The sequence below is a fragment of the Marmota marmota genome, unplaced genomic scaffold, assembly GCF_001458135.2.
Source record: "Marmota marmota marmota unplaced genomic scaffold, marMar, whole genome shotgun sequence".
Taxonomy (NCBI): Eukaryota; Metazoa; Chordata; class Mammalia; order Rodentia; family Sciuridae; genus Marmota; species Marmota marmota.
The window spans coordinates 201,321-273,409 of NW_026004731.1; the positions used below are offsets into that span (position 1 = coordinate 201,321).

The window sequence follows — 72,089 nt, forward strand, 5'->3', positions numbered from 1 at the left end:
TGTGTATCCGAGGCACAGAGAAAACACAAACTCGCAGAGAGGGAAGGTGCAGCGGTCACTAGCAGGGCCTCGGGAAGGGAAGGAATAGCAGGTTTTTGTTCTTTGTTGATGTTGTTTTTAGGAGAAGTGAGTTTCCGTTTTGTAAAAGGAAAGATCCTGGAGTTGGATGCTGGTAAGGGCGCGAATGGACTTAAAAAAATGGTAAAGATGGTACATTCGACGTTATGTGGATTTTAACACATTAAAATAATAATAATAATAATAATAATAATAGCTCCACACAGAAGATGAGGGTTAAGAGGGGAGTGCTGGTGGAAAGATAGAGACAAGTGTGCTCTAGACAGATGGAATGGTGGGAGGAGTGAGAGGGTGCAGGGCAAAGAACACTTAATAAAAACTTACCGATGCCGCCAAAACCACAAGGCAAGGCCCAGTGAAATGACCAGACAGAGCACCATCACCATCAAAATGATCACAGCAATGGAGACGGAGCCTCCTGCCGATTGGGAGAGGACATGAGATGGTACTTCACATCTCATCCCCGCACCCCTGGTTTTCCTTCAGCCAGCTACCGAGGGCCTCATTCTGTTTCTCCTCCTCCCTTTCTTTTCCTCTTTCCCTTTTTCCCCTTCCTCCTCTCCCTCTCCCTCCCCATCACACTACCCTTCTCCAGTCCCTCTGTGCTTGAGCACCCCCTCCCCCCATCTCCAGCCTGGGTCCCACTCTTACCACCCCAGTAGAGGACGAGGTCCTGCCCTCCTAGACTGCTGTGCTTCACCCTGCAGGCCAGGCCAGCCGCCTCCCCAGCTGCCACATCCAGGGTTGCTTGGAGATACCATGTCCCATCACCATTGGGCATGATATCACTTCTCTGAGTGCCCTGCTGCTCCTGCTCACCTCGCATCCACATCACCCACACGGGCTTTGGGTAGAAGCCAGACACATGGCACACCAGCAGCAGACGGCCAGGCCCAGGGCTGGGGCCACTGGACAGCCAGGCCTCAGGCTTCACTGGGACAGAAAGGGGTACGGATGGTGTCACATTATGACACTAACCCATAGCACAGGGACTGAGAATTTGGGCCTAGGAGAGGTGGTGGAAAGTGAAACAGACAGCACTAACCTTGCCTCTGCAGATCTGCCTTCCCCGCCTCGAGGACACCCAGGAGAAACCGGGGGCAGGTCTCATACAGCAGCTTCTTCACAATGTGGAAGATGTCTCCGTAAGGTCTGAGCAGGGCGCATACGAGCTGTGCCCTGCTGCCCCCTTCTGGAGCAGGCACACAAGAAGAATTCCTGAAGCTCACAAAATCCAGGCCTCCTAAAGCTCCCCTTAAGAAGCTCAGGATGGCTCCCCCGGAGTGCAGCTCACAGCCTGCTATGCCCTGGATCTCAAAGGGGTCTGTGCAGAAGGAAAACAGATGAAAGTTACAAACAAGCAATAAAGAGATAATAGGGAGGACCAAGGATTTTGGATTTGGGTGAGGATAGAAGCTTGGAATCCAAAATAATTACACCATCTAGACACTTTCAGAAGGTGGAGCCATGGAGTTGCTTGTCATAAATGGATCAAGAGCGTGGTAGAATGCGTGGTGGGTAAGAGGGCACAGGAGAGGCAGAGGACAAGGAAGAATACCATGCAGTCACCAAAACAGCATTCTAGAGAGAAGCAGAAGGTCATGTGGACCAAAGGTCGAAGGGATGGATAAAAAGAAGAGCCACACTTTAGGTCACTCAAGCAGCCAGTAGCAAAGTAAGGATCAAATTTCATGGGAAATAAACCAGGGACTGGTCACAAAGCAACTGTCTTCAACTATCACAAATGCAGAAGCAGCCAGAGTTGGGGACACTTTGTGGAGGTGTGGAGGGAGCCTGCTCTATAAAAGAGTGTGCACATAACTGGGCAAAGAAGGGAAAAGAAGAAAGGGCCAGAGGGAGCATTTCCCTCAACCAAGAGAAAACTAGTAACGGGGAAGCCGCCAGGTCTGAGGATTGGACTTACATTCCAACTGGAACTCATGGACGTGGGCCCGCATTTCTCGAATGAATGCAAAGGTATAGACCCGAAATAGCTCCACCAAATCAGATATCTCCACATCACTGAAATTCCCCTTCGACCAGGGCTTCAGGAATATGGCAGTGTCTGCGACACTATTCCAACCATGAATCTGCAGGCCATCCAACCAGCCTGAGCCGTGATATTGTATCCAGGTGCTGTTGACAAAGGATGAGATTTGGATGAGGTGGAATGAGGTCGGCCCCTGGGAGGCTGTGAAGAAAGGAAGGAAAGAGAGTGAAGAGAAAGGGAAAGGCAGGAGGGAAAGAGAAAGCATGCAGCAAACAAAATCCCAGGGTCTGCAGAAACATAATGCTTGGCACATTGGAGAGCCCACAGGGCCTCAGGCTGCAGCCCCACCTCCAGCAGGTGGAAGAAGGCCAGAGTCAAGAGGGGGCAGGACTCAGAGTACACGGGCACCTGGGCAAGGCACCCTGCTTTCAACCAGGTCCTCTGCACCAGTTTACGCCACAGTCATGCTTACCTCCCTGATTGTCCCCACCTGGGTAGAGAACTGCTAATACAAGCAGCAGCAGCATTTCACTGAGGGAGGACTTCTGGCTTTCGGCTGATGTTTGAACTCTCATTTCAGAAACCCTGTTTCTCAGCAGTCTGTAGTGACTTCCTCTCTTCCAATTGAAAAATCTCTTCCTCAGACAAACTCTGCACCAGAGAATTAAAGGTGCCTCCTACTCCTCTGGGGACTCCTACTCCACCTCTCATTTCCCCTGCCACCCTGACTTCTAAGCTTTCTCGTACCTCCCTGACTTCCTTCTTCTGACCTCAGAAGAGCCCCTGTGAGATTTTGAAACACCATTTTACCTCCCTGAACCTTATACCCACCTTATTAAATAAGAGGGTAGTACTAAATAATTGCTCAGATTCCAATCTGTGAGGATTCTTTCGGTTTCTCCCCTCAATTCACCCCCTCTCTTCCCCTCCCCTCTCTTCTCTGCCACTGTTGTGAACCCTTCTCAATATTCTCAGTGTTTCCTTTTTCTTAATTGGTCCTCTTTGGTGTCCCCGACCTCATACTCAAGTCTGGTTCTGTGTGTGTGTGAGTGTGTGTGTGTGTGTGTGTGTGTTCCTCTGTCTGTGTTGATAGTCACTTACCTAAAGGAAAAACATTTTAAAAACCTCCTAAATCCCAGATTCAAACATGATAAATGCTGCAGTTTATAGTTCAAACAAAATTATCTAATACCATACAATTTTTGAGGGTAAAAATGGCATTTGGTACTGTACTACTTTCTCCAAGTTCCCTCCTGACCTTTGGTGTAACAGATATTCATGAGACAAGCAGAACTCTAAGAGCTAAAGTCAAAAATAGCTTTTTGGGGTAACATTCTACAAGAAGTAGGGTCCTTTCCTTTTGCAATAATTCACAAGCTCTGTGACATTTAGGACTTTCCCATCACCATATAAATCATTACTATAGGTAGAAGTAACCTGCCACATTTTTCCTCAATATTTCTTAGGTGTTTGTTCTGAGGTGTTAACTCCTACCTTATCTTTGCATGCCTTTGGAAAGTCTTGTCAATATGCTTAAAATATACTGAATGAAAAATAGAGATCCTAACCAACATCTTGGTTTAAGGATGATTTTTAGATTTTCACTAATGAGGAAAAAAATACAAATTCACATATATCTTCACATCATCTTGGAGAAACATGGTGGAAACCAATTCCAAGTATCAAGGTTTGTCTGCTGCTAACTGATTTTACTATGCAAAAAAGTAATGGAGCTTTCTCTGTTCCCAGAAATGAAAGGCTCACAACAGTAGAAAAAAAAAAAACAGCTTTCATCTACAATTCCCACTGCCTAATCAGAAAGTCATAACTGCTGTCCAAATGTCAGACTATGTATTTCTTAATGATATTCCCAGACTTAAATATATAATATAATCTATTCCACTGTTTAGAAAAGAGACACAGATAACAGCATGGAGTTAACATCAGCTATCATTCACACAGCATTTTTTTTTTAACTTGGTAAGTGTTTCATTTACCCAAGATAGAACACCCGAGGTTCAGCTTACTCCGTGTGCTGTGGTTTCACTTGCATGAGCAGAGCTTAGGAACACAGGGGCGAAACCTGGGAGGTGTGCAGACACATGGAATGGACAAGTCCTCCTGCACCACCACCCTACACTGACAGCCAAGAGGAAGCAGCAACACTTGGCCCCAAGAGGATGCCTCGGGGATTAGCATGAGTGCCTGCAAGGTACACTCAAGCAGAGAAAAGAAGCCAGAGGCAACAGATACAGGGGGGTTCTGAGAGTTCTGCTCCCTGTGTCAGGATGCTGTTAGGATTCTCTTCACAGGGCTAGAGCTTGCTTGTCTAAGCCACACTCACTCCACCGTTGCTATTACTGTGAATGTCTCAGCTTGGCTTTAAGCTTGGCTCCAGCTGCCAACAGATTCACTAGGACGAGAAGATGATACCAGACAGAAGAGCCCTCAGTACTTCCTTTTACATAGGCCACTACACGCAGCACACGAGGACTCCTCTCTCCATGAATGACACTTTTGCCAAACAAAATCTGAGTAGGAACAAATTTTTCAAAATTTATATTCTTAACTTTCCTAGTCAGGAGCCTAGGACTTTAGGTAATACCTACATTAACAAAAATCATAAATAATAATTAAACGTGAAAATTTGCTGCTCTTGCCTCCAAATCCCCCAACAATAAATATCTTAAAATCCTGTTCTACAAGCAAAGAAGGAAAATGCCTTGAATCTAAAATAAAACTTATGCAGAGCTGAAGCCAATAAAGGGCCTTCCATAGAATTCCATATTGCAGTTGCATAAGCGGGATGGTATCTAACGGTGTCTGAGGCCAACACTGAGGTTCCCTGTACAGACTGAGTAGTGACCATAGCATCTAAGAAAGCTAAACTAAAGCAAATGACTCATGAGATAACATTTTTTAAAAAATTTTGTGACCTAAACCAAGTAATAACATTCAACAATATGACATGTATGCTTTCAATATCATTTAACATGTTAGTATATGACAGGTATATTTTAATCTCCTTTTTCATTAATGTGCCAATTCATTTACTCATGCATTCAACTGAGATTTATTGAGTGATGTGTGTGTGTATACATATATAATTGTATGTATATATATTAATTTTATATATATATAATTGTATGTATATATATTAATTTTATATATATATATACATACATACATACATACATACATACATGTATTCCCTTTTATTTCAAAATCTCTTTGGTTTAATCTTCTAACAGCTTTATTAAAGTAAAACTGACATATAAGGAGCTATATGTAATTTGAAGAGTTTACACATAAAAACTCTCAAAAAAACCTGTCAGAGCAAATTCCATGCAGTAAAATTATAAAATGCAAAATCATTATATAATAATCAATTGCCAGTTGGGGCTGTGGCTCTGTGGTAAAGCGCTTGCCTAGCACATGTGAGGCCCTGGGTCTGATCCTAGGCACCACATAAAAATAAATAAACAAGATAAAATCATTGTGTTCATCTACAACTAAAGAAAAATATTTTTTTAAAAAAGATCAATTGCCTTTCTATATACTAATAATAAATCAGAGGAGCCTGCTATGGCCTCGCCGGCCCCACACCCCAGGGAGAGCAGCCGACGACACGGAACGGGGAACGCCTGACACGCGGCTCAGAGCCATGGAAACGAGCAAAGTACAGCATCCCTTTATGTTCNAGGGGAGAGGTGGGGAGGGGGGAGGGTGGAGGATGGGAAAGGCAGCGGAGCACAACAGACACTAGGATGGCAATTTGTAAATCAATGGATGTGTAACTGATGTGATTCTGCAATCTGTGTATGGGGTGAAGGTGGGAGTTCATAACCCACTTGAATCAAAGTGTCAAATATGATATGCCAAGAAATTTGTAACGTTTTGAACAACCCACAATAAAAAATTAAAAAAAAAATAATAATAATAAATCAGATAAAAAGAAAATTAAGAAAGTTATCCCATTTAGCATGAAAAATAATAAAATAATTAAGTATAAACTTAACCACCGAGGTGAAAAATAGGACATATTGAGGAAGTAAATTAAAAGAGACAAAGATAAATAAAAAAAAATGCCCCATGTTCCTGCCTTGGAAAATTTGATATTGTTAAAATATACATACTTACCCAAATAAGTTTTCTGATTTTTTGTTAATTTGATGTTATCCCCACCAAAATTCCAATGACGTTTTAAAAATAACCTGGAAGTAGAGAAAAATCCTAATATTGCTCATGAAATCATAAAAGTATAAGTAAAGTGATATGAATAAAAGAATAAAATAGAGACATCATATTTTCTAATTTCAAAACATAAAGATCCAGTAATTAAAGGTAACAGATAAATCAATTAGCCTAATTGAATCATTCTAGAATCTGTACCTGTATCTTAAGTATATAATTATGTAAATGCATCTAATTATTTTCAGTTGTGAATTAAAAATTAAGATAATAAAAAAGTATGGCACTGGCATAAATACAGATATACAAATCCAAGGAGCAAAAGAGTAAGACCAGAAATAAACCTACATGTATAGCATCAACTAATCTTTGACAAAAGAGTCATTGGCTTGATGTTGACCAGCATCCGGGGATTTTATAGATTGTCAGTTAAGTGGCCTATAGTCAGTGATAATGCACCTGCCCCGCCATTTAATTGGACACAGATGGGTTTAAATACATGTGAGTTGGACTGATTAGCAAACCCAAGGTTGTCTGGACTGAAGGGCCAAGGGCCATTGTTGCTGTCATTATAATAGGACCTCATTCTTGCAATTTACTTTCCTTTTAGCTGAATTTTACGCTTTACAAGAGTATACAGTGAGATTCTTCTCTCTGAATAATATGTGTACTTGAATAACAGATTACTTGGAGTTCATATTTTGGTGCCACTTTTTATTTTATTCTTTAAAGAATTTACAGTTGCTGATGAGGAAACTTCTGTAAACTGAGTTGTTACTTTTTTATAGGTATTTTATTTTTCCTTAGTTCCCAAAACACTTTTTGAAATAAATTTTATTCACATAACTAAGGAATACAATGTGATATGAGAGAATATATATTACAGTAAAAAGGATACTATAGTGAAGCAAATTAACATACCCATTATTTCATAGAGTATACCATTCAGAAACAGCTAAAATCTACTCATTTATGATGGACTCCATGTATAGTACAATTTTATCATCTTTTGCTTTATGTGTTTAGGATTCTTTTATATATACTGCTTTATACAGGTGTTTTAATCCATGTAATTGTATATTTTTAAAATTCTTAATTAAAAATTACAATAATTATCTACTAAACTTTTTCCATTTCTTTTGTCATAGAACATCTGTGGGTCAGATTCTGCAGTTTACAATATAGTGTGTGTGTGTGTGTGTGTGTGTGTGTGTGATAATTTCTCATCTATTCTTTTTTATTGATTTTTTAAAAAACAAATGACATTGGAATGCATTACAATTCTTATTACACGTATACAGCACAATTTTTCATATCTCTGATTGAATATAAAGTATGTTGACACCAATTCGTGTATTCACACATGTACTTTGGATAATGATGTCAATCACATTCCACCATCCTTTCTAATCCCCTGCCCCCTCCCTTTCCCTCCCACCCCTCTGCCCTATCTAGTGTTTGTCTATTCCTCCCATGCTCCCCCTCCCTACCCCACTAAGAGTCAGCCTCCTCATATCAGAGAAAACATTTACCATTTCTTTTTTGGGGATTGACTAACTTCACTTAGCATTATCTTCTCCAACGCCATCCATTTACCCGCAAATGCCATGATTTCATCTAGTCTTAAAAAATAATTTTTTCCTCTACCTCTAATAGATTCCACTTTAATACTCCTCATTCTATATATCTCTTTATTGTTACCAGGATAGAGAACGTCTTATCTGCTGTATTTTCTTTTAATTTCAATGATTATGTTTCCCATTTCCATGATTTAGTCCAGGTATTTTTTTCATATCAATTGAATGTTATTTTGTTTCCATTTACTTCTGTTCCACACATTTTCTTCTTTTACATATGAAGGAAAATATATGTCAGGCTCCATCAAATTTCCTAAAACTGAATATCTGAGAACCAGAGAAGTTAAGAAACAGAAATGGAATCTTTAATTTGGCATATTTTCCTGCTGGTTTTTCTTCTTCACCCAAAACCAATTAACAATCCTTTCCTTTGGCTCTGTCTCTCCACGGCATCATTGGAACATGTAAATCAGTGTGTCCCAGGAATTCTTTTAACAAACCCAAATATCTGTCACAGAAAAAGAGGAAAATAATTTTTAAACTTATAAGAACTTAGTGGCTATTACCACCGTAAGTCTTTCTCAGGGGTTTGGAGAACTATCAGGAAATGAATTCCAGGAATCCAAGAGATTCATAGAAGATTTATTTACCCCAGTAATCTCATCAAAGTCACTGAGTATTAACTACTGCCATCATGGTGGTCATATGCCTGTAACACCAGCAGCTCAGGGGGGTGAGGAAAGAGGATATCGAGTTCAAAGCTAGCCTCAGCAATTTAGCAAGGCACTCAGCAACTCAGTGACACCCTCTCTCTAAATAAAATATAAAAATATTTTTTAAAAAAAATTTTGACCACAAATTAGAGAGCAAAAAAACCAAAACAAAAACCTAAAATCTTTCCTCAACTTAATACTATGTTCCTATTCTCAACTTATGAATTCTCAAAGTTTAATAAGAGTTGATTTCTTCAGAATCTGCATTGGAGAGATTTTCTGTTGGGTGGATTTTCCATTGAAATTAGAGAGTTCTGGGCTGGGGTTGTGGCTCAGTGGTAGAGTGCTCACCTAGCATGCATGAGGCACTGATTTCGATCCTCAGCACCACATAAATGTAAAATGAAGATATTGTGTCCACCTAAAAAAAAAAACTTAAGAATAAATATTAAAAAAAAAAGAAATTAGAGAGTTTTTTTGAAACCTGCAATGTCTAATTGAGATAAAGTAATCTTGAGTGTTCCTCACTTTTTAAACTATTGCAAAAGAATTACTAGAATGTAAAAGATACCACAACACTGGCGCCACACTCACCAACATTTTAAACAAGTCTAAAATATGAGAACAATAATCTAGTCAAAATCATACTACCAGAAGAGCGTATTTCATATTGCTAAAGACCATGTCAGAAACGGAGTGGTGAGTCCTGTCTGATGGTTAGGGACTCCCTGTCAGTCTGAATGTAGAAGAGCAATTGCCAGAGTCTGGGAAGGGCACGGGCAATACATAGGTTTGGTAAACAGGTACCACGTTGCCCAAAGTGATCAGCAGATTCAAAGCGGTCCCCATTAAAATCTCTATTAAATGACATTTCATAGAAATACACAATTCTAAAATTCCTATGGAAACACAGAAGATACAGAATAACCAAAGCAATTCTAAGAAAGAAAAAATAAAGTCAGAACCATCACATTTCCCAAATTAAAAATCATACTACAAACCTATAGAAATCAAAGCAGTGTGATAATGGTATAAATTCAAAATAGAGAGTCCAAAATCAATCCAAACATATACAGTCAACTAATTTTTGTAATGGGGTCACAATGGGGAAAGTATCGTCTCTTTAATAAATAGTTCTGGCAAAACCAAATTGCCAACTGCTAAAGAATGAAACTGCATCCAGACACAAAACCTTAACTCTTAAAGAAAAGAAGATATACTTTTGACATTGGCCTAGACGTTTTTTGGATATTATACCAAAGGTTCAGACTACAAAGACAAAATGAATGGATAACAACATATCAAACTGAGAAGTTTCTTACAGCAAAAGAAATAGTCTAGAAAATAAAAACTGCAATTTTTTTGTTCTTGGTACTGGGCATTGAACTCAGGGGCACTTGGCCACTGAACCACATCCCCAGCCCTATTTTGTATTTCATTTAGAAACAGGGTCTCATTGAGTTGCTTAGTGCCTTGCTTTTTCTGAGGCTGGCTTTGAACTCTGGATCATCCTGCCTCAGCCTCCCAAATCGCTGTGATTACAGGCATGCACCACCACACCCAGCTAAAAACAACAATCTTTTTATATTCTATACATATTTAATTTTGTTCGGAGCAAGGTTTTCAAGAAAAGATAATTTTTTGGGGGCTGGGGATGTGGCTCAAGTGGTAGCGCGCTCGCCTGGCATGCCTGTGGCCCGGGTTTGATCCTCAGCACCACATACAAAACAAAGATGTTGTATCCGCCGATAACTAAAAAATAAATATTAAAATTCTCTCTCTCTCTCTCTCTCTCTCTCTCTCTCTCTCACTCTCTCTTTAAAAAAAAAAAAAGAAAAGATAATTTTTACTACTGTGGGGATATTGTATTATACAAGTGTTTAGTTTAATTGACTGAATTATGTGTAAGATGCATATAATTTTAAACATTGCAAATAAGTAGCCTGTTCCTAAGGCATAAAATAGATAATTTTGGAAATAACTTTATTTAGTTTATATTTTGATGACTTAAGTCTGTAAGAGCATTGATCATACTGAAATTCATGATGCTTAAGATTTGTACATTTCAAATTCCAAAACTTGCTGGGTTGCTTTTACATGGTAGAAAGATTCTGTCTGGTTGGCCAATGTTGTTCTTTTTTTTTTTTTTTTCCTGAATTCTGTACCTGTTTTGAACTAGGAATTAGCTAATTTTATGTACTAACAGAATTAAGCATGGAGTCAGATGAGGTTAGGATACTGGGGTTGCCACAGGTAGGAAACAGAAAAGTCAGTGTTTGCATGTACAGAACAAAAGAGGCTCATGTAACTTTCATTAAAAAATTGTTGGAAAAATGTATAAATAATCGAATAATAATGCTATAATAGTTGATTAATAAAAATCCATTTTAGTATAGTTTCAATGAAAGTTGTGCCCAGTTCAGTAGTACAATGTTGTGAAATCAATCTCCAGAATTTTATCTTGCAAATCTAAATTTTAAATGCATTATGCAACTCCTTACCCTGGGAGACAGGAAATTGACCACATATAAATCAGCACCCAAATCACTTAGTAGTCTGTGTTTCCAAGGTTTGAAGTCATGGTAAACATCAAGTTCCTAAAATTAGGGGGAGACAGAGAATTTTTCCCCTCTATTCCATCTTCACCTTGATTTTCAATAATAATTGTGTAGGCTTGAAATATCCATTAACTGGAAGAATTTGTTATTTTATTTTGAGCCAGAGGAAGAAAAACATTTAAACATCAGAATTTAGTTTTGTATTGGTACTAAAGCAGGAAGGTAATAGATTTTTCACAAGTTATATTTGCCTTGTTGTTAAAAAACATCAGCGTCTTTAAATCTACTTGTAAAATTCAGATAGCTTGTATTGTTCTAGAAATTGAAACCTAGTTTCACTTTCGGTTTATGTTAATAATATAGTGATAATAATAAGATCTGTAATAAAAGCCCTACCTACTATAGGACAAGCACAACACTAGATTTTTATGTTCATTATCACATTCAATATTTGCAAAAATCCTTTGAAGAGAAAACCATCAGTATCTTTGTTTTGCAATGATGAAACTGAGCTTCCTAGGTGACACAGCTGAAAAGGGACAAAGTGAGATTAGGCCCTTGGGTGGTCTGCTGTATTACAAAGTCTGTACTTGTAAGTCCCAGGCTGTGATGGTTAACAGCTGTACTTCCTCAAAACATTAAATCTGAGTAAATTACTTTTAAAAATTTGTTTTGTGAAACTAAAATATATTCCCCTAGAGACATAGAGTCAAATTGCCGTGCTTTAAGTTCATTTCAAACAGCGCCTGTCTCTGTGGTATGTCACCAACTCAGGAAGCAAGCGGTCGTGCTCAATTTACATTCTACTTACAAGATTTAGGAATTGATTTTTGCTTGATTTAATTTTAATTTTACAAAATATACATTGCAGTTGGACTTCCAGAGTGGCAGAGGAAAGAACAGGTATCCTTTCCCCAAAACTCAGGGATAAAACAGGATATAATTCTCAAAATAAGACATCTCAGCATTAAGGAATGAGTGAGGGCATACAACAAATTGAGAAGAGCTTGCTCAAAAATAACTACCAGAGCCCCCATAAGAACAGTGGGCACTTAACACAGGGAAGTTCACATGGTAAATCCAGCTGAGGTCTTGCTGGCACGGTAAGGGTAGACACAATTTGGAACTCCATAGAAAGGCCTCTCACCCAGAGAGTTTGTAGAAACAACAGCCACAGTGGTAAAAACCAAAGGTTGACATCACAGCTGCCAGAGGCTGCAGAACTGGACAAAGAAAAGAAATACCAAGCGAGATTTAACAAAAACATCTGGGAGATGAGACACGCATGGTGGACTCTGATCCGCCCCAACTTGTTTCTGGAGATCTGGAAGGCTGCACACTTATGACCAAAGGGGAAGAGTCATCTGCCCAACCCGACTGAACACAAAACCTTGCACAAAGAGAAAGTACAGCCCAGGACAGATTTGTCAACTACTCAAAAAGTATGTGCTCTAACCACACAGGCTTCCTCAGCAAGGTAGAAGTCTTACTAGTTTAACAAGGCACAGCCTCTGACAAATCATTGCCTACCACCTAGCTACACTGACCCAGGAGTGGCTTCCTAGGAACCTGGGTTAATAACTGGGGAAAAAAGTAAGAATGGAGGCAGAGAGGGAGAAACAAAGGCAGGAAGAAGGAAAATTATATATCTTAAAAACAAACTGATCAGGGACATCAGTGTCTATAAACCACATGGCCAGCAGAATCTACAAAACTGCTCCAAGCAAGTAATTTAAAAATAAAAATATAAAAGCAAACAAACAACAACCAAAGAAAAAAACACAAAAAAGCATATATGAGGTATTAGTTTGGCTCCCCAGACACTGAAAAAAGAATTTCAAAAATAAAAATAAAAGGGAGAGAAGCAAAACAAAAGTGACTTCTTCGAAGAGTCTACTACTAGAAAAGAAAAAAAAAATCATCAAAGAACAGATTAATTTAAAAACTTAAAGTATATACATCCATGGAGTTCTATTAGCACTTCCAAGGAATGGGTTACTGATATACCCAGCAACCAGATTACTTATAACCATAAGCTTAATGGATATAAAGTCTGATACAAAGTGTACCTCGATTTATTCCCACCTGAATAAACTTAGAAAATACAAATCTAAGCTTCAGAGGCATAAAGCAGATCAGGAGTTGCAAATTGTTAGGTTGAGGGTGGTTTTGACTTACAAATGGGTTTGAAGAGTTGTAGAATTCTATATCTTATTTGCAGTCTTGTTTACCTGGGCAAATATATTTGTTCAGATAAATTATGCACTTAAAATACATGCATTTTACCAAAAGGTATACAATAACACAGTTGATTTAATTTTTTTCAAAGAAGGCAAAAAATGAAAAAGAAAATATTTCAAAGGACAAGAACAGATTGAAGTAGGAAACACTCCATATCAGACAGAGGGACACAGGCTCAGCTGGTTTTGCCCCCCACCCCCCCGCTAGTTCAACACCTGTGTGTAACGCTTTCCTATTCAGTGCTGAGCAAATGCTAGTTGAATTAATGATTGAAACCTAAAGGGACTACAGTCTAGACCAGGCTCTCTCAGAGAACATATTCTTAGAGGAAATTTGTCTCCCCTATACAGTGGTTGCTGCCATACCAGCCCAACCCTGAGAAGTTACTCTCTTGCTTCTTTTTCTTAACCATTTGTGATACCTGTGGCCCATTACTTTTCATACCTGACTTGCATGCATCTATTTGTGTTTGGAACAAACTAGAAGCCATTACCTCCCCGTATTTAATGTTTCAGGAGGAAAAGTTATATTTGTCCTTAAAGGTTTTAGGAGAAGACAAGGAAAGTCAAAGGAAGCTGGAATGTTTCAGCTAAATAACAAACACTTAAACAAAAGGGAGGTATCCACGATCCAACAGAAATAGCTGTGTAAGAAAAGCAGAGAAAAAAAAAACTACCAATATTACCAATTAGTCCTGACATGGATGTGGTAATTTTTTTTTGTTCCCTGTGTCTAGTTTTCCACTAAACACAACATGAGCATATATTATATGTAGGAAAGGTACCTTGGTCATGGTCATTACCCACAAGGAGCTTAAAAATAAAAAGGAGAAGAAAGATACGCGTGGCTGTGCTCAGGTAGGAAGTGAGGCCGGCACGCAGAAGAGTCCAGTCCAGGAACTTGCTCAGCTCAGAGGTGGGAGAGGCTGCTTCCCAATCCTGGGTCAAGGAAGTGGCATCAGGGCTTTGAAATTAAAGTGGGATATGGAAACAAGTGGCTGTCAGGCAGAAAGAGAAAGAACTCAAACGGAGCGTACAAACAGTGGCATCGCTAGGTTTTCCTAAGCCCCTGGGTGGTCAGGCTCTTGTTGCAATGGGGAGACGTCGTGAGGCATCTCACAGGATATTCTGACATGAGCTACAAGAGAACAAATGGGAGAAACCATAGATAAACTGGAAATAGTGACTGAGGATAAGGTGGAGTTGTCCAGAGAGAGAAGCTGAGCGGTAACAGGGTAGAACTGGGATGAAAAGAAGGAACACAGACTCACCATCACTTCTTACGCCCTTAATACAGGGATGAGCAGAAGTATCACAGGTACGATCACTGCCAAGAGGACCAAGTTCACAGAAGTGTGGTGTCCTGTGGATATTAGAGACAGGGAAGGATGTTATCTTAAACCCACTGCTGATTCTCCTCCGCCCATTGATTTCCTGACTTTCCATGTGCCTCGGGTATGAGCCACATCAGTCATCCTGTTTCAGCCACTCTGTTTCGACCCCTATCCAGGGAAGGATTCCTCACTTGCCCGGAAATCTCTTGGCTGTATGTGTCCCTTACGTCTCACTCTTCCATGTCTTGAATTACTGGTGTTCATTTCTTCCTCACACCCCTCACCTACCTTACCAAAATGTCCACATGACCACCTACTCTACCTCCCAGTCTTACCCCAGTAGAGGATCATGTCCCGGCCTCCTAGACTGCTGTGCCTCACTCGACAAGACAGGCCAGATGCTTCCTCAGCTGCCACCTCCAGGATCACCCGAAGATACCACGTTCCATCGGCATTAGGAAGAATATCATCTTGCTTGGTGCCCACTTGCTCCTGCTCACCTCGCATCCACATAACCCAGATAGGTTCGGGGTAGAAACCAGAGACGTGACAAACCAGCAAGAGTCGACCCGGCTCAACGGTGAGGCCACTGGACAGCCAGGCCTCTGGTCTCACTGCAGAAAGCACAAAGGGGATTCAGATGTGGGTGTTATGTACAGCCTAGGGACACATATCCACACCAATATGCACCGTTATCTATTTTCTTCCCCAATGAAACTATCACCAAGTAACCCTTCTCCCTCTTGTCCCCTTCCTCGTCCTAAGTTCACATAGGGTGGCACTCAGAGGAAGGTGCAGAACTGACCTCTTCTTTGGAGCTCCCTCTTTCCCGCATCTAGGAGACCCAAGAGGAATCGAGGGCAGGTGTTTCTGGTGAGATTGTACACTATTTCCTTGATGCCTTCATAGCGATTAAGGAGATCACAGATTTTCTTGGCTCTACTCCCACCCTCTGGAGCTGGCACCCATGATATGTTTTGGAAGCTCAGGAAATCTGATCCTTCAAAAGCGGCCTGGAAGAAGCTTTCTGGGCTCTCTGGAGAGTGTAACTCACAGCTGGCACTTGCTTGTATTTCAAAGGGATCTGGGGGAAGGGTAAAATGAGAAAAAGTTTGAACGAAAAAACTAGAGCATTGAAATAATAATCTAAAGGCCTCATCAGCAAGTGTAGTAAAAAGGAAGGATGAGCCAAAGATATGTTCAGTTAGGAACTAGGGAGAGAAAAATGGCTGGGGATGGGAAAAGAGGAAAATATGAGATAAATAGATTAGCAGGAGATTGACCTTAGAAAAGTCTGGAGAAACGATAGGTGAGTCATCTAATATTGGCTAGAAGTGAGGGGGAATTTTTGTGAGGAAGATGGCAGTAGCATTTCACGATGCATGAAGTTGTCATAATCACTGTTGGACTATGAATGTAGATCTTTGAAGAAATCGGGGGAAGAGATCATATTTTAAGGAAGTCAAGCACCAAATGGACAAAGGTGTGCCTCTGGATTGTGGGCCACAGAGGGAGATCATAGGCAGAAGATTAAAAAAAATACAAGAAAAAATATTTTAAAATAATAAAAGTAAGAAATTTTAAAGAATCAATATTTAGAATAATCTCCTAAAAGATTTACTCATGCAGACTTTTATGGTGGAATGGGATAGTAGAAAATGGCCCTATTTAGATAGGACTAGAGAGTTTACCAGAAATAGAACAATCCTCTGAAGAATTCCCTTAGCTGTGTTGGATGAACTTACATTCGAAATGAAATTGACTGGCATGAGTTTGAATCTGCTGAGTTAATCCAATGAAGTATTCACGGAATAGCAGCTCCAGGAATACAAACTCCTTATTGCTGAAGTTGCCCTTGGACCAGGTGTGCAGGAATATTATTGTGCCTGATTCACTTTTCCAGCCGTGAATCTGCAACTCATCCAGCCAACCTGAGCCTTGATGCTTTGCCCAAGATTGGTTGGCGAAGGATGAGATCTGGATGAGATGGAATGAGATCTGTTCCTGGACCACTGGGGATGGAAGAATGTCAAATAGTATAAGGCAAACATGAGTGCATAGCAGGACAGGGAGAAGATGGTAAGTGGTCCAGTTCCCAGAGAAAGAACCTTAGCCTTGACCTTCTCCATACACAGAGCAGCACGCCCTGTCACCATCCTCCAAAAGAATAAAAGGGATACTCAGATTGTAAGCGTATTGGTATTAGGGTCCATCTTGGGAAAGCCCACCATGCTCCACCTGGATCCCCCGAGCTGGGCAGCTGGCAGAGAGGTTCTTACCATATGCATTGTCACTGCCTGGGAGGAGAAGAGCCAATGATGGAAGGTACAGAAGCAGCATTTCGTCTGCAGGTGTTTCCTTCTCTCTCTCAGCAAGTCTTTGATGGCTGATGTCAACAAACCTCCCCTTCCATACCACTAGTCTGGCTTCCTCCTCTCACCCGTCATTTTCTGAACCAGTCACTGATGGCAGCAAAGAAATTCTAGACTTTGCCTCAATATTGAGCCTCCTACTCAATCTCTCATTTCCCCTCCTGCTCTGAGCTAAAGTTATGCCCTCTCTCTGTATTCCAGTGGTTCTCCTTTTCAGTAAGCCTCCATCATATTTCCTTCCTCAAATGCCCTTGGACAAAGTAGTGTGTGGCACCCAAGGGTCACCTCAGCTCTCTGAGTCTTGCATTCTATCTGTCACATAAAAAGAAGAAACTGTATGGCTTCCTGCTTGTTTGAATGGGTCACAGTGTTTCCCATTTCTGCTCTGAGCTAGGCCTCATGCTCCCTCCTGTCCTCTTCTCAATACTCCCTGCTTCTCTGTCCCTTTTCATTGTCCTCCCAGTTTTCTCTTTCCCATTTCACCCTTTATTCCTCCACAATTCTCATTTCTTGATTTTCACTGGTTCTTTGATGAATTGGAGAAACTGTAGTTTCATGGCTCCTAGGACTTCCCCATGCACTCTCCATTTTTTTAAGAGATAAAATTGTAGCTTTTCAAAGTATAGAAGATCTGATTCATGAACTTTAACTCCAATTTCAAGTTCTTACCTCATGTGACCCTATCATCCTTCCTGCAGCCCTTCAGAGCAAGGAGCTCCATCTCATTGCAAATGGGCAGGTTCTCCATATGGCATTGACAGATTTCCTAGCATAGGTCAAGGTCATAGATAAAAGAGACTTTGGGGACTCAGGCATCAAATGAAGCTGGCTTCCCTTCACATCCTTTCTTTATATTTTCCCATTGAATACACAAAGGACACTTACTTATTTTACTTGCCACTCAATGTGTCCTTGCCATCCAGATACTAAAATGAGCTCTGAGTCATCACAGCCATGTGGTAGGTTGGACAATGGCATAGTTAAGTGATGGGACTCAAAGTGGCCAGTTGGTCTCTTCATCAAGTCACAGAGTGGAGTAGCAGATTTTGCTGGTCATCTGACAATGTAGTTGGCAGTTGTTTATGGTCATGACATGTGTACTCTGGGACTTGTATTGGAAATTTTTTTTTAAAAATTAAATAAAATATATTTTTAAAGGTAGATAAGACTATATAAGACTATAAATACATAAATAAGTCCTTCAATTGAGTTTAATCCATACATTCAGCCACCAAAAAGAGTTTCTCAATATATGATTAGTACCATCAATCACAGGCATGTGAACATACAGAGATTAACAATATAATTTGACATATCAAGGGACTTTAAACTACAGAAACACTTTTAAATCAAGAACTAAAATGTATAAAATTCATATATAGAATTCCCGAGACAAATCTGTTTTGAACAATATTTTCAAAAGAAGCATTTTGCCTGCCTAAACCGTCCATCATTTAAAATCCCGAAGAACATCCTGCATTTCAACCTGGGGGCTAACTACTGTGCAGTGTGTAATTGTGTTGGGTAGGAGGCTACATGCATGGGGAGACCATGAAAATCCATGTTTAAGTTACATTTTGTGACCTAACCAAATTGATTTTTTGAAAAGGCAGTATCTGGCAATATTTGAATTTATTGAAGTTATTATGAGAGGTGTTTAATGATTTGTCAGTAATACTGACTGGTTTATGTGTGTGGACACATGAAAACAAAATCATTGTGAGACCCAGGCAATACAATTATTATTATAATGTCCTTAAAATAATATCCACCAAATACAGGGATCTATTACTGAAATCCCATTTGTAACATTGTTCTTCTTACAGTGTATCTCATTGTATGTGTTTATCCTGTAAAACATGATGTTTTCATATACATTATGTTTTACTTTGATTTTTCAACACTGATAATGAGGCTGGTTGTCACTCTCACAAACTCTTCCTATCATAGCTACAGATATTTGAAGTTTCTATGAGCTACAAACTCCTTTAAGAACAATTTACAGTTGAAGCCCTACCCAAATCCCTCACCAGCACCAGCTCTCATCTTGTCAATGGCAAGCAAGCTCTTTGTAGTTTTAGGAAGTGATAACAGATAAAATGCCATGCATCTGTCACATTTATTTTCTCTGTGGGCCTTCAGGAGAAGCACAATCCTCCTCTTCCCTTATAATGAAGGTAGAGTCAGGAGACTGACTTACACGCACTGACATGAGTAATGCCATTTCCATGCCTGACCTTGTGAAATATCCCATCTGATCATCTTGCCCTGAAGTACCATCTTCCAAATAGCAGACAAGAGATGAAGAAGGACTCCCAGTTCTACATGGAGTTTGCATAATGAGAAGCAAACTTCACCGTGTTCATCCTCTAAGACTCTAAAGTTTATGTGTAGCTTCAACACAATTGAGCTAGACTGGCTAACATTATAGAGCCCTATAAACAGCACCCTTTCCAGAATTTAGAACCAGGTGAGATAAAGATAGCAAGAGACAGCTGCATCAAATTGCTATCTGTTGCTTCAGATAGATATGCTGGAGGATTTCCCTTAAATGTGAAACCCAAGCAATCTTGCTTGTATTGAACCCTAAATGGAATGGCCATACCCCCTGCGTATGGACTGGGTATGTGCTCCCCCAAAACTGCCTATGTTGAAGCCCCAATATCCAGTGTGGTTATGGAAGTAATCAAGTTTAAATGAGATCCTAACAGTGGGGCCTTGTCTGATATGATTAGTGCTCTTTTAAGAAGACACCAAAGAACTAGTGTTAACTCACCCTGTGTGTGTGTGTGTGTGTGTGTGTGTGTGTACCTACCAAGGAATGACATGTAAGCACACAGAAAGGAGGCAGCTGTCTACAAACCAGGACGAGAACCTTAGCAGAAACTGAATCCAGAATCTTGATCTTGAACATCTAGTTTCCAGAACTGTGAAAAAATATAATTTCTGTTTTTTAAGCTACCTGGCCTATTGCATTTTGTAATAGCAGCCCAGGCAGACTGACACACTCAGCTTTTGCAATGTCAGAAAATCCCTATTTCTGTCCACCTGACAGGCTATTCCTGTGAGTTTGAGCATGGAGAAGGAGAACAGGATGCACACTCTGGGAGCACCTTGGTTCCCAAGGTAAAGGCTGGAGAAAAGGTGCTGAAAGGTATATATACCAGTTTCTCTCATGGATTTACCAGTGAGGTAATTCACTCCATTTTCATAAGAGTCAAGGCTGAGAGAAGAAACAACAAATAATTGGGGAAAATTTCCCTCAAGGGAACAAACAGAGTCAGTACCCAGTTCACATGGCAATAACCCTTCAGTTACACAAAACTTGCAACCCTGCTTTCTTGGGAAACTTACCTCTCCTTTACTCCTCACAATTACCACATTGGCTCTCTCCATTTCTAAAATTTGGTTTTTCCTCTCTGGCCTCATTGACACCCAGTTCTGCTCATATTAAGTGTGACATAGATTATTGCCCGTGGTACCTTAACTGAGCACCACAAACCTGTGAAATTTGAACTATGTGAAATTTGAACTTGATCATATCAATCCGTTTTTAAAATATTTTAATTGCTCTCATGAAGAAATTCTAGATTCCTAAGCATGTCAATTTTATTCAAAAAGGCTTTTATATATTAATTCCCCCAAAGGGAGAGAATTGATAGATCCAGGCATCTGAAATGTTTATAAAATTCCATGGCAAGAGAAGAAAGCAGTTATATAGGCTCTCTGGACACACAAAACCCTAAATGGATAATCGGGAAAGAGGGGGACACCCTTCCATTAGAACTCAGCCTAAAACGAGGGTCTCCACTCCCACTGGGACATCCCGCACTCCTCCTCTGTCACAGCTCCCCAGGCTCCTTCCAGTGTCCTGCTGGTACTCGGCCATGAGTGCTCGCCTGTTCCCCTTTGCCTGGTCTCCTATGTGACATTCCCCTAACTCTGCTCCAGTGGGTGACTTTTGCCTCTCCTCAGGACTCTGATTTCGTGACCTCATGCCTCACAGCCTCACACTCTGTTCTGTCAACCCCTTCTTCCCCAGAAGCAGAAGTTTTGCCCTCTGTTCACTTCCCTACTAGAGAAACCCACAATCACATGACCCTCTCGGGACCTTTCATTTCCCCTTCAGTTCTCCTTCAAGTTTTTCTCTCCGTTTCCTGGATTCTGGCAGCAGTGCCCATCTCTAGCCCATCTCTTCTTCCCTCTCAGATCTACAACAGTGTATAGGTCCCAACCTGAAAACTAGGGTGTACTCCTGCCTGGACCATTTAATAGCAGAATTAATTCCTCACTGTAAGATGACTGCGTTGAAAGAACTCAATATTCTCTAATTCCATTTCAGCTTTACCATGCTTTTACTTGGTCTGTGTACCTATTTATTTCTGCTTACACAGTCTCTGTCTCTTCAGTGTTTCCTCTCCCTCATTTATTTTCTGGGTTCTTATGTTGCTATCTATCCTTTATTTGAGTTTCCTGGACCTCCTTTTTGCCTAGGTACCCTACCCACTCAAGCTAAGCACGGCTTCCATTCTGGTTAAATTTGGAAACCTAAAGAATTATTTTATCTCTTGATCCTTAGATTTCTGTGTATAAATATATGAACCACAGGCAAGACATTTTTTTTTAATTACACGATAGAAGATAAGCAAGCAAACAATTTAAAAGCTACAAAACACAAATAAATACTAAGTAAATTATACTTTTAAAAATTATTTATACATGCATACAATACCCTCACAAGATAAAGAAATATGCAAGAAACAAAATACATTGAAAACTAGAGAGAAAAACAGAAAACTAACATTTGAATTTCCCAAGACATTGTTAAGAATCAATTCCCAGCAGCTTTGTCTACAATATCCACCCGATAACCGTGCAAGTTGAACAAGATCCTCTGTAATAACCTTGACAAAATTGGTTTAGGAAAAACCTGTCCATCTGGACAGAAAGATCACAAGGAATCTTGTGATTACCTTAAGGTCTATTTTGAATTTTTCAAACTTGTCCTTTCAAAACTTTTTAATCACAGGCTAACCCTCGCATGCTTTTGGAGCTTAAAAAAATAAATGCCTTAACTTTACTATGTACATATATGAACACACGACTGTAAATCTCCACATCATGTCCATCAACAACACTGGTATCCTAATCAGAATAAGATATTCTCCATGTTTGTATAAGTATGTCAAAATTGACTCTACTGTCATGTATAACTGAAAGAAACAAATGAAAATAAATAAATGAATAACTATAGCAGTATAAATCATAGCAACAACAAATTAGGGCTTTTCTTTGTGCCAGAAATTTAAGGGGAAAAAAAATGACAGAATCAGTAGTCCAAGTGAGAAAAAACAAGAATTATGTCAAAATCCATAAGATTATACAGACTAGAAAGCCTATAAATTTTTGTATAATACTTTTATATTGTCTTTGTTTAGAATTTTGTACTGGAGGTGTCCTATGTGGCATGATATGGGATCTGATAACACCAATAATAGACAAGGGTACAAAGAAAATGAATGACGGAATCCAAGCAACATAGTTATGGGGAAAAGCTGTGGGAAAATGTAGTTTGATCAAGGCACCTGTCCCAAAACAGAAGCCAAGATAAGAAGCCAAGTAAAGCTATCTGAGAAAGCAGGTGAGGTGCCTGGAAACTGCAGATGGGTAGCAGTCACTACTGCTGAGTGATAACGTGCAGGTTGACATCTCTTGCCTCAAGCTACTTTGCATGAGCCTGGAGTCTGTGGTATCTTACATCTTTGGCTGCATTGTGGTTTTTAGGTACTGCCCAGCACTTACCAGGAGAAAGATCTCTAAATTTCTGCATCTTTTATAGTGTCAGAAAGTCACAACATCACGGAAAGTTCTCTCACTTCTCTTTCACATCAGAGGAACAATGTCTATGCTGTTGAGGTACATTTCATTTAATGAATTTCAAATGTTTTAAGGATCTCTTGTGAAACACGATAAAGGGGAAAAAATTCTCTGTGTTCTGCGCCTTTGTTGTCATAGAAACTATCACCAAGAGAAATTTAATACCACAATGGTCATAAGAAAGAAGAAAGGCAAATTTCTAATTTTTTCTTAAGAAAAGCAAGAAACAAATTGCAGAAGCAAATATTGAGTTCATTATTTTGCATATTTCCTGCAAAGGCTTTCATTATACTTTATGGGAGTAGGGCTCAAATATTATTTAACTTGAGGAAGATAAAATGTTTTATTATTTTTCAAATAAACAAGATTTCAATTTAAAAAAATAAATGTCTTAAAATACCCAGTCCATGAAATTAGCAATAAGAAATCGCTCCAAGCTGCTAATAGCATTATGTCATTCATCAGAAGCAAACACAAAATGAATTTCCAAGAATCCACAATTAATGCAATCTTATTTTTTCTAATATAATAATCTTTATTTGCAAAGTTTCATTATGCACAAATTTCAGTTGTCATGGCTTAGTTCAATAAAAACAGTCCCGGAGCAGTGTGGCTCAAATTTCAGTTGCCCCAGTATGTAACTATTAGAAATAGCACAATGTACAAATTTTACTACTAGATCTTTAGTCTATGAATAATTATGGAAATAACAAATGCAACATAACTGGTGATCATGTGCATTCCTATTTTAAAGTTTTCAGGTGACGATTGTTTTGTTCTCTGCAAAGATAACAAACCATGGAGTTGTGTTGCCTTCTTGTATCTCAGTAATAAATATGTGTGAATCTTCCAGGAATGAATAATACAACATAGATTAAAGTGCAGAAAATTGATGATATTAGAAGTGATATTTTAATAAAATATAAAATAAGTTTATAAACTTCATAATATTAAAGAAGTTTAGAATAAGTAGCTTATACTGCCACTTTTTGAGATATGAACTAGAGGAACTTAGTAAAAGCAAACACATCAACTTAAATGAGGAAAGTGTAAAGGTATCCAAATAAAGAAATGCTGGCAGACATCTTCACCTTAAAGGAATTCTCAGAGAGTCTCCAGCAATGAAAGCTCAAAGCACAAACTATTAGAAGCTGACCCACACTTAGAATGGGGCACAATGCTACATTTTGAGAGACACCATATTCACATAACTTTTATTACAGTATATTGTTACAATTGCTCTATTTTATTATTAGTTGCTAATTTCTTATTATGCCTAATTTGTAAGTTAAAACTTACTACAGTTGTGTGTATATACGAAGAGGCATAGTCTACACCAGGTTCTCTATCATCTGCAGTTTCAGGAAGCTGGAGGTCTTAGAATGCTTCACCCATTATGAAAGGAGATTGGTTGTATCTTGAAGTTTCAGAATCAGCATTGCAGAATATCACAGACTGAATTCTGAGTAACATAATGGTATTCACTTGACATCTTTATCATATACTCAACAATGATTTTAATTTTATATTTATTTATATTTTTCAGTAAAATACAATGTTTTATGGAAATGAAAAAGTAATACTATTCTTGTACGATGCTTTAAAAAACTATATTGAGATAGACTTTTACATTATTTTACTACCATTTTTTTTTCACCTTTATTTCACTTATTTGTTTTTATGTGGTGCTGAGGATGGAACCCAGGGTCTCGCACCTGCAAGGCAAGCACTCTACCGCTCAGCCACAACACCAGCCCCTAATTTTTTTTAAAACTAAAATGCTCAGATCAAAAATTGTAAATATCATATTTTTAAAAGCATTTCAGACCCTGTCATTATATTTTTCATAAGTGGTGGCATTGTTTATACCTGAATCCTCAAATCAGTTTCTGCCATATTCATCACTTGTAACTTGTATATCAGTGATTTATACAGTCTTTTCCATTCATATTACACGATAGAAAAGAAAAATATACAAAATGTCTCAATGTGGAAAGATAAGCATTTAGTGAAACACAAATTAATAATAAAGACCTGTTTTTCTTGGCATAAATTCTAATCAATATCAGCAGATTCAAGGGCAAATATTCAACATCTCTTACCTTATTTAAAATTCTTTAATTCATCATAGTGGTCACCATCCTAATTATTTCATTTTGTATAACATATTCTACAAGTTATATTATCTGCTATTAATGCTAGTTTTCTATATAAATGCTCTGCCAAGATGTTATCATAATTTGCTAAGATACATGCTCAAAGAGGACAATACTACACATTTTCCTGGACCATGTGCTGAATGTTTGACCTTGTCTTGACAATAACTGAATCACCCATACTGTTTCTACACTCACATGTCAACATTTTCACCTAGTAAATATACATTAAAAATGCATAAATAATTTGGGACCTAGAATAATGTTATCTTCCTCTGTATTCATTTAGGGCATTGGTAAACCAGAATTACTTTACCATTTTTAGATAGTTAATAACTGTGCTGTAATCTCTACAAAGATTACTCTCCTGCTTTGCATTTACACTTAAAATGTAAACCTTTAAGTTCCCAACTTGAAGTGAGAGCTCCAATTAGATCTTTGAAAACTTACAAGTCTGCTGAAAAGTTTGCTGCTCAGTATCATAAGCTGCCTCTCATGGAATCTGTAGATATCTCTAGGGGTAAAGTAGTCACCAGTACAGGGGACTCCATGAACTTCTTCTCCCTGACATTAGTCTAGTAATGCATCTCTCCTTTGTTGGTTCTTCAATGCCTTGAGGCAGATTTTATTTTATATTTTTCTTGCTTTTCCTAACTGTCCTTTGATAAGATTCAAAGCACACAGTCTATTTCTGAAAGCAGAATCCCTCTTATTTCATTTTTGGTTGTTTATTAGTAGAATTTGCCACCCTTCTATGTATGAAGCCAACATTTTTATCTCAGAAATCTAAGCAATAATGAAGCTAATATAAGCAAATTGAGACTATCTAGTAGGACATGACTATTGAGCATCTGCGCAAGGTACATATATTCAAGGTTAGTCCCTTCACAAGTCTCTTTCTTGACCCTGAAGCCAGTTCAAAATAGTATGCAGAAGAAATAAATCTGGGACATCTCATCTAGCTGCATATCTGGTCTGGAATAAAAGTCAAGGAAAAACTGGCCCTAATTGTTTTGTTACTTAATGTGTTAGAAGAATCTGTGGCTAAGAGATCTCTGGTCCCGTACTAGAATCTTTGCCTCATCCACTCCTGCTGAAGCAGTCTAGATGATGTCCATTGTTTATAGAATCCCACACATTTTGGCCTGGTGAACTGTGTTTTCAATACTGACTCTGTTTCTGAAGGCTTTGCATTTATTTAAGGTCTGGCAATTATATCCTTACTTCCTTCTGTAAGAACAGTTTTACTGTAGTGGATGCTTGGGTTAGCCATCTATACCCCCTCTTCAAGACACACATGCTCCGTTTCCAAAGCTTCAGGGGATTTTCACTGCTGCCTGCTCAAAATGTGTCCTCTGCAACAATCGTCTTCTGTGGAAGGGAGCTATTTTTCATAAGGAAACATCTCCCAACCACAATAGGTCCTGAAGAGAGGAGGTCCTGGACTCTACCCTTTCCCACTGCCCATGAATCTTGGAAGGAGAAAGTAAACAGTGAAGCTCTGGGTAACAGTGGGTGGCAGAGGAAGAAGATGACAGTGAACTATGGTTGAGTTCTGAGCTTTCATCCCTTCCCAGTAACTCTAAGTTTCGGACATTTTTCCTGACTGCCCAAACCGACACATCCTGCTTCAGTCTCTGATGACTGATTCACTCTCACTGTACCCTATCAAACTCAGAGCCCCTCTGTAACCAGCAGCCATTTTTTTTAATGCAGAAAGTTGAGCTCCTCCAGTGCCAAATTGATCGACTCTGCTGCAGAATAAAGGAAAGCTTGCTGAAATGTTTGATTTCTGCTTCTGTCCCCATTATTTGTGTTTTCATAATGGTGCCAAAATTGTGCTGGTTATTTTTGCTTCCATAAACTTCATGCTTAGTAACACAGGCTTTTCTTCTAAGTACAACTATGCAGGATTCTCAATTTATTTCATAGGTTTGCAAGCACCCTTAAAAGTTTTCTGTTGAAGATATCCTCCATAATTAAAAGTAATGGTTGGATGCATGGATTAAAATAATCCATCCATTTAACAAATATTAACCACTTTCTAGGTACTCTGTTAGGTAGGGAGACAATATATTAACAATATAGAACTAAGGCCCCAAGTGAGTCACTAATGTCAAAGCTCAGATTGGGAAAACATCAGTTAAATGTCACCACTTTGGAAAATATTGTTTCACGCAGGATTTTTAAAGCCTAGAGTCTATATGTCATAGTACTCAGCACACCAAGATGCATAGTTCTTGGTGTGTTTTTCTCCCTATGTAGACTGAATGCTCCTTTAGTAAAGCAATTTCATTGTCAACCACTAGGTACTCCTAAGTGTAGCAAGATGCTTCACTCCAGGCACGTGCTAAGAAACCATTCAGTGAGTAAATAAACATCAAAGCAAAAAAGTGAAAAATTTTCTTTATATGTGTCAACGTCCCTGTGGTTTCTGTGATAGCTACTGGCTTTTCTTTAAGAACATTGGAGAATTGGTGGTAGTTGATGTCGTTTTACAGGAAATTCACAGTTGGTTCTAAAAGAGTAAATAAAGCAGCCAACAATGAGTCAGAGATGCAAATGTGGTCAAATGGGGAAGAGAAAAAGTTGGGTATTAATTCAAAAGGGCAAGTAAACAGAGTAATAGAAAATGTTCAAGGCCCTGTGTTCCATCTCCAGAGCTGCAAAAAAAAAAAAAAAAAAAAGAAGTCCCTGGAGGTAAGGTGACTTTCAGACTTTCAATCCCATGTGAAAATTGTTCCATAGCAGTGGAAATAGGAAAGGATGAACGGGATACAAGCAGGTGACACTGATAGGACCTGAAAGACTTAGAGGAGGGTCAGAACAGGTGGGGAAATGGAAAGCTGAGTAGGAGGCTCAGGGTTTTAGGAGGGAACAGATTTTCTTTGTTGCAAACAGAAGAGGTTTGTCTTATTGTTTGAGAAGGAAGTCAGAAAAGAGATCTGTGGGATAGGTTTATTTAGAACAGGAACCAAAGACCATCTTTTCCAACAGAAAGAAGTAGCATCTGCAAGTGCCATGCTGTTTCTGCCACTTCCCTTGCTAGCTGCTCTCTTCCCAGGCAGAGACAGTGAAGGTGGTGAGAATTAGGGCAACCGACCAATTGGATGTGTGTGTGTGTGTGTGTGTGTGTGTGTGTTGATGATGATAGTTTTCCCTGCATATATTTGGAAAGAAAATTCATGTCCCATTCTGAGTATCCCTGACTCAAGGGCCTAGCCGTCTTCTGGAGGCTGGGACTCTATGGCAAGCAAATGTCTGCTCAAAAAAACGGCTCACCCTTTCTCCCTACTCCGTCACTTTTCCCCCCAATTCACTCTTCATATTTTGTCTTTGCATAGGATTCAAAGAGCCTATCTCCTTCCATGTCATCAAGATCATAATCTTTGACAACCATTCATGGGTACAAAATCTGTGCTCAGGTTGGTTAAGTGAGGTACAGACTCGTATCTGGAACAGCCAGGCTAATACCGTCATTTTCCTGTGTCCCTAATCCAAGGGCAACTTTAGTAAAACGTATTGATCTATTTGGAAAAGTTTTTCCAGGTAAACTTTATTAGATTTGTTCGGGCTGTTCACATTGGTCAATTACAATTCAAAAGTGAGTTCAGTTCCCTTGATTGAGAGTGAGGAGGTGTGGGGGTAAGGAGTGTCTCTGAAGGAGAGATTCCTCTAGAAAAGAGCCTACTCTCTTTCTGAATCTTACTCCATCCTATACACCATAAAACTGCAATCCTACTTTTGAGCAGGTGCTGTAGACCAGACCCTGATTCTTCAAACATTTCAGTCTTCTTCTACTTATAAACTGCTCTCTCATTGACAGCAACCCTGGTTTTTATTGTCTTTCCTTAGAGATATCCTTTGGTCACCCTTTTCCAAAGTCTCTGATCAGGCACCCTCAGCTTCCTCACTCTTCCTCACTCTTCCACTTGATTCTTTCACCCTGTCTTATCATAATCCCAGCCTTCTCACACTACGTGCTCTCTCCCCCACACCATTCTCCTCTTCCTCATTTATTCTTCTCTTCCTCTACTTCCAACTCCTACCAATTTAGCTTTCTATGAACCTCTAATCAAGCAGAGCTTTGTATCATTCCCTTAAACCTCCAAATCTTCTCCCTTTGGCTTCTATGGTCCTTTGCTTCCATTCATTCCATTTTCTTCTTTTTTTTCTCTAATTGATTATTCTTCTTTCCCTGAACCCTTTGAGATACAGATAGCAGCAGCTGGTTGTGAGATGGGCTCTGCAGGGGACTTCATTGACTTCCTACAGATAGCTGTTCAAGGAACTGATTTCTGAAGCTTCAAAAATGAATCATGGTTACCATCTCCAAAGGATGGAAGAAAGTCCTGGTATTTCTGCAGACTACTCAATCAGAACCAAGCCATCACATACAGTGACACCTGTCCACTTTTCACCTTGTCTTCTTAAATGTGAGGCAGTCTCATCTCCAGAGGCAACCTAAGTTCTGTATCCTCTCCCTAAGAATTTTCTCTTCTCAAATCAAATCAAAGATAAGAAGGAGACAAGAGAGGGAGAAGACAATAATGAGTGACATTTTTAGGAGATTGTCTACCTAGGCTGATGTGGAGCTGTGAACCTCTCAATCTACATTATGATCCTTGTCTAAATATCTTTTTTGACCTTTGCAGTGAAACCTGAGGCTGCACTGACCAGAGGCCCCAGTCCTAGGCCTGGACATCTGTTGCTGGTGTGCCATGTCTCTGGCTTATACCCAGTGTCCTTGTGGGTGATGTGATCATGAGGTGAACAGGGCATTCAGCAAAGTGACTTCCTATCCAACACTGGGACATGGTATCTCAGAGCAGCCTTGTATTTGGGAGCTGAGGTGGTGGCAGGGCTAATCTGATATCTAACCAGGTGGAGCCTGCTAGGATTCTATTCCATTCAGAGTTAAAACTTGAATTTTAAAGTTCCAGAAGTCAGGTCAGAACAAGTCCTTCCAGTTGACATTTGCATGTATCAAAAACTGATCAGGAAGCAGAAACAAATCACAAGTGTTTCACAAGGAGAGCCGAGGGATGTCATCACCACAAGGTGTTCAGTTAGACAGCAATCTAGGAGGGCAAGGTGTCGTCCTCTATAGGGATGGTAAGACCTGGGAGCCAACTGAAGACGGAGGGAGGTGATCCTCTAGCAAAGCATGAGGGCCAGCTAAGAAATTTGAGATTTTAAGAAATTCTAGGCCCCCAAGGAGAGAAATTGGTTAATCCAAGGGATAGAAATATTTAAAATGAGGGATCTGTAGATGCAGCAAAAATTTGTGGGATAGATGGATTCATCTCTGAAGATGTATGAGAGAAAAAATAGAAAGAAAGCAGATTCGTGAGACAGACAAACAAAAGAAGCCAAGTTTAATTCAGTAATTCAGAGAGTAAATGGTAAATCAGGAGATGGATATAAAGCATCCTTGGTGCTTACTTGAATCTGCAGAACATCATAGTTGCCTGGGCTTGATCTTCTTGGCAATAATGGTGGCTCTGGCTCTTATATTTTGGTTTGCTTCTGACAGGCCTTGAATTTTGGTTTAGGAAGTGCTGGTGAGTTCTTTGTATCCATCTTTCCTGTTGGTCCCTCCTCCCCAGTGGTCTTTCCATTTTCTCTCTTAACTTTCCTTCTCCTCCCACTCCTATTCCTGCATTCTCCTCTGTTCTTGCCTCCAATTTCTGAACTTCTGTTATTTAATCTGTTCTCCTTTGGTTCACTTTAGACACACTGTGAAGTTCCCTGCAATGCTCTCCCCTCAAAGTGAGGACCCAGCATTCCCGGTGCTCATCACACACCTGAACACCTTGTGGTGGTGACATCCCTCGGCTCTCCTTGTGAAACACTTGTGATTTGTCTCAGCTTCCTGATCAGTTGTGGATACATGCACAATGTCAACTGGAAGGACTTATTCTGACCTGACTTCTGGAACTTTAAAATTCAAATTTTAACTCTGAATGGAATAGAATCTTAGCAGGCTCCACCTGGTGAGATTAATTAATGAATCATTAGATGCATTGAAGATGTCAGGTCCACCAGAGGTCCTTCCTAATTCACAGTGGGAAGCAATCTGTCACCCATCTGAGATCTCCCTGTATTTTAACTGTAGTTTACTAACCATACTCCTCAATCCCTATCCTCTATGGCAGCTGTGCTTGTTCCTTCCCCCTTTGAATTTGTTAGAATTTTGGGAGCAGAGCACATGCTTTTTTAATATTCATAACCCTGGTGAAATGTCTATCCTTGATAAAAATCTGTGATGAACAGATTTGTGAATTTGTTATATTCTCTCCTTTCTGATAATTCCTGGTTATATAGTTTCTAATCTGATCTCTGGGTAGAAACACAAATTTGCTTCTTGCCACTTTTGTTATTCGTATAGAGAACTATTAGAATGAAACTAATCCTATTAGTTTAAGGATCCCAAACTAAAAAAAAAAGAAAAAGCCACATGATAAGATGAAGAAGGCCCTTGATATTCAGTGTGGCTCAGGGTCAGACACTATCACATCAGTGCTTGTTACAAATGTAGAATTTGAGGACAGACCTTAGATTTACTGAATTATTTAAAAAATGGTTAATGAGAGTGTTGCTCCTCAGAGTAGAAGTACTGTCATGGAGAGGAATGTGGAAACACAGTATTTTCATTCTTCCCAGCAATTTTTTTTCCATACAGTTTGCTATGGTTTAGATAGGAGATGTCCCCCAAAAGGTCATGTGTGAGGCAATGAAACGATTTTCTAAGGTGAAATAATTAGGTCATAAGAAGCTTAACTCATAGTAGGTGCATTATTTCACCTATTATTAACTGGGGGGGGGGTAATTGTAGGCAAGAAAGTGGTGGCTGGAGGAGATAGGTCACTAGGAGATGTGCCTTTAGGTTTCTGTTTTGTCACTGATGAGCAGAGCTTCTCTCTCTCTCTCTCTCTCTCTCTCTCTCTCTCCCCCCCCTTCCTGATTGCTGTGTTCTGAGTGGTTTTCCTCCTCCACACCTTCCCATCCTGATGTTCTGTCTCACTTTGGGCCCAGAGCATTGGCCCCGGCCATCTATAGACTGAGACCTCTTAAACCATGAGGGACAAATAAACCTTTCCTCCTCTAAAATTGTTCTTGTCAGGTATTTTGGTCCTAGTGGGAAAAAACAAAACAAAAATCTGACACATTTACTGCAAACACTGGGTTAGTGACATGAACCATGTTCCAAAAGCAATAGAGGGCCAGGTGCCTGTGAGTTCCTGTTCATAATAATTTTGTTGACCAATGAATATATAACCTTATTTTATATGTATTTGGTTCAAACCTTCTTATTTAATATATATGCTTAGGAATAATTTATCATAAGCAGTATTTCTTTATACTGAAACATTGTATGTGAAGTGTCTGATCTGAATAATGTGTTTGTGAATTTCTTTGAGCTTCATTCTGACTGAAATGATGAATATCATACTTAAAAATTCTTTTGTCATCTCAAAAAATAACATTTTTGTTGCTTTTCCATAGCTTCATCATAGCATTATACACATTATTTTATAAAGTAGCCCCCACCCACAACTTGGAAAATTTCCTCTTTTCCCAATGTACTGTATTGTTGATTCATTAATATCAAACTCACAGCCATCAGCATTACAACTGTAACACAGATTACCTAAAACACTTATTTATTCTTTAAGGTATATCACAGCATTTTTGAGTTTAAGAACAGTTGATAGCACTTCTGTGGTATGTCTTGGGGTCATTTTAACTGGCAAAATCTGTAACAAAGAGCACAAAAATGGCCAGGCATGATGGTGCACATGTGTAATCCCAGTGGCTCAGGAAGCTGAGGCAGGAGGATTGTGAGTTCAAAGCCAGCCTCAGCAAAAGTGAAGCAAGCACCAAACAACTCAGTGAGACCCTGTCTCTAAATAAAATACAAAATAGGGCTGGGTATGTGGTTCAATGGTCGAGTGCCCCTGAGTTCAATCCCTGGTATCCTCCCCACCAAAATTAAAAAAATAAATAAAAAATAAAAATAAAAAAACAAACAAAAAACCCACAAAAATGTGGAAAACATGGCATTGAACAGACCATACAGATCTCTTTATGCTTATCCTATAGTGAGGAATGAAACCAGAAGGCAGGGCACCGATTCTTGTGACTTTCATAGGGAATGTGTCCTGCATGTGTCTCAAGTGTCTCAGATTCGGCACAAATCCATGAATGAGTATGAAAGCACTGTGAGTATTGATTTGGAGCTACAAATGAATTTCATTGAATAGTCAAATTAGCAAATACAGATATCTTGATTATAGAGGTTGACCAATGACCCCAAATGCCAGTGTGAGTCAAGATATCCATGATTAAGTTCAATTTCTTTAAAATTCATAAATGGATCCAAGGATTCTTAGGCACTTACTGTACACTTTTTCTGCTGCAGGTACATATTAAGTATAAAGTAATGGAGAGATAAAAAGATCATCACTGGGTTCTGAGCTTGAAAATGTTGTCTAATAAATTTGATTTCCAGCTTGCTGGCAGAACAGCTTACTTGAGTGAAACTTGGGGAAAGGGATTTAGCCTCATTTTGCTCAGGGAACTGAGAAGAGGGGACCCAGGGCAAAGGGAACATCCAGAGAGACCAGGCCTTGTAAGACATTTTCCCATGGTTTTCCTCCTGAAAACTCCATCCATTTATTCATTTGTTATGGTTTGGATGTGAGGTGTCCCCCAAAAGTTTGCATGTGAGGCCATGCAAGATGGTTCGAGGGAGAAATGACTGGGTTGTGAAAGTCTTCATCCAATCAGTGAATTAAAACCTGAAGTGGTAGAGTGTGGTTGGAAGAGGTGGGAATTAGGGCATGGATTTGGAGTATATATATTTGTATCTGGTGAGAGGAGTATCTCTGTCCACTCTCTAATCACATGTGAGCTGTTTCCCTCTGCCACACTCTTCTGCCCTGATGTTCAGCCTCACCTCTAGTCCCAGGAATGGAGCCAGCCTTCTATGGAATGAGAAACTGTGAGCCCTCCAATAAACTTTTCCTCCCCTAAAATTGTCCTGGTCAGATCCTTTAATCACAGAAGCGCAAAGCTGACTAAGACATCATTCATCACACATCCAGCTTTTACTATTTGCATGACAATCATTCACTGAGAGTAGTTCCAAAATGTAGGAAAACTTTTGAAAAATGAAGTTATGATGAGAGAAGAGAAAACATGAAAAAATATGGGATGGGATGCGGGAGAGCAAACAGTGGCACACTTCAGTCTTTCTGCTTAGAATAGACATGCCTGGTTCCAATCTGCCCAGCTTCCAGGTCTGTTTGCCACGTTTATATTGCAGCCATTGGTTTGGTTGGTTGAATCCACTCAACTGCAGCAATCAGCTGAGGGCTCATGAGAACCCACCGTTGAGAAAGTGGTAGGCTGAAGAATGGACCGGAAACCTGTAATTTAATATAATAATTATATAATTCTTACTTATTTTGTTCACAGGGATGAGTCTGGGTATGCATCTGTTCTAAGTGGCCCATTTTATGAGAAGCCTGATTCTTGTGTTTGTTGGTAAGAAGAAAAAGAGTTTTTTTTTCCTAATACTGTTTTTTTTTAACACGTGATATACAAAGCTAGAAACAGTTCCAATTATTTTATCAGCACCAGAGGAGTGAGCCTGTTGACGAAATCATACAGCCAAAAAGGCAGAGACAACAGACTCACAGAAGAGTTCGTATTAAACTATATCAAAGGCTGAATGACCCATGTACTTCTCAGTCAGGTCGGTCAGTCCATTTCCTTTATTTTTTTAGCTCATTAAGAATGTGTCCTCAATGGATGGCACTAGAGCAGATTATGCTAAGTTAAGCTAGCCAATCCCTAAAAAAAAAATGCCAAATGTCATCTTTGATATAAGGAGAGCAACTAAGTACAGAGCAGGGAGGAAGAGCATGAGAAGAAGATCACCATTAAACAGGAACCAGAGGGGGGAGGGAAAGGGAGAGAGAAGAGAAATTGCATGGTAAAGGAAGGAGACCCTCAGGGTTATACAAAAGTACATATAAGAGGAAGTGAGGGGAAAAGGGGAAAAAAAACAAGAGAGAGAAATGAATTACAGTAGATGGGGTAGAGAGAGAAGATGGNGGGAGGGGAGGGGGGATAGTAGAGGATAGGAAAGGCAGCAGAATACAACATACACTAATACGGCAGTATGTAAAAAAGTAGATGTGTAACCGATGTGAATCTGCAATTTGTATATGGGGTAAAAATGGGAGTCCATAATCTGCGTGAATCAAATGCATGAAATATGATATGACAAGAGCTTTGTAATGTTTTGAACAACTAATAATAAAAAAATTAAAAATAAATAAATAAATTGGCTATAATTAGCACAAAGTTATTTGAACTTTAATGTACTGATATGAAGCAAAGTCTGAAACACAGATCTGCTCTTATCAAGATAATTTTCTTGTAATTGTTAGGTTTTATTACTTGGAGACACTAAGCCTTAAAAGAATTAGGGTTTGTTCCTGTTTTAAAGTTTTAAATGATTACTTTGCAAATGGTTAAACAATGGTTACTTAGGTTTTAACAATATAACTGACACCCTAAATATATGTGACTAGGTATATATATATATGCATCTGAAAACTATATCTATCTAAACCTTCTCTAAGTTTTATGTCAAAGTGTATAAAATGGAAGTTTATATATGTTTACCAGCAAGATAGCCAATAAGTGCTCTCCTTTATACATTGTATCTGACATAGAAGGATCACACTGTCATTTTAAGACCTGTCTTACATCTGTTTGCTTTGAATAAGTTAATTTCTGATCATTAACACTGTTTTCTATATGTATAAGGGATTTAAGGGTGCTCTTTGATTTTTGCTAACCCATAAAGACCTTTGATTATTGTTACCATACACCATGGATTCTAAATTGCACATTAAAATTAAACTTAATTAAATGTAAAGCTTAGGAGAGTATTTTGCCAAGTTGGTGATCTCCAAACTAAAATTATCTATAGAAATAGTCTCAGTTTTGTATAGAAATAACAAACTTGGTTGGTATTTATTCATGTCATTTGATGGATAAAGTAATTTATTGTCAAGAAGTTATATACATCAATTTTGTGTTACTCTTCACATTGGAACTGGAATTTAAATGTATTTTTGGAAGGTAGTAAAGAAAGCCTGAGCTGTTTTTTTAAAGGTGATGCTGTAAAACATGGAATCATTTTGCCAATTTTTTCTACAAAACTAAATATAAAGCTCTCTCAGCTTTTGTTTGATTCATGTTTCAGATGTAATATTATATTGTGTTTTTCAATAGTCCCTCCTTACCTGAGATAAGGCTCTGCCTCTCAACTTATGCCATGTTAGAATGTCTCCAAAATAGGATATACTTCAGCTATTTTAAAGTTGTGTTCAAAAGATCAATTTTTGGTGGCCCTCACCACCATGTGGTGACAGTAGAGATTATAACAAAGTTTCAACATTTTCTTGTTATAATTTAAAAATCCAGTCTTAGGCTCTTAAATCATCATATAGCCAACATATCCATGCTAGCATTTACCATAACTTGTAGTTCTTTTCTTTTTTTAAAATAATTTTTTATTTGTTTTAAATAGTTATACATGACAATACAATGATCTTGACATATCATACATTTGAATCAGATAGAATATAATTTCTCATTTTTCTGAGTGTACAGGTTGCAGAATCAGTAGTTCTTTTTTTAATTAAGTTGTAGATGGACACAATATCTTTATTTTATTTGTTTATTTATTTATTTATTTATTTTTATGTGATGCCAGGGATCAAATCCAGTGCCTCACACATGCCAGGCAAATGCTCTACCACTGAGCCACAACCCCAGCCCAAACTTATAGTTCATAAAGTAATACTTTCAAAAATTCACATAATATTAAAAATATAACAATGATAATATAGAAAAAAATTCAGGAGAATATATGGTCAGTAAAATCAAAAGTTATAACTATAGGAACCTAATTTAACATCTGACAGCCATGTTAAATGTTAACCGCCATTGTAGGAGATAAGTGTTGCTTTCTCATCCTGGAGGTGGCTTCTGAGAAATCTGAAGTAACTTGAGACAGCACCTGTTTCCCTGACTCCCATTAATGACCTACCCCATGGTACCATAACCCTAAGCCAATCCCGTGCTATTCCTACCTGCCTAGCTCTGACACAAAGGCCCCTGAGCCTTTCCCATAGTGCCACAACTACAACTCTGAACCTTTACCCCACAAAAGCTTAGCACCAGAACATCTGGAGTAGGGCTTCTCTCCACTCCATAGAGGGATGGCCTTTATTTGTCAGCTTTGACAAATAAACCTTTGTGTGGATCTCTGTCTGGTCTCCACCCTTCATTTCTTGCCCACCTGTCTCAGACTTTCTCACTTTCCTTTCAATAACAAAAAGGGTCCCTATACTTTATATGTTGGCTACATGCGAGTCACAAATTATTAGAGGATTATATGATGGTTAAGGCAAATTCAGCTACATAAGCAGAATCTAGAAGAAACAGATGAAGAATTGTTCACAAAAAATGCAGCTTCCTGGTCCTGAGGCCACAAGGAGATTTCTACCATCAGTTTTTATACAGGGAAACCATTTGATGCAGTGAACCATATTCTTAGGAAAGTTATTTCGGAAAATTTTATGAGGTTTATAGGCTTGTGTGTTACTGTTTTTTAAATAAGATGATTGTATCAACCTGAAGCAAAAATTGGGAAAAGTGACTATACCACACAACCAGACCTGGCCTGGGGCAAAGCTCTCTCATGTTATACTAAATTTAAGGATAGATTTTATATTATTTAAAGGAATCTATAGACTACAAATTACCCATACAATTAACTTAAAAATTTTGACCAACAGGAACATTATGTGTTTATATATAAACACATAATGTTCCTGTTGGTCAATATATGTGTGTGTGTGTGTGTGTGCATTTAACATGTACATATTTTAGACAGAAAAAGTATTTAAAAGTATTTAAAAAAAGTATTTAAAAGTATTTAAAACAGGTATGAACTCCAGTATGAGAATAAACTGTCCTGAAAAACAAAACCAAAACATCCGTTGGTCTTTGAGCTATTATATCCAAATTGCACATTCATGTGAAACTTGCTCCAACTTTATAGGTATAAATGGATAGATGGCTTGGCAAATGGGCTGATATGGCAGAGAATACTGGAAAGTTTTCCACTTGTTCTAGAATAAATCCTCTCCAACCACTTTTACTAGCTGAGCAGATGAAAACTACACTTCTCAGTTTACTCAAAAAGAGAAAATCTTTCAGCTAGCTGTGCTCATGTGACTGCAGTCTGGTCCATGGAGTGTATAATTCCTGCAAATTGCTCTGAAGCTGTGGGAAGTGGGTGTGCTCATAACTTTTCTCCTTATTGCTGGTTGAAAGGGACTTTCTTGGAAAGGACTCTGTAACCATCTCCAAGCATGAGAAGACCTTCAGAATGAGGACCAACCATGGTGAAATGGGAAAAAAACAAAACGATCAACATAAAAATTTTCCCCAAACAAAAGGGAAAATTGGGAACCAAGTCCTGAGATAATGGAATACTCTACCAACCCTTTCTTACCTACTTCCTGTATTTTTACATAAACTACAGTTTTTAGAAGATATTACTAGTTTGAATGTTCTGTCACATGCAGCCGAACCTAATGCTAAGAAATCCAGGATGTCATCTGAACATCAAGGAATGTTGATGGGAGGAGGAAAGATGTCAGAGTTCAAGAAGGTGCACTTTCCAGTTGTTTTGTGGCTCAGGATTCACACAGCATGAGTGCTGCTTCCCAGGTAGGCAGGTGGCAGGGAATTCACTGACATTCAATATCAGAATCATAGAGACACAGAAATTTGGATGTTTTGTCAAAGGAATGGAAAGAATGTCTTGAGAACTCAGCCAGTAATGGCGGGGGCACCCGTTCACCACTGAGGGGTGGGGTGACAGGCAGAAAGAGAAACAATTGTGAAAAATATTGGGATGGGGAACCCATGGAGCAGAGACTTTCTGGTCTTAACTGATTCCAAGGCAGGGCATCAGGCTGGGGTGTGAGACATGCTCAACTGGTGAGCGCAGAGCAGAGGTAGGGAGCCATCTTGAAATGGCCTTGAGGCCACTTTCTGTGGTTGAAGCCCAGGAGTTCATAACGAGCATTATCAGACTGTTCCTGCATGTGCCTGCTGTGAGATCTAGAGTGTGCCTGGCAGGATGCAAGTGAAATGGGCACAGAAAAGATTGTAGCCAAGGGGACCTAGGCTGGGGATATGAAGCAGAGCGTGGCTCTCTTTCTCTTTGTGTCTGGCAGTTCACAGGACTAGCCAGACAGAGTCCAGAAATTGGACAGGTGGGCACATTTGCACTCAGGTTCTGATACTGGGAGGCCCATATTTTGGGGCAGTTAGGTATTTAAGATCTGCAGAGATTTGGTTGCTTTGCTCTAAGAGTAGATCCAGACAACCAGCAGAGATCTACCAAGAAATAGGGTAGGGGGGCTTATTCTCTGGAGAGCAGATACCATCCAGCAAAACTCCAAATGTAGATCAGAGCTCAACAACAGCTGTGAGATCTTTACATTTAGAACTCTGAATCAGCCCTGCCCTGGGAGTACATCTTTCTATTTTAAACAGACAAAACTCCAATTATCACTACTTCCCATTCTGTCCTACCTGACACCGCCTGAGAAGAAAAGCTTAGAGATATGACACCAGATATGGTTCCAGGATACTCCAGCTGGCAGCTTAGTGAGCAAGCAACTCAAAGAGGATGGGTTTAAAACCCCAGTTCTTGCTCTCCCTGAAGAGTATTTTGCCAAGGAAGAAACATAAAGTAGGATAGTATGGTATAGGCAGAGGACATTCAGTTCTGATCACCTCCGTGGAGACAGTCCCTTTGTTTTCCATCAAGATTGTGTTTGACTTTTTTTTCTTTTTTTTCCCCCATGGAATGTGTGTGTGCATTCTTACTATGCTGATTTAGTATATAAATAGATATTCATCTTTTTGTCTTGTTGTCATCAAATTTTCCCTTTCTTTACCCATTTGTCATTTTGCCTTGTTTCAATTTTAGATAAAAAAATAATGATAATAATCAATTGGATTTCCTGGAAAATAAAGATATGGTGAATCCAAGTAAAAATTAATTTTAAAGTATCACCAAATGATTATATTGCATAGGGAAAAAAAATGATCTCAAAGAGAGTGTATTTGAATTGAAACAGTAGGTCATAAAGAAAAAAAGAGAGACCATGGTCAGAATGTTTATATATACAGAAACTCTGGGACTCTTAAGAGTCTTTATGAAGTCTTTATGAGAGAAGAGGGAATAGAAATTACAGGTTGATGGCATTAAGAACCATTCTAGTGACACAATAGCAAAAATAAATAAATACATTTTAAAAAAAGAAAAAAATCCAAAACTTAGAAAAGGAATAGATATCCTCATATGTGTGTCATGTAGACTCCAAATAAAAATAATAAAAAATAACCTAAGACATATCATAACCAAAACATCTAACACCGAGAAAATGTTATAGAAGTGAAAATTTCAAGAGAAGAACATCAGATAACATTTAGAGATATACCAATAAGGCTCAATCCTGACTTCTCAAGTCAGACTCTGAAATACAGGAGGGTTTAGAATGAGATAACTCAAGCTATGAGAAAAAAATAATTGCCGGCCAAGAGTGCCAGCAAAAAACAATTGCCAGAAATATTAATTTTCCTAGATAAGGATAAACTAAAAGTATTCATGACCACTAAATCAGCACTACAGAAAATATGTAAAGGTAAAGAAATACTAACTACTACACACGGAACAAAAAAACAAATCCCAGAGCTCTCACATGAATGAAGCATTTCACAGCAATTAAGTACATGAGAATTAACAATGAATAAAATATATGAAAAAAACCCAGAATAGCTGGAAATAATAACTCTGAATGTAAATGGATCATTCCAGGGATATAAGGTTGGTTTGATGTACATACATAAATCAATAAAAATAATACAACATATAAATAGAATCAAGAACAAAAAAGATATCTCAATAGATGCAGAAAAACCTTTGACAAAATTAAAAACTCATTTATACTGAAGAGTGAAGAGTGATGGAAGAAACTTACCTCAACATGATAAAGTCTATATGTGACAAATCAAAATCAAAGGACACTTTAGAATATGGAAAGACCAACCATGTTCATAAATAGGCAGAATTAATATCTTCAAAATGGCCAGAGTACCAAAAGCAATCTGCAGATTTAATGCAATCTTTATTAAAATTCCAATGACATTCCTGACAGAACTAGAAAAAAAATAGTCCTAAAACCCATATGAAAGAATAAAAGACCCAGAAGAGTCAAAGCAAGTCTGAGCAGAAAGAACAAGACTATAGGCATCATAATACCCGATTTCAAATTATACTACTGACTTATGGTAACAAAATTGTATAGTATGGGCCCCCAAACAAATATGAAAGTCAATGGAGTAAAACAGAAGACAGAAAGACAAACTCACGTAAATACAGTCATCTGAACTTTGGCTAAGGTGCCAAAAATATGTTGGAGAAATACAGAATTTTTAACAAATGACACTGGGAAAACTGGATAACCATATTTAGAAGAATGAAATGATCCCTACCTTTTACTCTGCACAAAAATCAGCTCAAAGTAGATCAAAGACTGGGAAATTAAACCATAAAAAGTGAAACTTCAAGAAGGAAAAATCAGCACAACCCTTCAACTCATTGAGGAACTGACTTCCTTAATAAGACTTCTAAAGCTCAAGAAATACAAACAGAAATTAACAAGTGAGGTGACATAATTGAATTAAAACTTTCTGTGCAGCAAAGAAAACTTTTAAAATATGGTATGTCAAGAGCTTTGTAATGTTTTGAACAACTAATAATTTTAAAAAAATAATAAAAGCATGAAAACAATGCCCATAAAATGGGAAAAAAAATCTTTAACAGGTATTCTTCCAGCAGGGGTCAATAGCCAGAATATATAGAACTCAAAAAGTAGCAAGCTAATGACCCACTCAATTAATGGGCAAAAGATCTATATAGACATATCTCAAAAGGAGAAGTAGAAAGGACCAACCAATACATGGAGTCCCCTGTGTTCCTGCTTTGCTAGGGAAACAATAAGACTTCTTTTTCCTTCTTTATTATTGGATTGGCATTGGGGACAAGAAGAGAGTTTTTTGCATCATACGTACTCTTATAAAATCATATTTGGAGTTAGTGTAAATGTTTACCTTATGTCCTTGGAAAGTCCAAGAGCTTTTGTCAGAGCAATTATGTCAGCTTTCATGTCTGATGTCCCCAGGACTAAAGCTTCATCTGCCAGCACCTGTTGCTCTGTGACCACAGTTTATTTGGCTATCCACGGGCCACTCTCCATGAAGCTGTTCCCTTCTGTGAAGAGGTCCCATTATGAATATGTGATAGGCTGACCAGACAAATCCGACCTGATGATGTCACCAAGACCTCTGAGGAGTCATATTTGCATTGCCTGTTACCATGTGCTGACAGCAGAGATGTGGGATGTAAGATGGACGTAGTTTTAAGGTTGTTAATATTTGGGTTGTCCAGAGAATGGCCTGGTATGGCTTCATATCTTCAGAAGTCAGATAATAGTCACCCTTCTTTTTCAGTAGGACTTCCTGAGGCACATCACAAAGGAAATACCTAAACCTAAGAGTTGGGCAGATGTTAAGAAAAGCCTTCTGACACACCATCCTCAATCTATAAGCTAACTAGTGCTAGAGAAACTCGAACACTTGAAACAAAAGCAAAACACAAACCAAGTTAACTGTAGAATAGATTGCTCAAGCACTCACATTGTAAGCTTAGTAAAAGAGAAAGCATATTTCTTTCCAGGCCAAAAATGAAGTAACACACAATTCTCATTTATACAATTCAGTCTCTATTAGAATTATGACATCATTTGTACCGATATTATTTATCATCTAACATGTCTGCATTTGGGCAAAAAATTACTAAAACACATACCAAGAAAATCAAGCTTTGTTCAAGAAACTAAAATCAATAGAGTTAAAATTAGAAATGCTTCATATGTTGGAAAAATCAGAGGGAGTATTTTAAGTACTTTTGTTTAATATATTAGTGGTTTCAATGAAAAGGAAACATTCAACAACAGGAGGAATTTTAGCAAACACATGGAAGTTTTTATTAAATGTTAAATAATGGTTTTAAAAGAGTTATGATCCAACTATCAGCAGTATTCTGAACAGAAATCCTGCAGGCCAGGGGACAGTAGGATGATATGCAAAGTGCTATGGGGAAAAACAAAACAAAACAAAACAAAAAAAACAACTACTAACCAAAAATGCTTTGCAAGAAAATTTGTCTTTGAGAAGTAAACACCTTCCCAGACTAATAGAAGTTAAGGAAGTTCATCATCATAAGTCTGCATTATAGGAAATGCTGAAGGAAATTCATAAACTAAAACATAAAGCTGCCAATTAATAATATAAGACTCTGTAAAAGCACAACCTAGCAGTATAAATAATGCAGAATAATATTCTAAACACTCTAGGACTATAATGGTGAGATGCAAAGTAATTTTATCCATAGTGCAAGGATTAAAGGAAAAAACCATTCATAATAACTACACCTAAAATAAACTGTCAAAGGATAAGTACAGATAAATGATGTAAATTCAGACACCAAAACATCAAAGGGGGGAGGCAAATGTGTAGATATTTTTGTATGCAGTCAAAATCAAGCTTATGTCAGCTTAAAATGGACATTTAAAAAGGGTCAGACGTCTTAAGTAAGCACCACGGTAATCAAACCCAAGTCATAGGAGAGACATACAAGGGCAATGAGAAAGAAAGGATCTAAAGTACCACCTAAGAAAATAATCAAATCACAAAGTAAAACAGTAAGAGAAAAGAAGAAGCAAAGCACAGAAAATGAAAGCACCAATTCAATGTCAGTAATAACTGTTCCCTATCATTAATCACTTTACATGTAAATGGATTAAATTCTCCAATAAAAAGATACATATGGGATAATTGAATAAAATAAGAAGGGCCAATTGCACACTACATACAAGAGAATACATTCCCTTTTAAGAACCCATGTAGACTGGAAGCAAAAGGATGGAAAAAAGATATCCTATGCAAATGAAAACTGGTTCTGAAATTTCAGCCCTTGTTTCAGATGCCCATTCATTAATGAGGACAAAGTTCAATCACTACCATCACCACCACCAAATAGAAATCTCACAGCTTTGCTACCAAAGAAGAAAGTTGATGAACTAACATCATAGAGGCTGCCATTCTAACTGTTGGGTGATCAGAGGGCTATAAAGGGGGATGCCAGAGCATTGTTATCAATATATTTAATTATTTTTTAACTAATGTCCTTAAAAGAGCTGTTTTTCCAATTTTCACATCCAGAGTTTCTTTATTCTTGTGAACAGCAAACAAAAGGGCAAATAGCTTAGAACAGGAAAAATGTTAATATTGTTTCCACTGTAGTTGCCAAGGGGAAGAGAGAGAATAGGAAAAGGAGGGGAAAACAAAATCTCAGCTTTGGAAAAAGCGCCGCCCCCCCTTAAAAAAAAAAGTGGTCAAGCAGCAAGTGTCTATTCAAAGCATAAAGTGGACCATGTTACATGAAAGGGATCCCTGCTACATTTTCCCCACTGGTAATGTCTATTTTTTATTTCTGTGGAAAAAGGTTTGATGACATTTCCGAACTGCTTGCTACTGAGAATGGGCAATGAAAGGGGTCCCTTGAACGGAAGAGTCTTAACCTGTTCTTAATTTTTCTTCTGGGCTTTTATCTGGAAGAGATAAAGAGGTGATTTCAAAGTTGGTAGAAACTGCAAGAAACATAGGCACGTCCAGCAATTAATGTTTGGCAGACTTATTGTAAATACTGCTTTAATGTAGCTCTTTCTACAATACCAGACTTTTCCCTCTCCCTCAGACTACCCAGAAAGGTCTCCCATATACTAGTTTTATAGGGGCCAATTTAAGCCCAATTTTGAGCTCTCCCCTCTCTGGAGGAGAACAATAAAAAACACATTATCTCACTGCAAGTGGGTTTCTTGGTAGAATAGAGTCAATTTCTTTTTGAGGTAGGATTCATCTCTTCCATATTCCCTGCGTGTTGGGGTCTCCAGTTTCCATAACTTACATTGTATATCCAATGCTTTGCTTACTTGTGAATTCACATTTGCAGTCAAATATGGTCAATTGTCACTTTGCTTTGAGGAGGGGTGTCTATATGTTGGGATCATCTCCTTCCAGAGGATTTGAGTTATTTTCAAAAAATTTTTTCTTCTGGTGCAATAAGATTCACACACACCCCCAGAAGATATATACCAGAACAAACAAGTATCTGAAGTTTTCCATGACATGGAATATTTGGTGAGATCTATTTGCCAATCTTCAAAAGATTTTATTCCTACATGTTGTGTTCTTTTTACGGTAGGCTAATTTTCAGTCTTCAGATTATTTCGGGTGCAAAATACGCTCTCTTGAGTCACCATCAGAATAGTGCGCTGGAGGCACAGCCCTCAAAATGGGACTTGGTGAACTTTATCAAGGCATCCCTCCCATAATGAATACTCTCAAGGAGCACCAGACCAGTTCTTCAGGCAGGAAAAAGAACACATGGGAATTCCATCTCCACTAGGCAGTGCCATCCCAGGAGTCAAAACTCTACTCTCTGACATATTTATCATCCTCTGTCGCTGCCCATGAGACTTTTATTCAGTTTCCTGAACAGGGCAGTAAGATGATTGGAAATAAGACAAATAAAGGTAAATATAGAGATGGCAGGATCTAGTGGATCAACAAAACTCCTGATAGAGAGATGGACCACTAGCAGGCTCTGCTTGTTTATGACATAGGTTTAAACATCAAAAGGAGTTACTGTGAGAAAGCTTCTTCAAGATAAACAAAAATAAGGTTGTGAGCAAAAACAGCCCAATTAAAGCTTATCTGCTATGCCCATATCTCTTCTACCTCTGGGCACCTGGGGTTTGAACTCAAGGCTATTGAACTGATAAATTCCATGACAGACATAGAATTTTTCCTCTAAACAGAGGCCACCTCAAATGGGCAGTGTTCTCAGCACCTTCCCACCAGATGTTACCAAAGAAGGTGTCACCTCTGTCCAGGACAGTTCAAAGCAATGATTCATTCATGTCTCCCAACAATCCTCCTCAGTGCAATGAAGTCTGTATTTGTCTGATTCAAGATGAGGTATTAGAGCCTTGATAAATCATTTGTTCATTTGTTCTTCACAGTCATTTTGGTTGCCCTAAAAGAGATCTTAATATTATGGTCATATAAATGTCCATCTTTGAGTGACCTGGACAGTATATGTTTGCCACCTTCTTTGGATTGGCCACAGTCTACATTAATAGCAATATTTTGAGGGCATGCTTAAAGCCCTTATTCTAAGCTCTGAAGATCCCTCCTTCTTTCCACCTGTGGGTGTACGATCATGAAAGCATATTTTGAGTCAGTGTAAATGTTTCACTTCTCTTTGGACCAACTGAGAGCTTTTGTCAGAGAAATTAGAACAACTTTCCAGTCTGATGTTCCCAGTGGCACAGTCTTAGCTTCCAGCACCTGTTGCTCTGTGACCATGGTACCCAGCTTTTCACTGACCATTGTCCAAAAAGGTTTACCTCTGGGAGGAGGTCCCACTCTTGCTGTGTAATATGCTTATCAAACAAATCTAAGCTCCAAGATCTCTGAGTCTTCCTATTATATTGGCCCACTGTCACCTCGTGGTAACAAGGCCGCTGGATTTTAAGTGGACTTGATTTTAGTAGATTGGGGTTTTCTGTCACAATGATTTTGTATCTCTCATATTTTCAGCTTCTTCAAGTCAGCCAGTAGCTACCATTCTCTTCTAGTTGAAATAGAACTTGGTAAGGAACAAAAATAGCAGTGGGTTGTTCTAGGGTATACTTCTCAGTCTCTTGTAGTCAATCACAGGAGCATTTGTTGTCTGAAATCAGGAGATCTATCTTCTTGACACATGATCAACCCATTTTGACAAGTATGCTAGTGGTGGTAGTAAGCTTCACAAAGCTTGAAAGAGAATTCCAAGGGCTGTGCCGTGCTTCTCATGCACATGTATTCTGAACTTTTATTGTAAGTCAGACAGGGGCTAAAACAGAGGCTGTCATGAGATTGTGTTTTAATATCTCAAAGGCAGGTTGGCGCTCTAGGGTTCAAATCAAGGGCACTGGTTTGTTTCTGTTAAGGCCTCATACAGGGGTTTAGCTATTAATTCAAAATTAGGGATCCAAATATGGAAATCCTATCATTTCCAGGAACCCACAGAACTGGCTCTGTCTTCTGGGTTCTCTAAGGCTAACGACAGTCTCCTCTGATCCGACAGCTAATTTCAGTTCCTAGCCTGATCTGTAATTCCAGATAGGTTACTTGTTGTTTACAAATCTGAGCCTTATTTTGGGGGTACCTTATAATCCACGTGAGGTGAGGTGGCTAAATACAATGATAGTACTGGAAAGGCTGTGTTCATAGCCAAGGCTAGCGATAAGCATATCATCCACATATTGCAAAAAGGATTTCTTTCTTCTGTGATAACAGATCAACTTTAATTTCAGCACCTGATGGTATGGATATGCTCTATAAAGGTCATGGGACTATTGTATACATTCAGTAAAGTGACACTGAGCAATACCACTTAGTATCTCAAAACCAGGAACGTACTTTTGAATTGCTTAAACATAATCCACAAAAGTAAAAAAAAAATCAGAAGTCATCCCCAGTTACACTAATTGTCAATTAAAAGTTTTACAATTAATACTTGATATAACAGCCAATATATAGCAGAGAATATTGAAAGTGATTTCAGAGTCTCATCCAGTTGTATTTACTAGGGAAGTTTTCTTAAATGTGGATAAAACTGTTCAGAGATAGATACAACCAGGATCAGACCAGCAAGTAAAAGTTCTACCACAATTTCTGTAGTTTCCATTTATTTTTCCTTTATGCGTTTACCTAGACAGAATATGCTGTCAAAGCATATTTGCTTATAAACATATAAAAATACTTGTTAATTAGTTTGTATAGGAAAAACATTAATTATCTCTGATTCTGGAAAGATCAATTCCGTATTTTATATTACATCAAACAAAAACAGTCTTAGTTATTTGAATTCCTTAACCAGAAAACTTGAAAAGGAAGATAGAAATTATTCATTGTGCCCTTAGCATGGCTGTGGAAGACTTAAATTAAGAAATCAAGTACACATTGAGATGACTAAGTGCAGAATGAGTCCAAATCTTTGACCACATAGAACATTATCATCTTCAAGAGCAGCAGTAATAACAGGTTTTATAAGCAGTGTTCAGTCCATAAATACAATAGGCATTTTGGTATTCTGGCCACTGGGGGGAAAATAAAGTTGTAGCATCAAGAAAGTTCTGAAATGTCTTACTTGTGCAGATTCCATTCAGTGTATTTAAGGTTAACTAAAATTGACATCATTTTTTTAAAGATAGACCAAAAATTTACATTTAAAAAAAAATCCCTATACTTCTATTTAGAGTAACAGTAGGTAATGCGATTCCAGAAGTTAAAAAAATTATTTTATAACATACAAGTTCAGCTTAGCAAACCATTTAGGTTCCAAAATGGATTCATCCCTATTAAAAAGTAAGCCTTTAAAACAAAGAATCTGTTTGTATACATAGACATAGACACAAGAACCTTAGTATGAATTTAAAAGGAATCAGCAGCCTTAATGTTTCCTTTAAATAGGTCTGGAAAGAATTATATATTAGCTTCATGGAAAGGATTAGTTGGCTTCCTGGTCTAAGGCTAACATGGGTGATCTCTCCTTCAAGGCTAGAAAGGTACCAAAATGATTTAATCCATAAGGAGAGAAGGAGGAGATGCGGGCTTTTCCTGACAGTTGGTAACTCAAGGAATGCTTAGAAAGTGATAGAAGAATGGCAGCTTTGCTTGTCTTTTTCTTTCCTAGTTGGCTCTGGTGAAGAAGCACATTCTTGCTCTTAAAATGTCCTTCTTACCGGGACAAGTTCACGAAAAGCTTGATTCACGTTCGTCCTAATCTTTGCTGAGGCTCCAGGTACCTTACAGGTCTGATGATTCAAGTCTGCTTTAATGCCAATTAAAATGCTTGGAAACGCATCAAGATCCTTTACTCTGAGAATCTGTCTTCGAAACTTCCAGATTTCTTCAAAACTGCGTCTGTGACTGAAAAGACCAAAGGAATCCCTCACTGGTCCTCATGCACTGTTCCCTCATGGCGCCAAACTCTTCTTGTCCAGTTCTATCCAAAATAGCTAGCCAGATGCAATGTCATCTGTTACACACTGTTTTTTGTGTAAGAATTGCCAATGGTTGGATAATAATCTATTACAAAGCGGGACAGATCCGGCTCTAACCGCGCAGAGCCAAGCCTAGAGGACACCACAATCTCACCAATAGAGGGACTGCTGCAGCCAGCAGCTGATCTACACACAAAGGGCTCTGCTCTGGCAACCAAAGCCCTGCCCTAAGAGCAGGAAGCCAGACTTGCATCTCCCAGTGGGCTCCCGCCTGGACTGAAAGGATAAGGTGGAATGGCACTTCCACTCTGCCAGCTCCGCCCTCCCAGCCACATTCCTGAACAGCTGGACTCCAGGGATAGGGACCTGGAGGAGCTCTGAGCCCAGGCACAGTTTAGGAGCTCAGAGACAACCTGCAACCCCCAGCCTCCAGATACAAAAGGATTTCATGATCCAGTCATAATCTTCACGTGGCTTTTGCTAGATTCTTATTTTAATAAGAGGAGGAGAGTTTTAGTCCCTGAAATAGGACAGTCCAACAATTTCTTTGAGTGATTACTTTAGAACTGGAGTCCTACCATACAATAGCGGTCACTGGGAATTCCTTTCTGGTGGATTACAGAAGAATACATTGAGCCCAGCACTAGGAACCACCATAGAAACTTGACACCACAGTCAGCAGAATGTACCGGTTTGATGCTGTGGGTTGAATATCTTGTGCAATATTTTATAAAGCTTGCAAATCTTGCACAAATCAGTACACTCAGTGTGAGGTTTCTTACAGGTAGAATTGGGGTGTTGTGGGGAAACCAGAAAGGCCACATCAATCTGCGTTTTAAAATTTTGACTGAAAGAGTCTGGATCCCTATCAATATCTCTTTCCTAAGAGGGTACTGTCTCCTCTTCAGTCAGGTTAGCTACTCTTTGAGTAAAATCTTGATTGGGGTAGTGTTAATCATCTTTCCTGGGGCCCATTGCTTCAAGAACCTAATACACACTCTCACAGAACTCCAGCAATATGGACTTGGTTTCTTTTTCCTGGTTGGAAAGTGAAAGCTAGAGACAGGTTGCATTTTCCTGTGGCACTTGCAAATTGACTCATTGCTTTTAGGTGAAAAGGTTATTCGAGCATTTATTTGCAAAACAAATCTCATCCCATGGAAAGAATTGGACAATCTGGCATATACAAAAAGCTAAGGCTTTGCTTGATCAGTTTGCATTCAGGAGGTTGAAGCAATAGATGCTGCTGAGCCTGACCCATTGCTCCTACCACTGCCAGGGTGCTATCACTTCAAAAGGTTAATTTATACTTTAAAATAGAATAGGTTGCACTAATGTCAATCAAGGACTCAATTGTGTTCCCACTGTCAATTTTACTGGGGTTACGTGTGGCTATTGGTATAGGAGCCTTCTCTAAATAAACCTAGATACTCCAACGCTGTTACTTCTCAGCTGAGCCTTGAATTTAGGAGGAGTGACATGATCCTGGGGATCTTGGCTTGGCTTCCATGGACAATCCTTTTTCCAATGTCTTTCCTCCTTTGTAGGCACAAAGATCTCTCTCTCTCTCTCTCTATATATATATATATATATATATATAGAGAGAGAGAGAGAGAGAGATATCCCCTCCCAACCTTGTGTTAATTTTCCTATAGGTTCTCTTTGCAGGGGATGCCAATAAAACACTTGGTGGCTTTAGTTTCCGTTCCTCCTGAGCATATATACCTTAAAAACAATATCAACCCCCAATGAGGTATTTGTGTCAATTGTCCCCTGCTGAAGCTTTCTCTTTATGTCTGGACACTTTGCCCAGTAAGGGTCATGTTGACCATTCAGAGATTTTCAGGGGCTCTCTGATCAGGGTTAAAATGCAGGTGCCAACACACACAGAGGCTCTGGGGGAATCTTACATCTGCTAAGCCTGGTGGGTAGATTGCACCCCCAATTTTCCATACAATGTCCTTGTCAGAAGAGGAAGGCTGACAGATAATGCCCTCCAGATAGCACTGGGTTGAAAAAGTTTAAATGTTTTGAAAATTTTTCTTCCAATGTTCTTCTATCTTTGCACACTGGTGGATTTGCTTTTCTTTGCACCATCAACATAGTTCATGGCCATTCATTCTCATTATCATGTTATCTGCAGAACTTACCTCTGATAGACCAATTCCAACTCCGGATCATATGATATTTCAAAATACTATAGAATAGCCACCTTTCAAAATATACGTTAACCAGACAATTACAGTAAAATACCATTTTTCCCATTGTCATAGTCAAGTGGCACCCCCTTTATCCACAGAGAAGCTCTCTTCACCATGGCTGATTTTAGGACTGTCAGCAAAAGAGTCTCTGCAAAAGAGTCCAATGTAGGTAGATTTCCTATTTTTGTGTCACCCTGTTTAATTGGCCACTGGCTGAGAAGATACCAGGACTCCAGGTGCTGGACACCCCTTAGTAGTTTTTCACAAACATATCCAGTATAGTACTTTGAAGAAATGTGTAAACAAGGCCTCTGGCTTTGAGCTGGGCTTCACAGAGATGTCTACATTTTTAAGATAAGTTACAACTAGGCTCCATGGTAACAGCTGGCAGGGGAGGAAAGAAAGGGGAGATGAAGCTCTCCCCTTCTAAGGTGTTGTCCTTGAAGGGTTAACTTGCTCAAAACAGTGAAAGAAAAAGCTGCTTTTATGTGAACTTCTGCAGACTGGGAACTTCTGAGTCCCTCCCCCTACATGCTGGGTATAAAACTCTGAAACTGCCTGAACTCGGGGTTCAGGGGATTGATTGATTACAGCAAAAGCTGTGCCCTCTGAACCTGGCTGCAGCCAAATAAAACTGTTTCCTGCTGTCTTTGGTGCCTTGCCTCCTTTGTCCCTACAATAATAGATTTGTAGTTTTTCTTGGCCTATTCAGCCAAGATCTTCCCTTCCTAAGACACTATAGGCAGGACCTGACATTGTGTTGCCTTGTCTTAAAATACAACAAAAACACAGAGACAGACAACAAAAACCAAGACAAACAGATTGGAAACCTTTAAAACGACAGATCAAATATGAGGTAAAACCCCTTGGTTTGCATTCTCATTTAACTGTGATCCTGTTATGCTCAAATTCGGGACCCCCAAAAGACCACCAGAGACCAAGATCGATGTAAGCGCAAAGAGGTGTTTATTGTGAGTTAGCGTGGTCCTCTGTGCACACAGCAACTGGTGACACTGAGAGGCCTCGAGCTCAGGGTTTGCAGTAGTTTTATCACTCTTTGGAGAAGGCAGGGACTTCACATACATCATAGCATCTCTTAGCAAATCATCACACACCTCGGGAAAATCAAACAACAACTCTAAAACATGATTAGCGTATCAAGTGGTGGGAAAGAATCTGGAAAGGATTATTGGTTAGTTCAAGGGATTGAGGCACTTAAAATTGATTGGTTTAAATTGTGAGGAGGATGGGGGGTAAGTGCCAAGCTGCAGGGCTTCTAGTTTAGATACTGGTCACCACCCCTAGGTGGGGGCCATCTGGAATTTCAGATATTTCGATATCTTGGCCTATCTTAGGTGCTCACCATCTGTGGCTTTTCAGAGAACTGTTTCCACAGGGCTTTTCTGTGGTATTTTCCTGACTTTAGGACTGCAGGTGGTCAGAGGTTGAGTTTCAGAGCAAAATGAGGTCCCAAGTAGAATGAGGTTGCTTAGGTCTTTCAATCCCTTCACCAGCAGTGCCACAGATGTCCCCAAGAAGAGAGACCAAATGTTTCTAAGAAGGGGAACCAGTTGTTTCCATGAAAGAGTTTTGCAGTGTGGAACCAAAGTTCTCAGTGTGAACACCAGGAGAGCTTACCAGATGGCCAAGGTGTCACAACTGTACTGTGTTCAACTTCATGTTTATGAAAGATCTCCAAATGGTGGAGCAAATCATACTCACTCATGGGCGGGGGGGGGGAGGGGGGGGGCAAGGCAGGAGTTCCCTGAAGCAAAAAGAAGCTTCAGCTGCCCTGGGGCAGTCCCGTAGTCCTTCCTTATTTCTTATGGGAACACAATTCTCCACTAGTTGATTCTCAGCAAGCTCACACCAGAGTGCCAGAGCTGACCAAGAAGTCCGGAGCAGGGTTGTTCTCAGGTCCCATCTGCTCAATTTGATACCAAAAGCTCAGTCCTTGTTCTCAATCCAATTCAAGAATGAGGACAAGTTTTAATGAAAAGGGAAAAATATCTTTTTTGCTTTTCTAGCCAAAGAGAAAGTCAACAGACTCATGTCAGAGAGGCTGCCATTCTGCCAGTGCGAGCAAAGGCCTTTAAGAGGGAGACATTTGGACTGTTCTCCAAATATTATTATCAGTAGATCTTAAGTTATATCACTGGGGAAAGGAAAAGGAAAAAGAAGAAATTTTTAAAAGTCATTTTTGAAATAAGTCCCCAGTGGTCAAGCAGCAAGGTTTATACTTAAAGTGCAAAAAGTACCCCTGTTTCAAAGCCACTGCATACCAATATGGTCAAGAATTCATGTGGTCTCACCTAATTTCCAAAGCCAAAGGCTGCTTAAATTGACTCTACCAACAAATCTATGACACATTGATTTATTCTGCATAATTGTCTTATAACAAAGGCCCAGTAGCCTGAGTTGCTTGCTTTCAGAATTGAATGTATTCCACTAAACTCCAGACATTCCCCTTTCAGCATACTTAAAATTATAGAAAACACATGCCAAAGATTTATCCCACCTCTTATTGTACCTCGTAAATCCTTCTTGGGATTTAAGTTACAGCTATTTCCTAGATTCAGTATGGATGAAGTTACTTCTGCTTTGGATTTAACACAGTGAAATAAGTTGTGAGATAATCTCACTCCACCATTTCCCCAGAAGTTCATTGTGATTTCTAACATGCTTCTTTTCATGTACATTTTAGAATGGCTAATTGCATTTTTCTCTCTTGCCTTCGAAAATACAGAGATAACTTGGGTGTGATTGTCAAAAGTCTGCTTTTGCTTTGACAAAAAATAAGTAGGCCATGTGGGTCACTAGAGTGAGGAGAGCAAAGAGCTGCAGGTGAACATTTCACAAAACCACAGCTGTCAGTCATTCTTGATGTTCAGATGACATCTGGATCCATAAGCATTAAATTTGGCTGCACGTGACAGAAAAATTAAACTAACAATAATGTCTAAAAGATATAGTTATATTTCTTACTCTGAGAAAGATTGGAAGCAGGAAAGAAAGGGTTGTTAAGGGATTTCATTGTCTCAAGAACTTGGTCCCCAGTTTCCTTTTTAGTTTGGGGGAGATTTTACTGTTTTGTTATTCTCTGTTTTGTTTCAGACTTTATCATGCCTGGTCTGCATTCTGAAGGTCTTCTCATGGTTGGAGATGGTTGCCAGAGTTTTTGCAAGAAAGGTCGATTTCAACCCGTAATAAGGAAAAATGTGTTGAGCTTCTGAATGTTCTTTTTATATTATCATTGATACATTCTTAATATTATGTGCACTTCTGCTATTTTAAATTTCTTTTAGAACTATAAGTTGTTGTAAAATCCAAGCACAGATATGATGATTTAAGGGCCTAAGGCTTCAAATTTTTAGATTATAAATAAGGATGCTGAAGCTTTGTTATAATCTCTACTGCCACCAACTGGTAAATATACAAATTTATTCCACTCTACAGTCATCAATAATAATCCTAAAAACCCTGACATTTCATGCAGTTTTGATGTTGCAGATATCTTTATTCAGTACTTAGAATCTAATTATTTTATACAAAGTTACACATTTTTATCTGAAAAAGGTACCCATGGTGCAAATTTTTATCCCAATTCAGTATATATTCTATAGAGCATAATTATTTCCAATCTGCTTTCTTTTATTTTTTTATTTGTTCTAAATAGTTATAAATGACAGTAGAATGCATTATGACACATCATACATAAATGGAGAATAACTTCTCATTCTTCTGGTTGTGTCGGAGTCCAGCTCCAACAGGGGGTCTCAGGAGACGAACCAATGGTGAGGAGTTGTCGAAAGGGGGTGGAGAAACAACACAGACACCATAGTGAAAGTGCTGAATCCCCATCTTTACTTGTGAAGTTAATCATATATACTTTTCATTTTGGCAGGCTCACAGTACTTTGTGGTTACAAAACAGGAATCATTATTCAAAGAAACAAAATATTACGTAGCTACAATTAGAATAGAAGAATGTATCTTGGCTTATGCATAAGCAAGCATTTTTCCTTTCAGTTCGCGTTTTGCTTTGAGTGTTTCTGTTTAGTTAACTTTTAATAATAGTTAGAAATGTCCCAACTATTGGCCTATACCTTGACTATTCTTTCTTGACTTACTGACTGGAACCGGTGCCATGGTTACGGCAAGTGGTTGACTTGTTATTAATTTTAATCAAACAAGAGTAAGAGCACAAACCATTGTGCACAGGAACAAGAACAAGTTGCCCAGTACTAAGCACTAATCTGTCTTCTTAACATTAATTCTTCTTCTCTAGATTTTAATTTAATTTCTCAAAAACTTCCTTGACAGGAATACAGGGAGTTTTTCATTAGACATTAACAATTTACGCTCCACAGCTGAATCATTGCATTTAGAGCAAACAGATCTATTCTTAGAAGTAGTTGCATTAATTGGGAAAGTCATGTTTTTTCCTTCATACTTAATGGTCATATGAGAAATCGCAACTATATTTATTAAAGGAATACAAAAACAAACCAGCCCATTCCCAGAAACATACTGCGCTCCTCCAGAGGATGGACGCCTTGCACCATCCACCTCAGTAGGGCCTTGCCATTGCCTGAGTCAGGGGAGGGGCGCAGCATGGTTGTACAAGATGTAGAGTTATACCAGTCCTATAATCACATATGCACATAGGGTAATAATGTCCAATTCTTTATTGTGTTGTGTTTTGTCTTTGGAATCTTTTTAACTGTATATTGTTGAGTTAATAATTCTCCTTTACTTATATAATCATTAACACACAATTGTCAGAAATTGGCTTCTGGGCCAGGCACGGTGGCACATGCCTGTAATTCCAGTGACTCAATGAATATCATTTGGTCTGATCAGCCTTCTTTTTGATAAAACTATTTGATTGATTGATTCTTTATACCATTTTTTCCTTTCTCCACATTATAATGTGTCATCCTTCTATTTCTATGTGTTCTTCTAAACTGCAGTGTTTCTTTGTGTGTGCAACAAAAGGTAGTATTTTATGTATTTCATGCTGCACTCTCTTAAAGACCTTCCCATACCAGTCCATATCTACATTCTGCACAGAGTCCCAGAATACGTAGCTAAGATAATTTTTTTTTTTCACCAGAGGTGGAGGTGAGTGTAGGGGGATGGGAAGTGTACCTGGGATTTAACTCAGGGGCACTTGACTACTTGCCCCTAGCCCTATTTTGTATTTTATTTAGAAACAGGGTCTCACTGAGTTGCTTAGCACCTCTCTTTTGCTGAAGCTGGCTTTGAACTGGATCTTCCTGTCTCATCCTCCTGAGCTGCTGGGATTACAGGAGTGCCCAGCCAACTACCATATTTTATGAATGTGTTCCATAAGGAGTGAACATTCAGTGTGCTTCCAACAGCTTAACACCATTCCATTGTCATGAGAAACATGATTAATTATGTTCCCTCATGGAACTGCGTAAACACTTTTTGGAAGATACGTTTAGAAATGGATTGCAAAGTCTACATTTACAAACTTAGACAAGAAACTGCCACAAGCTTTCCTGAATTAATTCACCACCATCAATGCATGAGGACTCCTACCTCTGCTCTTCCCTGAGGCACAGGTTTCTCACCCTGTAAGATCTTGCCCATTATGTAAAGTAAAATGATACCTACTTGATTACAAGTTTTGTATTTCTCTAATTAATAATAAGTTTGAATAACATTTATATTCTTTTTTTTTTTTTGAGAGAGAGAGAGAGAGAGAGAGAATTTTAATACTTATTTTTAGTTCTCGGCGGACACAACATCTTTGTTTGTATGTGGTGCTGAGGATCGAACCCGGGCCGCATGCATGCCAGGCGAGCGTGCTACCGCTTGAGCCACATCCCCAGCCCCAACATTTATATTCTTTAGTTCTTTTATATCAACATCTGTGAATGGTTTGCTCACATACTTTGCTCATTTTGCAATCCTTAAGGTGTAGACCTTTTTCCTTATTAATCTGTGTTTTTATTGAATATGTATGTAATGTTGTGTGTATGTGATAGTAGAAGCAAATGTGACTCCATTTTGTTTTGTGACTTCATCCTGTAAAACAACCATGCCAAGTAGAAGGGTCATGACTGGGGCAAGATGTTCTTTTCCTTTTGCTATAGAAACCTTTAAGAACATGGAACTACCTAATGGGGCATTGTTTCTGTAACTAGGGTAACGGGGCTCTGTTTCTGTAACTGGGGTGACTGGGCTAACTGTGATTGGTTAGGCTTCCCTCCGCTTGACTGCACCGTCCCGCTTCTGTAACCTGGCTTCCTTGCATTGGCTAGACCCCAAACATCCCTTTTGCAGTTTTCAGGCTTATAAGGAGCGCCCTTACAATTGTTCAGGGCTGATCAGGGGAACAGCTTTATGTTCTGGTCAGCCGCCACCGGTGTGCTTCAATAAAGGCTTGATTCGATTATACGTGAGTGATCTGGAAGTCAGTTTATGAAACCCTGGGATGAAGCTTTAACTATAACATGTATATACATGCAAATGTACCATATATATGTGTATACATGCACATATCATTTTTAGGATTCCAAATCCACTTTTCAAATTTTCATTTATTACTGTTTCTCAGTGTGTCCTTTGTTGTTGCAATGATTCATTAAATCATCTCTTATTTGCAAAGCCATTCAGTCACACATCTGTATTCCTTCAAGGAAATCTTGTTTTGTTTTTTTTTTTTTTTGGTACTGGGGATTGAACTCAGGGGCACTTGACCACTGAAACACATCCCCATCCCTATTTTGTATTTTATTTAGAGACAGGGTCATTGAGTTGCTTAGCACATGGTAGTTGATGAGGCTGGCTTTGAACTCAAGATCCTCCTGTGTCAGCCTCCCAAGCCGCTGGGATTACAGGCATGTGCCACCATGTCCAGCATAAGGAAATATCTTATTCCCAATAAAAATTTACACCAAAATTGAAACCTGATTGTAGGTGTTCTGACCATGGAAATAGACAGGGAAGTGTTCCCCTGGTGAGCAAACTCTGTGGGGTGGGGGTGGGGTAGCTGGCACCCTGATTCCCACTATTGGAAAGCCCAGCCTCCTCCCTCTGAGGGAATAAGACAGCTATGTAGGCTGTATCTGGTTTCCTCAGCAATGTCCTTGAAGAGAAGGGCTCTGTGTTTGTATTAACCTGGACCTTATCTCAGCTAGCTAGCACTCAGGTTAAAGAAATACTAATTCGAATACAGTCATGGTAATGAAGGTATGTGTTCTTAAACTCCCAGGCAGCGGGGAGTGGACACTTCACTTCTCCAACACTTCACCTCACTCCTCTCTGCTCCTCCTGTCTGTCTGCTTGCACTGTGTGTGTGTCTGTGTCCATTCTTTTGTATGCCTCCTGCACAGGCATTCTTCTACAGGTGTTCCTTTACAGCCAGCGCTCAACATTGGGGCACCAGACCCCACATGTCCTCCCAGTCCACGGAGAGTTTGGGACAAGGAAGTCAGCCCAGACAGAGACCCTTCCAGACATTCGAACAGGTAAGGGGTCGGGGGAGTGGCTCATGACGTGCATCTTTACACCAGCTGGTTCAGATCCCTAATCAGTTGAGTCATGGGGAATTCTCTACTGCACAGTGGCATGCCACGGAGCAGAACTTTCCTTTCTGTTCTGCAAGGCTGGACATACTGTAAGTGATAGTGATCTGGCTGCCTTGCTAACCCAGATAAGCTCTTGCTGTCCCTTTTACCCAGAAAGTGGATGACTCAATTTGAAAGACTAGGAGAAGTAGGTATAATAATTCATGAAAAGCCACATATTTGTATACCCGTGTTGCAAACTTGGTGTCTTTGTAGGGATGCAGTTGATAAAACCTTAGATTCTCAAACTTCATGCTCTTCTTTTTCTGTGCCTGGCTGCACTGTCCCTTTAAGGGACCTGCCTGCATCTCTCCAGACACTCCAGGACACTAGGTGATTTACTGTCTTTGTCTTCTTGCCTGCCTGCCTGGAGCAGCTGCCTCACCTACAACTAAATCCAAGTTAAGTAAGTGTTTGGGACAAGCTGAGGAGGAAGGGGGATTTCATGATTTAGCTGTCTGTTGCACTGGGTTAAATTTTGCTGATCTGCCAGAGCATAAGCACTTACCTTCTGCTGTATTCAACGAGTTGAAATGTACCATTTTAAAAATTACAAAATCATTTAAATGGTAACTCATAAAGCTGCCTTGCTTGCCACTGCCTTAAAACCCCCGACTCAGACCAAAAGGAGGAGGAACTAATTTCTCTAACCCCCTCTGGATCCCATGACACAAGTGTTTCCAATATACAGAGAGACCTCTCGACCTCATTTCACAGACCCTTTCATGCTACCAGAGGGAGAGCTGGAATAGGTTTGATTACTACTAAAGGCATCCAAGTGAGGGCTCCCAGGGACTGGAACCAGAGTTCAGTTGATGAAGTGTTTGCCTCTCATGGACGAGATCCCAGGTTCAAACCCAAGCAATATTATTTAAATGAAAGGAAAAATAAAAGATTAGACTCTTCTGTTACTGAACATAACAACACGTTTGTCAATTACTGAAAGTAGACTTAAGTTCACCTTGTTTAATAAGCATTCATATTTCTAGGCTTATTGGACACAAATACTAATGTCATGGTCATAAGACATGGTATGTCTTTACACATGGCCTCAAGAGGCCACCCCAGTTTGGGGAAAATAAAATAAAACAAACAAGTGTCCATTCATTCATGGCCTTAATGGGTCACCCTGGTTTGGGGAAAAGAAAACAAAAACAAACAAGGATCCCAAACCTCCCTGTGGCTACCACCTCTTCCCCTTTCAAACCACACAAACCATTGCTTATGTTCAACCATGTGTGGAAACTGTTACAAGATTTGCAAGGTTTAAGGCAAAAAGAAAGAAACAAACAAACAAACAAAAACTTTCCAGAAAGCATATAAACTGGAAAGAAATACTCTTAAAAAAGAAAGAAGGGTTACAACATTTTTCCTTACTTTTCAACTTCTGCTGGATTCCTAACTTTCCTGGCCTCATATTTCAATGTGAATTTCATTCCCTATATGATTTACTAGAGTTGCAAAAAACTAGTTTAGACAAAAGAAGAAAGAATGTCTCTTCTAAATCCACACTGCTTGGCTGACTCTCTTAACTGTTTTTACCCAGTTTTCTTACACAGCTCCTCCCCTTCCTTAATGTTGAAGCACTAATAGAAAGGGAAAAGTAGAAAGACTCCAAATGTGCAAGTTTTCTTTTTTTTCAAAAAAAGTTTTGTTTTACATTATTTTCTTTCAGAATGTGACAGGCTTCCAACTGATTCTTGTCTGAGTTTAAGGTATACTCTGACCTGATAAAAAATGTTGATATTACTGCAATGTAAGTTTTTAAGTATTCTATGTAAGTTGATGTGTTTTTCTGATTAGTCTGTTTTTATCTAACTATACAGATTTTTACATTCTGCCTTTACACAAAGGCCAATTTCCCCAGAGTTAACTCTTACATACATTCAAAGATTTCTTTTAATAAATCCTAGGAAGATATAAACATGGTTGTGTTAGGGATAAGTCTTAGTAACTATAAAGGACAAAAACGCTAGCTATATGAAACCTTAGATTTCAATGTCCACCATGGTTGTTGGATCTTGTACCTGACATTTCCAATTTCACAGGCCTGTCTTATGTCTATATATTATTATTAAATTGACATTTAGACAAACGAAGGCTCATAAATTAAAATTTAGAAAAATAAATGGATCCAGATAACTTAATTCAAATCAAATAATTAAATAAATATATAGATGTTTTTAAGGTGATGGCTCATGAGTGTTTATAGGTGGCCAAATAATAAAGTCTTAATTTCTAAAAAATATGTAAAATATAATATTCATTACTTCTAATTTTTTTCAACAGAAAAAGGATGATTAATACTATTAATCATGTTTTTCTTATGTTTTTATGTTATAATTAAAATGAATAAATTAAATTTAACATAAATGAGATTAGCCTTCATATTATGGTTTCTTAAATAAATTAATTAAAAATTAGAGCTGATGCCAAGCTGATCTCTCCCTTTGTTTCCAGTTGTTAAAAACAAACAAACAAACAAAAACAGGATGCCACCCCCTTCCTTTATTTGACTCCTTCTTTAAAACAGGCTTTACAAAGAATTCATGAAAAGTTATTGACAGTGATGGAGGATCAACTTCCTGTATCTAACGTGCTATTATCATTGATAGTTCTTGTTGGAAAGCCTTATGCTTTTGAAGCAGTAGTTGCTATTCTTAATAAGAAATGATATATAACAAAATGGCTATATTCTCCTCACTTTTCAGGCTGTAATATTTTGCCTTTTACTAATATGTATGCTCAATTAATTGCTGATGGTCATATTAAAATTTTATCTTTAACAAGCATGGATATTCATGTTTTGTACCTTATGAAAAAAACTTTATATCTCTAATACGTACCATTCATCCTATTATCAAGCTGTTTTAGCTAAAATTTTAGTGCTCATTGTGTTTCACATGCCTCATGATGAACAATTCTCTTTGTTATATCAGTTTCCTTAATTATATCCATTTTCCTTAATTCCTACTGTTCCTCTTATAGATGAAATAATGGTGTAAACAAACAGGTAAACAAAGAGGAGTAATATCTGTTTTTATTAATGGTGAATGGACTATTATACTCTACCTCAAAATTCTCCACAGTGAGCTGAGTTAGCTACCTTTATCCTGATGCTGAAATTGTTTTCTACTATTTTAAATGTTATTACAAGTTCTCAATATATAGTTAAGCTTGTGCTTCATATTTCCATGGTTGGGTTATGCCCTCATTTGGATTCCAATTCACTGTCTCTTTTTTAAACCCTTTAAACTCTTTTATAGCATCATGCATCTCCTATCTTCCTTGCTCATAGATATAGCCACACCAAGATTTCTAAACTTTTGATGGAGGTTGATGCTCACACAGATGAAGATATGAAATCTGCTTATCCTTTTTTTTCAAATGCTGTGAAATCTCATGGATTTTTTCATCAAAATACTCGATCACTAATGAAAACATTTTCCATATCTTCTCAAAAGTTTCATGCTATAGTTAGCAATTGTTCCCACTGTGTATACTTATGAACCCTATATAAAAATTTGTGAACCCAGGCCTACATTTTAATGCACAATGGTAAATGGATGTTACTTATTTCACTCCTTTTTTTCATGTTTTTATTACTACCCATTCTGGATTTATTTAAGCTAGTGCCCACAGGTATAAAAATGTATTTGCTTGCATTTCTCACTTATTGCTTTGCTTTCCACCATGGGCAAGCCTGCTTATTTAGAAAATGGATAATGCCCCTGCGTATACATCTTGTGCTTTTGCACAATTTTGTAATCAATGAAATATAATTTTAAATCATAAAATTCCTCATAATCCTACTGAACAAACTGGTTAAATGAGTGCATCATACTCTTGAAACTTGCCTTTTAAAACTAAAACAAAAAAAAGGGCAATCTAGCCTCTCTCATATTAATAATGCTTTAAATATTGTTTTATTTACAGTTAATGTGCTCAATATGGAATGCAAAGTTAATATTCACAATTGGTTGTCTGCTTTGGATAGACATTGTATTCCTAAACAGCCATTACTAAGAATTTATGTAAAATATAGGGTTCCACCAGACCCAGGATGACAAGACCCTATGCCTCTGACCACATGGGGAAAAAGATAGTCTGCTGTGCTCACACCAACAGATCCTGCTTGGACTCCAGCTTCATGCATGAGCTCTATCCATTGTGAATGGACATCGGGAACTTCACACCTTGATTCCCAAGTTTGATCCTGGATGAGGAGAGTCCCACCAAACAAGAGGAAACTCTCCTCAAAAGAGAGGAAGCATTAAAGAAGGACAGATAAGAAACATGAAAAGAGGATCCCAAGCTTCTAGACTTCCAGTGAGTTGGGGACATATAAAATCATTAACAGCCTCAGCTCTACAGCTGTTGGCTCAAAGGGGCTTAAAATGTACTCTGGAAAACTTAGTTACTGCTTTGTTTGCTAAACTTACATCAAACTCTGTAAATGTTTTGATCCTTGTGATAATGTTATTCTGCTGTTGTACCCCACTTGTGCGAAACATAGTTCTAAGTCAGACTCCTGGAGTTTTAGAACCCATTATAATATTTAGGTTCGCTTGGTGAAAATTGTTATATACCTGCAAGAATGTCGCAGCAGATTAACTGTGTTCTCACCATCCTTGCAGGATTTAATGGGCCACCATCATGCACAACGTATTCATAAAAGGTCTATTCCCCTTGATGAAAACTGTGATGATTCAGTACATCGTCTCTCAAAGGCAGAATTTGACGCTTTGACATTTTCCATAGTGGGTTTCCCTGGACTAGCTGTCGGGGCTTACAAAACCACTATGAACCTGGCCTGTGCTGTGGTAAAAAAAGTACTAATCCTACCTCTCTGGCCATTAATATGCTTAATGAAGAACAAAAACAACATCGCCAAGACATTCTTGAAAACCAGGCTGCTATTGATTATTTGTTGTTGTTACATCATAAAGGATGTGAGGATAAAACACATAAAGGATGTGTTGCTTCAATTTAATCGATAACAGTAATTCTATTTTAAGAGCATTAAATTACCTTAAATATATCATTAGAAGGTCCAGCAAGATGATGAAGGTTTAGACTTGTTAGATTGGTTAACTTCATGGTTACCCAATTGCATCTGGTTCAAACAATTATTCATAGGTGGAAGTTTGCTGCTATTGGGATTGTTGTGTTGCACTTGCTGCTTGTCAATGCCTGCCCTATATTTCCCCTTGCTAGGATTAAGAAGAAAACAGGTATTTTTCATCCAGAAGGCCTTAAAAAACAAAGGAGAGCTGTAGGTATTCAGACCATGGAAATAGACAGGAAAACATTCTCCTGGTGAGCAAACTCCCGGGGATAACTGGCAGGGTAACTGGTGCCCTGATTCCCACAATTGGAATGCCCAGCCCCCTCCCTCTGAGGGAATAAGACAACTATGTAGGCACTAGCTGCTTTTCTTAGCAATGTCCTTGGAGAGAAGGGGCTCTGTGTTTGTATTAACCTGGACCTTATCTCTATTAGCTAGCACTCAGGTTAAAAAAAAATACTAATTAGAATACAGTCATGGTAATGGGCGGTATGTGTTCTTTGAGTTAATAAACTCCCAGGCAGCAGGGAGCGGACCCTTCATTTCCAGACTTCTTCACCACTTCACTTCACTGCTCTCTGCTCCTCCTGTCTGTCTGCTTACACTTTGTGTAACACTCTTATGTGCCGCCTCCACAGGTATTTCTCCACAGGTGTTCCTTTACAGTTAATTAATCAATAAGTTAGAAAAAGACATCAGATAAAAAGTTACATTCTTACCATTCAACAAAATTTTACATTTTTGGGGGGGACTGGGGTTGTGGCTCAGTGGTAGCGCCCTCGCCTAGCATGCATGAGGCACTGGGTTCGATCCTCAGCACCACAGAAAAACAAAATAATGTGTCCACCTAAAACTAAAGATACATAAATAAATAAATGTTTAAAAAATTTCTACATTTTTAAAATCGTCTTTCAATTTGTTCAAGGTACTTTCCATCACATATCCAGGAGATGGTGCAAGGAGGGGTGGAGCACAACACCCATCTCCTTGCATGTCTTCACAAATGGAGATGCTTAACCCTCACCACTTCCCCACTTCCCCAGCCTGCCCAGTAATTCTGAGGATACAGCCAACTCCTTCCAATTATGAAATCTTAGCAAGTTAACATGTCAGCCAGGCAAGCCTGCTTCACATTTTATAGTTGGGGTTTCCATCCTTTTTTTTTTTTAATTTTATAGGAAATTTCCTTTCCCTAAACATGAACGTATGGTTCCTGGAGCACAAAGCTTGCTCAGGAGACCAACAAGAATATATAATCAGAGAGAAAAAGCTCTCTATTTATTCCATATTGTTGATCAAGCCCAGCAATAGAGAAAGAAAGGACAATTTTCTTTCAGAGATCTTTATAGAAAATGATATAGCAAGAAGAAAATCTGGGGAAAAGTACATAAAACTGCATGAAGTTTGACTCTGTATGATGAAATCTAACCATCAAAGATGGAACTAGCTGGGAATTAGAGATTATTAATCATATGTTCAATATCTTGGAGCTAGGACTGATTTTTATAAATTTTGGAATTACTCTCAGTGAATATATTCCCCACACAAAAAGTTGAACTGATGAATAAATACATGGACAAATGAATAAGTGAATAATTTTTTTCATGAGGAATTCCATGAGAAATATCTTACATGTTGAACTGTTGTTTTCATAACATTAAAATGGTTGTGCTAGATAATCTTTTATCCTTTTGAAGGCCCCGAGAAAATACATTTTTTGCCTATATTTAGATGGACAAAAGAATGAAGATCAAAAAATGTTTCAAAATCACTCACTTAACCAGCAGCATAAAAACCGCTTTGATTTCTGGTCACTGGTTGACAAAAACACATGAAGAGTACAGGAGGGGTATGGATCCAAGTGCCACAGTTAAAAATCAAGTTAGTATAAAAGTTTATAAGAAAAAGCAAAATATAGGAATCAATTTTAAGTAATAACCAATCTTAGAACAGAGAAGAATGAAGAGGGAAGTAGAAAAATAATTTGCAACCAAAAGTAGAAATCAGCTGAATCACCTGATGCCTGGTACATTGGGCAGGATGCTTTCAGTCACCAACAAGAGGACACCATCATAATGAGCTGAAAATACTAAGGGAAATTTTATTGGGTGACATGACTGAGAATTTCAGGGATCATTCAGGCTTTGGATACTGTTTAATCTAAACTCTTCTGTGAGTCTATTGTCACTACATTCTTGACTATTTGATTAATACATAGACTTGCTGTTCCGGAGTTGAAAAAATAATTTGAGCTGGTTTAAGCTTTATATCCTACATGATAACATTCAGAAAAAAAGAGAGTATCACTTTCCCCTTACTAACATCACAGATTTAGCCTCCTTATAAACCGAGCCAGCTTAGGACAGGTACATACCCAGACTCATTTATCTAACAAAGGTAAGTGGAAACTATAGAATGACTACCTTGAATGATACGTTGCCTGTACATTCTTTAGCTTATCACTTTCTCAAGGATGAGTTCTCAAGATTGTCTTAGGCTGATCACTGCAGTTGAGAGTGGAGTTAATCGACCCCATGGCTGCCATGCAAATGTGGTAAAAAGAATGGGAAGCTAGACAGACTGGAGCCAGTCATGTCTGTTCCAAGTAGAAAGTCTGAAGTGTCCCAATGTTTGATTGCCCCCTTCTCCTGCTTTTCATGTTTGCCTTTTCTCTCATGACAACTTCACTTCCCAAAAGTTTAACTACATTTTGGATCTACTCTCAGTGCATATGTTTGCTATGCAAATAGTAAAAAATTGAATTGTGATGAATGAATGGATGGATGGATTAATTTTTCAGGAGAAAAAAGACATAGGAAAATATCTTACATGGCCTGGTCTCTCTGGATATTCCCCTTGCCCTGGGTCCCCTCTTCTCAGTTCCCTAAGCAACACGAGGCTAAGTCCCTTTTTCCAAGTTGAGCTCAAGTAAGTTGCTCAATGAGAAACCTAAGAAAGGCCAAAAAATAATAAAGAGCAGAATTCAATTTTTTAAAGAATATTTTCAAGCTCATACTTTTTTTTGTGTGTGTGTGTGCGTGTGTGTGTGTGTGGTGCTGGAGAATGAACCCAGGGCCTTGTCCATGCGAGGCAAGCACTCTACCAACTGAGCTACTGAGCTATATACCCAGGCCCAGTGATGATCTTTTTTTTTTCTCCATTATTTTATACTCAATATGCACCTGCTGCATAATAAGTATATAGTAGGTGCCTAGGAGCTATTGAATCCATTTAGGAATTTTAAAGAAATTGAAGTTAATCATGGATATCTTGACTCACACTGTTATTAAGTCCACCTTCATAATCAAGATTTCTGTATTTGCTAACTTGTCTATTTATTGATCTTCACTTGTAACCCCAAATCAATACTCAGTTTTTTATGGATCTGTGCACTGTGGTGCGACACTTGAGTCACATGAAGGTCATGCTCCTTGGGCCCGAGAGTTGGGAAGTGGCCTACGTTGCCTATGTGAGAGGCTCTCAGGGTTCAGCACACTGAATCTGGAAGTTGTGGTGAGCACACTAACCACACTCAGCCCCATCTCCATGGTAACCTGGCCTCTCTCAGGTGCACAGCATGTTCTTTGCCTTCTGCTTTTCTGCCACTGACCTACTACTAATCCATTGGTTACTGCTTGTAAGTATGTTTCTGGCTCTTTGGATCATTATGACCCTCAGATAAATCTGTCCAGTGACAGGCTATGCTTAAAAGCTTGCCTATGAAATAATAAAGTGGATCGAGCTCTCGGAAACTGGTCTCCAGAGGTCTCTTTTCGATTCCGTTGCCACACCATCCTCAGCTGTTCCGAGGGCTTCTGCAGGACCGAGCGAGCCCCTACACACTCCCTAGAAAAGTCACAGGAGGTGATGTTCTGCCTCTGGTTTCACTCCTCACTACAGGACAAGCATCTTTCTGTGGTCTATTCAACACCATTTTTCCCCCATATTTTTGTGTCCTTTGCTACTGATTTTGTGAATTAAAATGACCCCAAAACATACTGCAGAAGGGCTATCTACTGTTTTTTAACTCAAAAAGGCTAAAAAGTGCCTTAACGAGTAAATAAATGAGTTAGATGTTAGAGTGCAGTTGGCTGTGATTTCAATTTTAATGAATAAACAATACAGAACACCAGGGAAAAGAGGAAATCTGATTAGTAAGTGAGCATTTTTTTATAGTAACAGATATAATAATATGAGTAAGCTTTGTAAAAGCAGCTAAATTTATTTTTTTATTGAGACAAAGTAAATTTTTTTTTAAGTAGAGAGAATTGTAGCAAAGCTGAAAGCCAAAGAAATCTACAAACACATTATTCAAGTCAGGAAATTGTTATACACTTTTCAGGTAGTGTTTTAGTACAAAAAAAAAACTGCATTTAAATAATTATTTGCAATTTATTTAACTGCATTTAAATAATATATTTTAAAACAAATATACAAAAACAAAGTTATGTATTTAATGTTTAACAAAAACATTATAAACTTCTAACCCTGTTTTTACCTTAGTAACATGGTTCAGTGTTCACTAATCCAGTATTTGCAGCAGCCACTGTATAGAATATAACTACAATGAATAATGACAGCAACGTACTGTATGTACATTACTTACTTGGACCCTGTATTAATCCTTAGGAACAATACTCTCTTTTATGATTCTTTTCTCTTCAGTGACACACTTGTATCATATTCCAAATACTACCTATATCAGACGCCTTTCAAGTTTTTTTTATTAGTTGTTCAAAACATTACAAAGCTCTTGACATATCATATTTCATATATTTGATTCAAGTGGGTTATGAACTCGCATTTTTACCCCATATACAGATTGCAGAATAACATCGGTTACACATCCACTTTTTTACATACTGCCATACTAGTGTCTGTTGTATTCTGCTGCCTTTTCTATCCTCTACTATCCCCCCTCCCCTCCCCTCCCCTCCCATCTTCTCTCTCTACCCCATCTACTGTAATTCATTTCGCCTTTCAAGTTTTAATGCACCCAGTGAATCTACTGTTGATTTTTTTAAATGTAAAGAATAGTTCATAAGTCTAACATCAGAGGCCAGATTCTACCTTTCTACCAACCCCCAATGTGATCAATCTGCCACTTGACTATCAAAACATTGAATATTGAGAAACTTCATCCTCCCCAGCTCTTTCAATTTAAAATCTTTGGAACAATAGTTTTACTATACTAATTCTCTACAGTTGAATAACGAAAGAGGAAAGATGAAAAATTGTGTTTCTTCTCAGAGGCTCAGAGAAGAAATTGTAAAACTAGGATAGCTTGAAATATCTTGGCAAAGTGAGAAGACTTTTAATAAGAGGCACATCAAATACCTCAACTGTAACACAGATGTCAGGAAAGGAGAAAATTTTAAAATATTAAACATTTGGCTTAAATTAAATACTGTTTTTCTTAAGAACATGTTATGTGCAGGCAAGACACTTCCCCAGGGTTATAGACATTAAAAAGACATGCACTTTGCTCTCAAGTTTCTAATATTAAAAGGGGAAAAGAACCTACACAACTGCCAGAGAAGCTAGGGAGTGAGGGGTATGGATAGCAAAGTGCAGTTGAAATGTGGGGGAACATAGATGAGAGACAGACTGCTTTCCACTGGGAATCAAGGAAGGTCCTGGGAAGGATGTAAGTTGTGAAGGTGTGTGGAATGCACCTAATGATCAATTAATATCGATCAAGGTGGAGTTAAAAACTGAATTTTAAACCCCCAGAATTCAGGTGAGAACAACAAATCCTGCAAGCTTACACTGAGCATTTCTTGGTTAACTGATCATGAAGCAGCAATAAATTATAAAGGTTTCACGAGGAGAGTTGAAGTGATGTCATCACCACGTGGTGTTGAGGTGTATGATGAGCAGCTGGGTTACTGGGTCCTCATTTCAAAGGGAGAGCACTGCAGAGGTTCACGGTTTGTCCTAAAGTGAACCAAATGAGAACAGAGCAAATAACAGAAATTCATAAAGTGGAGGTAAGAACTGAGGAGAAAAAAAATTAAGGGGACTAAGGAGAAAAGTAAAAGTGAGGAGAAAGAAAAAAATGGTAATTAAAGTGGGGAATATGGGAAGAATAGGAAAAAATGAATACAAAGAACTCACCAGAGCTTCCTAAACCATATGCAAGACCTATCAGAAGAGCCAGGGCCACCTCCATGGCCAAGATCAAGCCCAGGAAACTGTGATGCTCTGCAGATTCAAATGCACACCAAGGAGGTTATTTTAAATCCATTCCCTGTTTTACCCATCTGCTCCCTGTTTCATTGTATTAACCTGGGCTTCTCTGGTTTGTCTACCAATCTTTCTCCCCACTTTTTCTCAAATCCCTCTTCAGAGATGAATACTTTATCAACCCTGCATCTACTCATTCCTCAGTTTTTAACTCTTCTATGCCTTTGATTAACTTACTTGTCTTTTTTTACGTCTGGAATCCCCCAATCCCAAATTTATAGCTGGCCCTTCTGCTCTTCTAGAGGATCACAACCTCCCATCTCCAGCCTGGGTCCCACTCTTACCACCCCAGTAGAGGACGAGGTCCTGCCCTCCTAGGCTGCTGTGCTTCACCCTGCAGGCCAGGCCAGCTGCCTCCCCAGCTGCCACATCCAGGGTTGCTCGGAGATACCACGTCCCATCTGCATTGGGCAGGAAGTCACCTCTCTGAGTGCCCTGCTGCTCCTGCTCACCTCGCATCCACATCACCCACACGGGCTTTGGGAAGAAGCCAGACACATGGCACACCAGCAGCAGACGGCCAGGCCCAGGACTGGGACCAGTGGACAACTAGGCACTGGGCTTCACTGAAAAGGACAGAAAAGAGGTTCACAGGTGGACAAGAAGATACCTGAGTGGTTCAGATCCCATCACCTCTGATAGGTCCATCTTTCCCACTTCTGAACATGCCACTCACCCTCCTCTCCTTTGTGACCCCTTCTTATTCTCAATTTGCTTTTAGATTACAAAGTTCTTGGAGAATGGGTACAGTACTGACCTTGTCACTGGAGATGAGCCTTCCCTGCATCAAGAAGACCCAAGATGAATCAGGGGCAGGTGTCACTGAGAAGCCTGGGCATCCTGTGTGTGAAGGCTGGGTTCAGACTGTGTAGTCTGCAGAAATCGTGGCCTTTTCTTCCTCTCTCTGGAGAAGGCAACCATGTTTCATTCTGAAAAGTCGGAAATCAGTTCCTTAAACAGCTAACTGTAAAAAGGTTATGAAGTTCTTCCCTGAGTGCATCTCACAGCCTGCTGCCATCTGTATATCAAAGGGACCTAGGGAAGAGGGATTCAATGAATTAAAGGACAAAGGGAATTTAAAAAGGATAAAATGGAATGAGTAGAAGCAACACACAAGTGGAAAGGAGAAGTTTTGGAGATTTACAGGAATGGAACCAATTCTGGTTGGATCACAGGTGCACAGAAAAGGGAACTGATAGGAGTTGGAGGTAGAGGAAGAGATGAATGATTTGAAAAAAAGGGAAGATTGTTCAAAGGTACATGGAACTGTGTGGGAGGGGGAAGTTGTGAGTCTGAGATTGTAACAAGCTAGGGTAAGTGCATCCTGTGGTTACAATGACTGTGCAGACAGGGAAGGCTGAAGAGATTCAACGGGGGAGAGGAAAATCACACTTTAAAGAGTTAACCAAAGAGTGAGGAGGCTACCTAACTAGAGATCTGGGAAAAGGGTGGCCACAAGATATATCTCTAAGGCAGGATGAAAAAATATAGTCCTGCAATCAATGAGAAAGCAGTTCATAAGTAGCAGAAGACAGAAG

At 38.8% G+C, this 72,089-nt stretch overlaps 2 protein-coding genes, 1 long non-coding RNA gene and 2 pseudogenes across 5 annotated transcripts in view; 1 reads left to right on the forward strand and 4 right to left on the reverse strand.

Moving 5' to 3' along the window:
• Positions 1-2,943, reverse strand: part of LOC107160582 (T-cell surface glycoprotein CD1b-like) — a 4,366-nt gene extending 1,423 nt beyond the window's left edge. Inside the window, exons 1-6 of one of the 3 annotated variants that reach the window (XR_007345199.1) lie at positions 2,541-2,943; positions 2,003-2,269; positions 1,124-1,402; positions 730-1,011; positions 403-496; positions 1-68 (exon numbers count right to left, since the gene is read on the reverse strand). The exon at positions 1-68 is cut by the window's left edge and continues 81 nt beyond it. Coding sequence is in view for 2 of the 3 variants with exons in the window: in XM_048797544.1 (XP_048653501.1) it covers positions 403-496; positions 730-1,011; positions 1,124-1,402; positions 2,003-2,269; positions 2,541-2,643 (1,025 nt within the window). In the remaining variant the exon portion in view is untranslated. The remainder of the gene's footprint in view (positions 69-402; positions 497-729; positions 1,012-1,123; positions 1,403-2,002; positions 2,270-2,540) is intronic. The other 2 variants (XM_048797545.1, XM_048797544.1) reach the window with 2 other exon arrangements.
• A 10,025-nt stretch (positions 2,944-12,968) lies between these two features.
• On the reverse strand, positions 12,969-17,128 carry LOC107160583 (T-cell surface glycoprotein CD1c3-like). The gene is made up of 7 exons (XM_048797552.1): positions 17,122-17,128; positions 16,910-16,978; positions 16,427-16,789; positions 15,487-15,765; positions 15,017-15,295; positions 14,619-14,710; positions 12,969-14,485 (listed from the first exon to the last, which is right to left on the reverse strand). The coding sequence occupies exons 1-6, from the start codon at positions 17,126-17,128 to the stop codon at positions 14,628-14,630; spliced, it is 1,080 nt and encodes a 359-aa protein (XP_048653509.1). The 3' UTR covers positions 12,969-14,485; positions 14,619-14,627.
• Positions 17,129-49,076: 31,948 nt separating this feature from the next.
• LOC125614628 lies at positions 49,077-51,753 on the reverse strand (annotated as a pseudogene).
• Positions 51,754-58,462: 6,709 nt separating this feature from the next.
• On the forward strand, positions 58,463-65,890 carry LOC107160610. The gene is made up of 2 exons (XR_001505881.2): positions 58,463-59,138; positions 63,283-65,890. It is a non-coding gene; the product is annotated as an uncharacterized LOC107160610 (long non-coding RNA).
• Positions 65,891-70,282: 4,392 nt separating this feature from the next.
• Positions 70,283-72,089, reverse strand: part of LOC107160584 — a 2,146-nt pseudogene continuing 339 nt past the window's right edge.

Excerpts from the sequence above, each read along its gene's own strand:
- LOC107160583 (XM_048797552.1), bottom strand. Across the intron at positions 15,766-16,426 it reads CAGTCAATTTCATTTCGAAT|ATCCCTTTGAAATACAAGCA; the intron begins GTAAGTTCATCC and ends CCCTTCCCCCAG. Across the intron at positions 14,711-15,016 it reads GGACATGATCCTCTACTGGG|GACACCACACTTCTGTGAAC; the intron begins GTAAGACTGGGA and ends TAATATCCACAG.